The sequence below is a fragment of the Vigna umbellata genome, chromosome 1 (assembly GCF_029865625.1).
Source record: "Vigna umbellata cultivar VRB3 chromosome 1, Vumbellata_1.0, whole genome shotgun sequence".
Classification (NCBI taxonomy): Eukaryota; Viridiplantae; Streptophyta; class Magnoliopsida; order Fabales; family Fabaceae; genus Vigna; species Vigna umbellata.
This window is the reverse complement of record NC_142165.1, coordinates 98,976,955-99,046,774: the sequence shown is the minus strand read 5'-3', so window position 1 is coordinate 99,046,774 and position 69,820 is coordinate 98,976,955. Positions and strand designations below refer to the sequence as shown.

The 69,820-nt window shown below is 32.6% G+C and overlaps 10 protein-coding genes across 12 annotated transcripts in view; 3 read left to right on the top strand and 7 right to left on the bottom strand.

Annotated features, from left to right (window-relative positions):
• Window positions 1-1,511, bottom strand: part of LOC124830702 (homeobox-like protein) — a 2,354-nt gene extending 843 nt beyond the window's left edge. Inside the window, exons 1-3 of the mRNA XM_047304498.2 lie at window positions 961-1,511; window positions 434-505; window positions 1-304 (exon numbers count right to left, since the gene is read on the bottom strand). The exon at window positions 1-304 is cut by the window's left edge and continues 270 nt beyond it. Coding sequence (XP_047160454.2) covers window positions 1-304; window positions 434-464 — 335 coding nt within the window. The 5' untranslated portion in view covers window positions 465-505; window positions 961-1,511. The remainder of the gene's footprint in view (window positions 305-433; window positions 506-960) is intronic.
• A 4,869-nt stretch (window positions 1,512-6,380) lies between these two features.
• Window positions 6,381-7,969, bottom strand: PS2 (Presenilin-2). Its single transcript, XM_047304460.2, has one exon. It carries the CDS (start codon window positions 7,917-7,919, stop codon window positions 6,546-6,548), a length of 1,374 nt encoding a protein of 457 aa, XP_047160416.1. The 5' UTR covers window positions 7,920-7,969; the 3' UTR covers window positions 6,381-6,545.
• A 1,494-nt stretch (window positions 7,970-9,463) lies between these two features.
• On the top strand, window positions 9,464-12,780 carry LOC124830679 (uncharacterized). Its single transcript, XM_047304459.2, has 6 exons — window positions 9,464-9,545; window positions 9,996-10,139; window positions 10,247-10,315; window positions 10,464-10,570; window positions 11,867-12,460; window positions 12,544-12,780. The coding sequence occupies exons 2-5, from the start codon at window positions 9,998-10,000 to the stop codon at window positions 12,446-12,448; spliced, it is 900 nt and encodes a 299-aa protein (XP_047160415.1). The 5' UTR covers window positions 9,464-9,545; window positions 9,996-9,997; the 3' UTR covers window positions 12,449-12,460; window positions 12,544-12,780.
• Window positions 12,781-15,143: 2,363 nt separating this feature from the next.
• Window positions 15,144-20,000, bottom strand: LOC124830698 (uncharacterized). The gene is made up of 3 exons (XM_088105056.1): window positions 18,654-20,000; window positions 17,621-18,042; window positions 15,144-15,950 (listed from the first exon to the last, which is right to left on the bottom strand). Exons 1-3 carry the CDS (start codon window positions 19,456-19,458, stop codon window positions 15,210-15,212), a joined length of 1,968 nt encoding a protein of 655 aa, XP_087961182.1. The 5' UTR covers window positions 19,459-20,000; the 3' UTR covers window positions 15,144-15,209.
• Window positions 20,001-33,968: 13,968 nt separating this feature from the next.
• LOC124847318 (respiratory burst oxidase homolog protein A-like) lies at window positions 33,969-41,082 on the top strand. Of its 2 annotated transcripts, XM_047324779.2 has the most exons (14): window positions 33,992-35,009; window positions 35,474-35,630; window positions 35,719-35,767; window positions 35,974-36,087; window positions 36,181-36,609; window positions 37,300-37,686; window positions 38,400-38,495; window positions 38,671-38,786; window positions 39,154-39,256; window positions 39,326-39,508; window positions 39,635-39,766; window positions 39,896-40,024; window positions 40,382-40,460; window positions 40,654-41,082. In XM_047324779.2, exons 1-14 carry the CDS (start codon window positions 34,607-34,609, stop codon window positions 40,761-40,763), a joined length of 2,487 nt encoding a protein of 828 aa, XP_047180735.1. In that variant the 5' UTR covers window positions 33,992-34,606; the 3' UTR covers window positions 40,764-41,082. The 2 variants fall into 2 exon arrangements, 1 of the variants encoding a protein (XP_047180735.1); XR_007029611.2 differs by lacking the exons at window positions 40,382-40,460; window positions 40,654-41,082 and having other exon boundaries at window positions 33,969-35,009; window positions 39,646-39,766.
• Window positions 41,037-42,428, bottom strand: LOC124847319 (uncharacterized). 2 transcript variants are annotated; one of them, XM_088105055.1, is made up of 2 exons: window positions 41,830-42,428; window positions 41,037-41,560 (listed from the first exon to the last, which is right to left on the bottom strand). In XM_088105055.1, the coding sequence occupies exons 1-2, from the start codon at window positions 42,294-42,296 to the stop codon at window positions 41,404-41,406; spliced, it is 624 nt and encodes a 207-aa protein (XP_087961181.1). In that variant the 5' UTR covers window positions 42,297-42,428; the 3' UTR covers window positions 41,037-41,403. The 2 variants fall into 2 exon arrangements, with proteins under 2 accessions (XP_087961181.1, XP_047180736.2); XM_047324780.2 differs by having other exon boundaries at window positions 41,037-41,577; window positions 41,859-42,422.
• A 3,604-nt stretch (window positions 42,429-46,032) lies between these two features.
• On the top strand, window positions 46,033-49,524 carry LOC124847316 (DNAJ heat shock N-terminal domain-containing protein). Its single transcript, XM_047324776.2, has 3 exons — window positions 46,033-47,944; window positions 49,022-49,080; window positions 49,189-49,524. Exons 1-3 carry the CDS (start codon window positions 46,109-46,111, stop codon window positions 49,247-49,249), a joined length of 1,956 nt encoding a protein of 651 aa, XP_047180732.1. The 5' UTR covers window positions 46,033-46,108; the 3' UTR covers window positions 49,250-49,524.
• Window positions 49,525-53,025: 3,501 nt separating this feature from the next.
• HDA05 (histone deacetylase 5) lies at window positions 53,026-58,361 on the bottom strand. Its single transcript, XM_047324775.2, has 14 exons — window positions 58,122-58,361; window positions 57,836-58,037; window positions 57,287-57,433; window positions 57,069-57,181; window positions 56,594-56,805; window positions 56,314-56,378; window positions 55,862-56,032; window positions 55,599-55,682; window positions 55,032-55,155; window positions 54,656-54,777; window positions 53,827-54,020; window positions 53,559-53,688; window positions 53,388-53,452; window positions 53,026-53,302 (listed from the first exon to the last, which is right to left on the bottom strand). Exons 1-14 carry the CDS (start codon window positions 58,295-58,297, stop codon window positions 53,140-53,142), a joined length of 1,968 nt encoding a protein of 655 aa, XP_047180731.2. The 5' UTR covers window positions 58,298-58,361; the 3' UTR covers window positions 53,026-53,139.
• A 5,437-nt stretch (window positions 58,362-63,798) lies between these two features.
• Window positions 63,799-67,355, bottom strand: LOC124847321 (PLASMODESMATA CALLOSE-BINDING PROTEIN 2-like). The gene is made up of 4 exons (XM_047324782.2): window positions 67,087-67,355; window positions 66,431-66,667; window positions 66,283-66,316; window positions 63,799-64,244 (listed from the first exon to the last, which is right to left on the bottom strand). Exons 1-4 carry the CDS (start codon window positions 67,136-67,138, stop codon window positions 63,959-63,961), a joined length of 609 nt encoding a protein of 202 aa, XP_047180738.1. The 5' UTR covers window positions 67,139-67,355; the 3' UTR covers window positions 63,799-63,958.
• Window positions 67,356-69,144: 1,789 nt separating this feature from the next.
• Window positions 69,145-69,820, bottom strand: part of LOC124847322 (protein CANDIDATE G PROTEIN-COUPLED RECEPTOR 2-like) — a 4,480-nt gene continuing 3,804 nt past the window's right edge. Inside the window, exons 4-6 of the mRNA XM_047324783.2 lie at window positions 69,658-69,760; window positions 69,473-69,554; window positions 69,145-69,394 (exon numbers count right to left, since the gene is read on the bottom strand). Of these exons, the coding sequence (XP_047180739.2) occupies window positions 69,317-69,394; window positions 69,473-69,554; window positions 69,658-69,760 (263 nt within the window). The 3' untranslated portion in view covers window positions 69,145-69,316. The remainder of the gene's footprint in view (window positions 69,395-69,472; window positions 69,555-69,657; window positions 69,761-69,820) is intronic.

The window sequence follows — 69,820 nt, the reverse complement described above, 5'->3', positions numbered from 1 at the left end:
CAACCTAATTCGTTTGAGAAGCTCGTGTTTCCCATGTAGATGCTAAACAATGATTCATTAGAGGCAGTGCTCCATTCCACTTGAGAGTTTGCAGTACTCTTGGAGAAGACATGAGATGGAAAGGTGTAATTGGGAGAGGTGTTTGGTTCGCCTGGACGCTCCATCATCTGCACTGGAGGGTTTTGTACAACCCCACCTGCAACATCTTCGGTAGATTTTGTTGGAGCGTGTGATTCAACTTTTGTGAGAACACTCGTAGAAGGTTGGTTTTGTGATGATTCCAGTGCACCATGGGATGAACTTCCTGGTGATCATTCATTTACAGATGTTACGAAAGACAAACTTGTATTACTTGAGAGCCTAACTTGTATTACTTGAAGAATGATGCGTTTAATCATTATGCACTTATTACCTGTGTTGTTGGTTTCATTACCTATATTTTTGTTATCACCTCCAGTTTCCATCGATCAACGAGGTCCAGGTTTTATAGTGGAAAGTTTAGTTGCTGTAAAACCAAAGTCAAAAAGGAAAATTCTCATCTTAAAATATCATAATCAACCAGCGTTTTTGCATGAAAAACATAAAGAAGCAATATTTTTGGCAGTCACTTGAAGGTGAAAGAACGTATCATTCTCTTAAGCCAAAGGAGACAAACAACAGGAAGAGAATAATGACTAATAATAATTCCCAAAACTCTTCAAGTTGTGCACTTTGGTTATTAATTTCTCATCACCTTTTCTTTAAGGCATTAAAACTGACATTTTGTCTGCAAAACATCCAGATGGAAAGAGAACACAAATATTTTCCTTATCATGGTATATTATAAACGTCCCAGGATTGAAATTGAATCGACATGACGGTGAAAGAAACAAATCTTCATGCAGAAAGTAAAAATTACAACAGAAAACACATGGCAAGAAAACCTCAATTGAAGAAGTGTAGGAAGAATGAGAAGATTACATGAAAAGGCGGCGTGTTCGAAAGACCCAGGAGACTGCCGATCAGGCCCTGCTGAAATCAAGCAAGATATGCCCAAGAACTCAGCAGTCCCAATATTCCCTCAAAGTACTAACAGAGTCAAATTATTGGTACATCAAGAAAATGGTGGGAAGAAAGTTATATCGAAGAAGATGAAAGATTGAGAGATAAAAAAAAAGCTTAAATAAAACGAATGGTGTTGCACAAGTTTAGGAGGTTGCATTCTCGAGTAACAACTAACGAACTTTGGCTGTCATGCATGCCAACTGTGATGCTGCTCATTTGACCATTGGTCATGCATATGAGGTGGCTTATTTCTTGTATGATCTTATGAAGGCCGAAATAAAAGTGAAGTCTAGTTGGCAGTTATTCAAGCAAAAACAACCTCAAACGCCTGTAACTAATTTTTGTTGTCATTACTGTGCAAAGTTTTTACTGTTTCAATTAATTTATGATTTTAATGGAAAAAAATATATTCTAACAAAAAGTATATGATGAAAAAAATTATAAAAGTTATAAAATTTTTTTAGTGTACATTGAATTCGTTACCCCGTAAAAAGTTTCTCACTTTTAGTACTTAATGTTTAATAAATATGTTAATTTAATAATAATTACTTTTTTTGTTTTACTCCTAACGCCGGCATTGTTTGTGAGAGGTGCTATAGGAAAACCAAACATTAGGAAGTGACAAATGTGTAACACAGATAATTTATGATTTAAGTATAAAATAGAATTGCCATGTGTTTTCATTTGTTAAAAGAGAAGCATGTGATTCAGATTTCATAAGGTAGAAGATATTTTTAGTCATTAGATTATTTGTAAGAAAATAAAAATAAGAGACGATGAGCTGGATCTCATAGAAAATGGAACACTGTAAAAGATTTTTTTTATAGTAACATTTATTTTTAACGGAAACTAACAGAAGTTTAATGGAAAAAATTACGCACTCGTATTCGTTATATTTTAATGTAAGAGATGAAAATAATAGAGCACTATAGTTAAAACAAAGAAAAAGTTGTAATTTACTCTTTTATATTTTAAAATTATTGCCAATTTTAAAAAATCAAACCTCATCATTAATTCTGTAGAAAAACGTTTGGGTATTGGTTAAAGAAGTTATAAATATAAATTTTGCATCACTCACACTTGGTAAAGACGTTAGCAGAAAATATTTTAAATAAGAATAAATTTTGTAAAATAAATATTAACGATATATAAAATAATCTTTATTATAAATAAAAAATAATAATTTGAGTATGGATTGATTACTAACATTAATTATTAATTATCAAGCTTTTAGTTATTAAATAAACTAATGTCTAAATTTGTTACGAATAGATAAATCTAGACTTTAATTGATTTGAAAGCTTAAAAGTTTGAAAACTAATATTAGTGATTAATTTAGAGAATAATTCACAATCTAATTATATTTTTTTATTATACTATTTTATATATCTATTATCTTTAATTTAAAAATCGACATCTAAATCTGTCAATATAGTATTATTATTTTTTTTCTAAAATTAATTACTAGTTAAACGATTTGATATTCCTAAACTCCATCTACTTCCCATTTATTCTAAAATAAACTTTTCATAATATAATAAACAATGTATTCCATAAAACCTTGTTTGAGAAAGAGTGGAAGGGGAATAAGAAATTGTTGGAGTGCAGAATGAAACAAGCCTAGACCAAATTATCTGTCCATACATTAATAAGAGTTTTATTTCCACGGGACTGTTTTGTTTAATGTGAAATAAAACGTTATTGCCTTTCATGAATTTTTTTTATTGTTTTATAATTATTATTTTTCTATCAATGTTATCAATGTCAATTTTTTGTTCAAAGTCGTCATAATTTTTTTTTGGAAAAATACGCTTTCTTTAGTCTCTTAATTTTATAAAGAAATTAGAATTTATTTATATAAATTTTTTTTATTTAATTGCGCTATATTTTTTTTACATATTAAATATGTATCAAGTATAATTCATGGTAGTATTTTATTTTTTTTATACAATTTAACACGTTTTAGCTTTTATGTTTGGCTTTTATGTCAGCTAGAAAACTTATTTAACACGAAAAAAAATTAATGTGATTTGAATTTGATTCTTTTTTACCGAATTTTAGGTATGGCAGAAAACAAAGAAAATAACTTTTAGAGGAGAAAAATATGTGTAAGAGCCTGAAAATGTAAGGCTACTGGGCCCTGCAACCTGGCCCAAGAAGCTAAGGGCACTAGGACTTCAGAAGATGCCTCATTTTTCCAGCTCTGAGTTTATTTTCCAGTTCCCCTTTCTCTCTAAACTCATCTCCATTTTCTCCTTCTTGCTCTGCCTTCTCTCTACCCTTGCACTCATTTGAACCGTTGAAATTTCAAATAGGTGGTGTTATTTCGCTCACGGAGTTGAGAGCTTCCCTTTTATCCGATTAGATTTTTATTTGGACGGGTAAGTCAGTTTCTCCACTTTTTCTTGAACTTAGGACATGCAGCTTTACTGGTTGCAGGATGCTCCTTTTGATTCTCTGTCTATTCTAGCTCTAAGAGCTGTTTTCATCACCATTTAGGTGGTTGTAGGGCACTTTTGGGTTTTCTCTGTGAAGGCACGGTTAGGGCACTCTAGTTGACTATACTGCTCAACTTCAAGAGGTAAGGGAAGCTAATTATTTTTGTATGAATTTATTTTATAAAAATATATGCATATGAATGTTGAACTGGTGTGTTCTTGTGAAACTGTTTTATGACTTTTATTGTATTGGGTGTTATATACATAAGGGTTTTGTAATAGGATGTATATGGGTATTAAATAGATGTAGAGGTACTGTTTGAGGTTGCCGTGAGAGGAAGTGAAAATATTAAAATTAGGCATTTCAGATTTAGAGCATAAGAGAACATGGTAGATAATTTAAATAAATTAATTGTTAATTATTGAGAGCCTTTCTTTTTTGGTAGGACAGAGAAACCTTAAAAACCTGAGTTGGCACATCCCTGATCATAGAGCAGCCCTGGCCTGGTCCAGTCAGTTGTGACTAGTCATATGTACTGGCGTCGAAGGTGAGTTTGATGCGTTCAGACATCTGGATCCTCTCCGGTGACCAATTGAGGTAAAGAAAGATCTGTACTAGGATGAAAATAAAATAAAACAAGTTAATTGTAGATGCATAAAGTTATCATGTGTTAATTTCTAGTCAATTATAAATTTAGAAAATCAGTCACTGTGTGTTTGGAATTCAAAGTAAGATCCATATATATATATATATATATATATATATATATATATATATAATAAAGTAAGGATAATTGTTTCTTATATTGAAACGTGAGTGTTAATCAATAATTATATTACTTGTAGGTATGTATAAATTGATGCATTTTATGAGCTGTTATGGGTTAGTTGAAGTTGTTTGGTTCTTGGTATTGATTAACTTAGATTCAATTGTGGAGATGTTATTTTTATAATTTGTGAGTGATGAGTAATGTATATTGTTGAGATTGTGCATATGTTGATTGTGGCAGAAAGTATATGATTACAAAGTAATGAAAGTATGATCCAAGTTGTAAATCAAGTTCCATCTCTGTAGGATCTCTGTAGGATCTCTTGGTGAGATCCTTAGTGTAGAATGATTGCATGGTAGCTCAGTCTTGGGGGTTTTGCTGACGCTCCAATGGTCTTTCATTCTCAAGTAGAGAGGATTGATCCATGTGGTGAGGAGTAGCAGGAGGTCTTAGTCTTGGAGGCTTCCAGTATGCTCCAGGGCGCGGAACGGATTAACCTCGTGAGTGTGGTAGGGTGGAACCCATTGGCAACGGCTTTGCAAAGCAGTAGAGGCCACCACGAGTGCATAATTCGCCATAGCTCGACAATCATTCTGGTCCGGACGTGTCGGTCTATAAAGCAATGAGTCTTGTGATGTCAATGTACCATGTTTGAGTGACTTTTACATGTTGTGTGTGATTGAATAACATGATTTTTGTATCTAGCTCACCCTTGCTTATTTGTATTGCTTGCTTATGTTTTTTCTTGCGATGATCATCCATTTGGATGGGTGCAGATGGCAAGGAGGTTCCTTTGGAGACAGCTTTGGAAGTCGAGGACAATGCTGCTGTCTAGTCTCCTAGGATGTTATTGGTTGATCTTGTAGTATGAAATATTATTTCCCTTTTAGCTTATATTTTAGATATCTTTGGGGTTTAAGCTTATATTCTGAAGTACTTTGAGGATGACTATAATTATATTTACTCTCAACTGCTTTCCTATATTATGCATGTGGACGTCTTTATTATATATGCTTTCTATATAATTGGGATGTCACAATATGTAATGCCAGAGTCCACATTTTTTGTTGAGTTTTTTTTTTTCTAAGCATTAAAAATATACTAATATTGATGAATTAAATTAAATTTCTTTGTGATATATTTTAAAACATTAAATCAATGTACATATTTTAAATCAGCGTATTTTAAGAACTCAATAGAAGAACACAAAAAAATTCAGAAAATTCCAGAGAGAAAATCTACCATATCTGACATAATAGCGCATAAATGATTTACCAATCTCAAATGTAACAGAACCACACAGCACTCCTCTCTGCTATAGCTAACTCTCTGAATAGAAAATATTAGGGCCTGCGGTGATATATGTCTAGAAAGCCCTATTCCACTTAGAAGGTGAATTCCTTCCAAGTTACTTATCCTCATTGTTCTAGTTGTAGCACTCTAAGTAAAGTTCCTTCATGTTAAACTTTCAAAACTAGGTTCAATTAACCAAGCCTGATATTCATGTTGATAGAACCAAATATTAAGAAATATCACATGCCTTTTCATTTCAGACAAGGAGATAGTTACAAGTCAAAGGTTTCCTACCTCTTCTTTATTTGGCTCTGCATTACAATTCAATCACTCTATTTGGCTCAGTGCTTCCATAGATTTTATTTTATTTTTTTGAAAGTGAATTTCTATCATCTACAAAAACTTACAGTTATATATTGCTTAAAGAAAAACTTGGATTTAAGCGTTTCAATAGAGTGATTGAATGCTATGCTTCACAATTAGCTGGACAAGCAATGACATCTTTTGACACTGATAGGAATTCAGTAGCTAAAGCATGTTATAAACAATTGGCACCTCTTCTACTTTCGATATCAGGAATGGAATGCTTGCAGTCACAGATCCTAAATCTGCAGTAAGCTAGGCTTTTTCTAAGCACCAACCAGAAAAGAAAGGAATTATAGAACAAAATCAACAAACGGTTTAATAAAAAAAAAGTATCAAAATTCGACCCTATAAGCACAACTGATATCTCTCACCTGATGTTTGAGTAGCACAATGGTGGGGGAGGGTAGGTGGTTAGATTCCCACATCTGCATTTCCCTTCGCCATAAGATACACAAGACATCCTTAGAGCTAAATAAAAAGGCATCAAAAGTGAATTGCTATAAAGTAAATATACATTTCCTGAAAACCTTACAGCTAAAGATGGGCATGAAGCCAAGATTTTAACTAATAATATTCGTGGTCATGTCATAAGTTCGGTACAAAAGTACCAAACCAAACAATAAGATTCCTAACCTTAGAACAACAGGAGATTTAAAGAACATTGTACTACAAATACTTCAAGTAGGAGCCTTGTCAAGAAATAAAACAACACACCCAGTGCTATTGACACAGGAAGAGCAGGCAAAGCCTTCTGATATAAAGCCAAAAGGATCAAAGTTATGCCAAGACCCGCAATGATAGCAAGATAACATGCATATACCGTCATAAAATCATACATTGCCGCCCTGCCAACCAAAACACTGTAGAAGATAAAATCTCCCAGCCCTAACTTGATTGAACCAGAAGAACCCAATCCAATTCCTTCTAGCATCAAATTCTCACTTGGCACAGCATCTTCCCCCCTACCGTGCTGGACATTCATTCCACGATCAATCAAGGGCGCAGAAAGGTCTGAATCAGTCTCATGAACGCGCACTGGTTCCTCTTCTGCATTCACCAAACTTATGCAACCATAAGAGCCACCAGAACTATTAGCTATTAGATTTGCATTTCTAGAGGCATTCTCCATAACCATGTTTAAGTTATTGCTGGGGCTTCCGTCAGAACCGGAGGGAAATTCAACACTGGATCCATGACCCAATGCTGAGTTGGAATCAGTTTGAAGATATGAATTATCAACCCTCCTTTCTCTCCATAACCGCCTCCTCTGCACAAGATCCCTAGGACTCAAATTACCATGGTTCACTGGTCTAGCCTCATACACCAATGCGGGAATTTCCTCATCCCTTGATATTGCAAGCTCCACCAAAAGCCTCAACGGCCCAATTGGTAACAAAACTGCAGCAACATCATACAGCGCCATAGCAACAAGCAAGGCCCAGGTGGTCCACTCAGGCAACATAGTAAACGAATAAGCAATCAATATTCCAATAATAACCAAATACCCCTGCGTCACAAAAATTGCCATTTTTGACATAAACACGGTCAAAACACCCACAACGGCGAAATTACATAGCAAGAGGAAAAACGTAATGCAATCAACGGGGGTGTTAAACTGTTGGATCAAGAACAGAGAGACTTCGCCGCCGAGGAACCCCAGCACGATGAAAGTGGAGAAAGCCATATAGAGTTTTAAAAACCTGGTGCATCGGAAGTAAAAGAGGAGAACCAGGATGAAGGTTGCGAAGGTGACGAGGACGACGAAAGCCAGAGAGTTCAAAAGGGCACCAAGGAATTTGTCCCAGGTGGAGTCCGAGGTTGTCTCGGTATAGGCCATGGCGACCATGCTCATCGATGCGTCGAAGAGAGAAGAATCGGTGTTCAGAATTGACACCAATATAACGACCAAGAACATGCATATTGAAACGGGTGCGATGATTCTCACGATTTCTTCACCCAGAGAATCGATGATGCTTGAACAGGGTCTCTGGGTTTGTGTTTGTGCCATTGCAAGATTGCAGAGGAGAAAGAAAGACAGATAGTCACACTGACTCAGATCGAAACTGGTGACTGGGAAGTACTGCGGTTGGCTGGCTGGATTCACTTCTCTCGTGGGCCGGGCCTAAACATCACAAAAAACATATTTCTTTCTTTCGTCCCCACAATTTCCATATGCACCTCCTTCAGTTTCAAATTTTCAAATTTATCATTGTGGTATTAAATAGCAGTGTAGGATATTCATTGCATTGGTATTGTATTGTTGTACCTTTTCGCGTTTGGACACACTTTCATGGTTGTGGTGTATTCGGTGGTATTGGTAGACGGGTAGGCTCCATTGGATAGTTGGATTTATGGTGAAGAGAAGATAATATACGAGGGTAAGATTTTCTTTCATTTTGTAGTTTTTTTTTTCTTCCACTTTTCGAATTTTAATTCAAATTTCCGATTTAGTAATTTAAAAACCTTCTGGATTTGGAACGTTAAATGAAAAAAAAATTGTGATATTTAGATTGTTCAATCTAAAATTGAAAATATCATTTTAGAGCGCATTTGCATGTTAAATTTGGCTTTCATAATGCATAATTTGAACTATGATATTGAATTTCAAATTATGCAATTTAGAATATTAATTTGATTTTAGATTGTACATAAATTAAATTTGATTTATGAGTTGTGTAGTTTAAATGTGTAAATTATTCGTTTTTTATAAATCTATCTTACATCGTATAATTACAACACAATGTCAATTATTACATAACTATGCGATCTTTTTTACAGTTATTAAAAAATGATTGTTAAATATAGAAATAAAATCCCAAATTTAGAGTAAAACATAAAACGATGTTGATAAGTTATCTGACATGGATAAGTTTGATAGTGTATAAACTTTGTAGCAAAGATGAATTGATTGAAAGATATTTTGTTTTACTTTTCACATTAAATGAGGTAAGCAAAATTTTAAAGACATAAAAAGACTAGCTTCAATTTCTCTCAATCTTAAAAATAAAGAAACACAAGGATTTTGTAAGTAAAAATAATAACATAAATTCAAATATCACAATAACACCGTAACTCTTTATCTATATTGAGAGAGGTTACCTATTATATTAGCTATAACTTTGCATATTAAAACAATTCATATATTTATAAATAAAAGGAAGTACTTTTCAAAATAAAAATACATTCTATTACAAGTCATTTATGGATTTGGAATTGTATTTTAGATTGTACAAACAAAAATGTATTGCAAATGGTCTTGATCAAGGAAGTAAGGAACAATTGTGACACTATATTGGTCATATATAAGGAGAAGAGAAGAAGATAGGGTGTGTGTGTGTGTATATATATATATATATATATATATATATATATATATATATATATATATATATATATATATATATGTCATTAAGGGCAATATGGTCTTTCACCATCATATGATGTGTATATGGAAATTATGGGAGTGCAAAAAAAATGGTTCACCAAAAACGGGCTTAGGCCCGTTTACTAATGAAGCCAGTAGAAAAACAGAGTCTCACGTCCTTAATAAGCTCTACTTAAACCCATTTCCCGTTCTCATATATCTATTGATATCTCGCTAGGGTTTTAGAAAAAGTCTCAGAAGTGTACACAGGTAATACGATTATGCAATCTTCTTCTTTAACCATGGTTTTCTTCGTTTTTTCTTTCATTTCGCTTGTCATCTTTTATCCTTCAGAATCAATTTATCTGTTTATTTGTTAGTGTTGATCAATATATTGCTTGGAATGGTATAATACGTGTTTTTCTTTTCCGTTTTCGATCGGCGAGCATGCTTTCATCGGTAATCGTTTGATCTCCTGTTGAGATCAGAAAGTTTGATGGTTGGACTTGTTTTAGTTTTGTTGGTTGCCTTTAGGGATCTATCTTCTTGTTTGGTACTAAAACAAAAAAAATCATTTAAGTTTTCATATAGTTTACTTTTATTTCCTCTAGGTTTTTTGACGATGATTTTCTGATGCTTGAGTTTTTGACTAGTTTTTGACTGTGATTTTGAGTTACATGCTGTACTCAGAGTGGTTGACGTTTATTGGTTCCTTTACAGCAATGGCTTTCTTTGGTAGACTTGGGAATTTGTTAAGACAGACTGCTAGCAGACAGGTTAGTTCAGAGTTGCGGTCGTCCCCTTCCTTATTCCAGGCCATACGCTGTCTGTCTTCTGCTCCAAGCTCCAAGCTGTTTATAGGAGGTGCGTACCCTTGCTTGAGTACATGCGTTTTATGTTTGTCCTTCTGAGTTTTGGTTGAAGTGATTATTTGAGTATATGCAACCATTGTTTGTCTCTTTCTGTTGCAGGTGTTTCGTTTTCCACCGATGAGCAAAGCTTGAGGGAAGCTTTTTCAAAATATGGTGAAGTTGTTGATGGTAAATAGCTGCGTTCCGTGCTTTCTTTAGTATTTTTTTCGTAATAATTATTCAGTTGGGTGGAGTTGATGAAATTCTGTTGACAGCGTTCATGTAAATAATTTTTTTACTCAGTAAAAGTTTCTCTTGAATGTCATGCTTCTTGTAGCAAGGATAATTATGGATCGTGAAACTGGAAGATCCAGGGGGTTTGGATTTGTTACGTACACGTCTGTTGAGGAGGCATCGAGTGCTATTCAGGCCTTGGATGGTCAGGTAACACAGCCTACTCGTTCATGCTGTTATGATATTGTGAGTAGCGTGGTTTATAATGGTTGGTTGCAAAATGATCACGGGCTGAAGCTGCACAAGTAACCCGTGCAATTCTTGGGAGTGTGCATATTGTGTGTGAAATGCTGATTTTTGTTTACTCGGACTTTCTTTGTGCTTGGCGAGTTTTTAAATTGTGATCATGGTGACCATTATGTGGCCAGAGGATGGGGTCTTAGGACACAAGGTTGTCACAGCCACATCAGGTGATGCAGTCCCATATTCTATTTCTTGTTTTATTAAATGTTGTTTTAAGCGAAGATAATGGCCCTATTTTAGCATACATTTGGGCGATATCTGTGAGAACTGTCATCACTGAAGCTATCTGGGATCATTTCACTGTGCCCTCACTTGTTTATTCTTTGTTCTTACAAGCAAGCATTGCTGTCAATAATAGCACATCAGTGGCTATTGCTGCTGTGATACTACACATCTTGCTGTAGTGGTGTACAATTGAGTTGGGAAAAAACCTATGTTGACCAGGTGATTGCTGTTTAGGCTGTTCAATTTTGGATTCCCCCCACCCACCCACCACACACACCTTTAATTCAGAACTTCAGCCCCGTTTTCTCAGTCACTTGAAAACATTCTGTTTTGAAGTAGCAGCCACTCCTTTTCTTTTTTACAAATGCCCACCCATGGCTGACATTGTTTCCAGCATTTTTGGCCCACTCTGACAGGTTTCAGTCATTCCCAACACATGCAACTATTTTCTGGTGAACCTGTCACTTTTTGCCATGGACTGTGACCTTTGCTTCCTTGCTGTAATCTGTTTTTTAATGTCTCTGAATCATATATACCTATGTTTTAACCCTTATTCTTTTGTCTATTTTCTAGATTGACTGCTCTGTTCCTAAATCTGAGATTGAGATATGCTTACCGTGTACTCCATTATTATGCTTAATAATTAGAAGATCTTTAGGATGGGAAGCCGCTATCCAGGCTGTTATTAGTTTTCCTTTTGCTTGATAGGCTTAAGCAATTACAAGATTTATTGGTTTTACATTTAAGTTTCAGGCACTAAAACAGGTTTGCCTAGGTGTATTTTATCAGGATGAGCTTTCAATAACTTATCTGTGATTTATGTGAATGTAATACTTTCCTGGTGATGATGCTTATCAGCTTGTGGTTTTATATTTTCTGTACTTTGTTAAGCATTTTGTCGTTTCAATGATGCTTTTTATGATTAATAAGATATCGTTTGTTTCATGATGCCGCATCGTTTCTGTATATCATTTTCAGGACCTTCATGGTCGCCAGATTAGGGTAAATTATGCTAATGAAAGATCACGAGGTGGTGGCTATGGAGGTGGATATGGTGGTGGTTTTGGCGCTGGAGGTGGTGGTGGCTATGGAGGAGGTGCATATGGTGGTGGTGGCTATGGTGGAAATGTTGCTGGTGGTTATGGTGGTGGCGGCTATGGTGGAAATTCTGGAGGTGGTTATGGCGGTGGTAGCTATGGTGGAAATGCTGGTGGTGGCAGCTATGGTGCTGGTGGCTATGGATCAGGTGGCAATTTTGGGGACAGTGGCTCTGGCAATAACTATCCTGCTGACAGCGGTGCTGGTGGCAGCTACAGTGGGAATTTTGGTGATGCTGGTGGAATAGGAAATCATGGAAGCTCTGCTGGTTTTGGCAGTAGTGGATATGATGGAAGTGCTGTGGATGGTAGCGGGGCAAGTACTGGAACCAGCTTTGCTGATGGAAGTGGAGGATTAGGCAGTGGTCAATTTGATAGCAAAGCAAGCAGCAATGGAGATGAGGATTTTGGAGATTACAGGGATGACGCTGACGATACTGATAATTTTGCCAAAAGGGCTTGATGGAATTTTATGGTTGGTAGTTTTCAATTCGAATTCTGTATCCCGCATGTTCCTAAATCTCTTTGGAATATCACAACCTTATGTGCATTTTTCAGGATTATGGCACAGCTGGACATGGCTGGGAAGGATGTAATGTAGGATAATTTTCAGCTTGTTTCTTCCCCTATTTTCGTAAAGATTCAGCTATCTCATTTTTGTTGCTTACATTGAGGTGATTTTATTATTAACCAAAACGATATCCTCATACAACATGTAAATCTATGAATTGTCGCTAGTTGCAACAATAATCAAAGACTTGTGTGAGAATTTTATGATCAGTTTATTCATTTCAAGTGATGACTTTGTTCTGCACAACATATTGGTTTTCACCGTCACATTCCAAATATTGTGCCCCCCTAAGCTCCTTTGGTGGCGCAGGAGAGCTTTTTGTTAGAATGCAATAGATTTAACTTATTCGCAGTTGTTATTTTATGATTTATTTTGTTTTTATTTACATATTAAAGACCTCATGGGTTAGCAATTGCTTAAATTAAGGTGTTGTGTGAACGATTGGCATTGTTTTAACATAATGTCAGGTTTGATGTAATCCAATTTCGTATTTTCCAGTTTAGATTGGATTAGTTATTTTAGTTCTTTAGTTTTATATAGTTATCTATTTTTCGCAAATATGCAATTTCAGTATACCTGACTTTTTAATCTTTGTTTTTATTTGTTTCGATTTTAATTTTGAATTTTAATGATTTTTTTTAAATGTCAAAATAAAATTAATTTTGTAATGAATTATTCTGTTTATTATATAAACCTATCATATATTGAAAAATATTAATTGTAGGTTTAATTTGATTTAAATTATGTGAAAGTGTTTTTTCATTTTATGTATAAACCTAAATTTTCAATTGAATTAAACTGATTTTTTTTCCAGTGACTTCATTTTATATTGCTAGCCTATCTCAGGGAAATTGAGAGTTGAATCTGAACTTATTTATTTTTGGTTTAATAGGTTCGGAGGTCCCTATATTTACGGGTTCGTTTCACTTGGGTCCTTCAATTTTAAAAGTGATCAATTAGGTCCCTAATTTAACAAAATTTAGTCAATAATACCCTTTCCGTTAAATGCAAGGGAATCTGAATGCAAATTAAAAATTGCAGAAATTGCCACGTATTAAGCTCAAACTCTGTCACTGCAAATAAAATGATGCCTCAGCATGCCACCGGTTTAATTTGCATTCAGATTCCCTTGCATTTAACGGAAAGGGTATTATTGACTCAATTTTGTTAAATTAGGGACCTAATTGATCACTTCTAAAATTGGAGGACCTAAGTGAAATGAACCCGCAAATATAGGGACCTCCGAACCTATTAAACCTTTATTTTTCTAGTATTTCTATACTCGTTTTGTTTGGATTTGAATATTGAATGAGAACTCTAAATCTAATCAAGTATAAAAATAATAATATTAATTTTGGTCGATCGATTTTAACGTTTATATTATTTACGACTTGTGATTTAAAAAACGTAATACAAAGACATGCATATTATTTTCGTTCAAAGTAGGATATACTTGACAAAAATGATAAATTACTTGCAAGTTGGCAAATTTTGAACATTCATTATAAAGAAATGATATTTTTTTTAGTTTGGTTTATCTTTAATTGTCTCGAGGTGGAGAGAGTCAAGTTATAGTTGAATTATAATATTTGGGCTATTCATACACGATTTTAAATAACAATAATTGCGTCTTAATTATTACTCATAGTTTTGAGCCAACTTTTGATACAATCCAAAGCTAAAATAATAAGTTTGAGACAATTATTAAAAATGATGATATTATCGGATCAATTGTTTTTAAGACAAAAGTCATATAGACCAAATCATAATCAAATCATGTGACATTGATTTATTACACTCTTAAAAAAAAGTTGTACCATAATTATTAGTTATAATTATGACAAATGTTGAATCCAATAATAGTAAAAAAAAAACAATTTTCTCCTCCCAATAAGCATTGTGAAAAAATGCATCATCTTCCTTGAAATGTTGGTCAAAGGTGAAAAGTGGAAGTAATTTTGTAGCAACTTATTTTATATTTGATTTGATGAACTAAATGTCACATAGTGGACAATTACTGTACCAATCGCATGATCCACTATGAAAAGCTTTCGAAAAGTCGGACAAATAAAATGTATCAAAATTAAGGATTGGAAATGAGGTTTAATCAGTGTTGAAGGAAATAGAATTTTAGCTATTAAAAGATGCACAGGTGCAAAATTAATGTATGATGTTTGAGATATGCTCAAGATTGTTCAAAACATGCTATGCTTGAAAATTATTTAAAGCTATCTTTGAAAACAAAAACACTATTTGATTAAAGTTGATAACGGAAAATAATTTTTTACTATAAAAAAATAGAGCTAAAAATTTGTCATTTCATTTAGGATAACAAATTGATTATCCAATTACTATTAAATTATCCGGACATTCGTCTCAACTACTTAGATAATGAGAATCTTGATGAATGTATTAATACTCAAATCCTAGTTGGACAAATGTAAAAAGATTGACTCCTTATTACACTTACTCAATATCTAGGTTTATAAAGTTTTTCCAAATGTTTTTCCAACAAATGTATGAAAGAATCATTTGTATAATTTAACTGAATATTTTCAATAAAAGAATGTGAATAATATGACACTCATTATGCAGAAAAAGGGAGAGAGATTACTGACCTCTTTTACTTCTAGTCAACTAAAAAATATTGATACTAATGCTCATCTTTATCCATAGAATACAATATCCTTGTAGCATTTTGGAACACAGGAGAACCTTTCTTGGTCCTTTCAACAATTTGCCTTATTAATTGCCTTTCCATCTCATAATCACACTCATAATTTTCATCTCTAGTAACACCATTTGATTCATAATTGCTATAACTTAGCCCTTCCAACATTGTTTCCTCACCAGAAGAGAGTTCCCTTGAAACTCTCTCTTCATTAGCCGTGGGAAAAGCAAGCAGATCATTTGCTGCTTCGCATTCAGGAATATGCATGCTTGATGGAGAATTTTCTTCAAAGTCATCTATCTTTATAATTTCTTCATAATAGCTGCCATTGTAAGCACCTGCAGGGTCATCAGATAAATTCATAACTAAGGGTTCAGTCATAGGCTCACATTCATTGCAAGCAAGCACATTTCCTTCACTAAAGGAGGATGCTTTTCTTGGGAAAAATTTCTGGGAATGATTCTTGTGCTCTGATTCCATAAACCACAGTTTTCTCTGACTATTTTCAAGGGCAATTTCAAGCTCCTGTACACGTCCCTCAAGCCTGGATTGGATAACTTCGTGTAAGCGCAGTGTTAGTTCATGAGGTGAAACAGCATAATTTACAGGAACCACAGTGGCACTATCTTCCTTATTTAGTTCTGAATGGAAAAAATCTTTCCCACCAATCACATTAGTTTGCAATTCACCTTGAGCAAAATCTGCTACAAGGACAGGAACATGCTGCAAGAATTTTAGTGACATTAGCACGCTATAAGACAATGAAGCCAAACAACAGAGGTAAACTTTTGAGGACATATGAATAAAACAGGAGTGGGAAGTGAACTACACTGGCAAATTAAGAGAATTCAAAGAAAACAGTCAAACTTTCCTATAGATGATAAGAAAACAGTCCAAGAAGTTTTAGAAGAAAGTGAAAGAGAAATAAAAAAAAGGGGAAATGACAACTTTCATGACTTTGAAAACAAGATATACAAATTGGTCAAGAGAAAATATGGAACATATAATGGGAGAAAGTCAAAAAAACAATTTCCAGATCATTGCCATATATTTATTTGTTTATACCAATGCAAGTTTAGTGTCAGAAATCCAATTTTAAATACAATAAAACCAATCATGTAAAATAGAAACCCGTACTGCAGCTTAAAACTAATGAAGCAGATTTTCAAGTAACAGTAACAAATGCATTCAGCTACCTTAAGTTCTCCATATAGGTGCCTTAACATAGATAACTGTCCCTTGTATATAAATTTGTTTCACATACTATAATGTATACCTAATAGATCTCTGCATAATTTTGCTCCGTAAAAAAATATGCAAGTTAATTGTCATATGATAAACACTTAGTTTGAAACATGTTTGAAGACTGTTATTCTTACTTAAAGTTCCAGTCAAAACATAATATTGTTCTTCCCCTTTTCCTATTCATATGCTTATAAATACATCAGATGTTTACAACAACTTTGAGCAATGGGGGAAAAGGAAAAAGCCTACACAAAGGGCCTGCTGAATTTCTTGGTGCAGAAATCTCACATCAATTATAGATATAGTAAAAGTAGAGCTTATAATAGACAAGCAAACCCCACGTCATAATTTAGACTTTGGATTTGAATTAGAACTTGTCAAAATTCAACATGTTTTCAGAGTCTATCGTCAAACTACCATTGGGTCACCTTCAACTGTTCTGCTCACACAGCTTACCCAATGCAATATTTAGAACCAAATCAATTCTATAACGTTCATCAACAATGTAGAGGTTTTCAAGGCATATGAAATTTTTATCTCACGAATTTGCTTTTAGAGTTGAGTTAGACACAACAGCACAGATTCAAGATTTGTATAATTTTATTACATTACCATTTTAGTTTTCTTGGTTCTTTTAATTTATTGGTGAGAAATATAAAAATGGTACAACCAGGACCATAAAATCCTTCAGGAAAGTGAGATTATATTTGACAATAAGCATTTATAGTATCCATAGTTTAGAGCACAACATGCATCCGAGATAATTTCACATAGGCAACGCTATTTTAAATTATAAAAGATAACACTATGGGATATGCTGTACTATGGTAACTAAACCAAATATAAAATAAATTATTGATAAAGAGTGCCTTAAAACAAACCATAAAGAGGACACAATATCACAAGGTTTGAAAACAGGGAGAAACCGAGTAATATTAATATAATATCCCTTGGAGTGTAATCAGAAAGCACTACTTTCATTCCATTCTTAATTCTTTGTTGTTTTCAACTCTATCAAGCATGGGGCTAGGATTTCCATAGATGAGAGGCTAAATAATGAAGCAGATTTCAACATAAGAAAATGAAATGTGCCTATAGGATCTTTTTACTAATACTAGGAAATGGAGAAGATAAACAATTTTGCTTACCTCTACAAGCTCAGAATGCGGTCTTTCTGGGTTAGATTCATTCATGTTTAATCCCAATCTCTCAAGTTCAGCTTCAAGCTCAGCTTCAATTTTGCTCATAGCTTCTGAACTTTCTTCTTCCTTCTGACCATATGATTCTTTGCAGTCAGTTATTGGAAAATTATCCATGTGCTTTTCAGGTGAAAATCCATTTAGCTCATTATCACAAAAGGAATGATCATAAGTACCCTCTGAACCAGAATTTTCATTATGTAACTCTTTCACTCTCATTGAATCTTTCATTTCAAGTTCCTCTTGTAGATCTTCAACAAAGTTTTCTGTCTGCTTTAACAACTCTCTTAACTTGTCCATTTCTCTTTTATTTGCCAACATGGAGGTTATTATCCCAAAAGAAATCCCAAGGCTGAAGAGAAATGATGCATCTGATGATTATGTACGTGTCAACAATAATAGTTAAAGCAAAACACACCACACAGCAAGCAACAGAGACCATGAAATAACTAGAAACCTACTTCATCAACAGGTGAATAACTAACACACGTGACTTGCTTGAGTTAGCTGTAATAAACATGTTAAGCCCGGATAATAAAACCATTTTTTAATCAGTTTTGGTAAAGCCATTTTAGGTTATGAAGTAACATGCAAAGGAACAGACAGTGACACTGGCCTTCTCGGGAAAAATTGGTATGTGAATAGAAAAACCAAGATTCTATAACATCCTTCGAATATGTTTGTAGGGAGTTTAGACCTATTCAAAACCATTTTGTTTTCAAAAACTCATTATATATGAATCTCATTTGGCGAAACTATTAAAATGTAAACCCGAATGACCTGAGTGTGTAAATGAAACAAGATTCCTTTACAACATGTTGTAAGTGTGTAACTAACCAGAGAATGCAGAAGAATCTAAAAAAGTTATATTAACAAGTGAAATACTCTCGTGACAAAACAAAACAAAAATCCAAATGTCAAGGTATTTGCAACACAACAGAGCCTGTAAAGGTATTTGCAAGTCAAGATTGAAGAACCATACCATGTTGAGTATGAATATGCTTTCCACTTAACGCATTGCTAGTAGGGCTCAATCTCATACTTCGTTCATTGCCTGCATTGATCTTCATCTTCTTGGCATCATTAGAAGATCCAATCTTGGACAAGGAAGGAACTCCGAATAATACACTTTTATCCTTCACCTTATTGCCATCTCTATACAACCTATGTTCTTGACCTCCGGTGAGAGAATCATCGTCATTTGCTCTTCTGATCACTTGGTTTCCATCACCAACAAGAAATGACCTTGTTGCCATGGATGGCAAATACACAGATTCTTCTAATTTGACTTGCTCTTCGCGTAGCTGAGCCATTAGGCAACTTTCTAAGGAGTTTGAAGGTCTACTAATATGCCCATACAGACGCTTAGTCCTGTGAGAGATTCTATTTCCATGAGGATTATGGCCCAATTTTCCTGCAGACAAATCATAGGGTAGGAAACCACAATTGCCAACAACATTGGAGCCTTGCTCATTTCCATAATCATTAAAGTTAGATAGAGAAAGGACATCACTCTCGCTGCAATTCCTGAAGAGCCTTACTTTTTCACTTTCAAGCCCTTCGTCAGAAGCCAAAAGACAATCCTCTGAATCCACATCTGAGGCCCTTCTATATAAAGAATCTCTCCCTGCTTGTGTGCAGAAGGGTTGGATTGGGGACACATCATTCTCAAAATAGGAATCCTCTAATGACAAAGGAGATGAACCATCGACATTCTTTGAAAGCTTGTTCAAATATCTAGCCAAACACCCAGCTCCAGCAATGGCCGCAACAACCCACGAATCCATTTTACCTCTTCAACACACACACACATGATCACTACTCAAACCGCACAAAACATATAATCCTCATTGTGAATATCATCGAAAACAAACAGGAAAGGAAGAAACTTTCCATAAATTTAGAGAAATTGGGGACACCACTTCCAGGAAAATAAAACAAATATCCCTGATTCACTGCCAAAGACGTTTTTCTCCCAACTCTTGTTATCAATTAAGAAACCTGTTATTCACTGTTCCATAAGTTGGTGGACGGAGAATCCAACAAGAAAAAAATAATGAACATAAAGAATAAGAAAAGGGGAATGAAAATATTCACGGGGTTTTGTGAACTTGGAAAACATCCAATTCCAATGGCAGAGATGAAGAGAAAAAACAACAAAAGAAACCGTTACGAGGAAACAGCAAAGAATGGAAATTTGCGATAACAGTAAGAAATCAGAATTGTTCAGTGCAAAATCTTGGAAGTGATCAAAGCATCTGGCAGTTGGGTTTTGATACTAAAATCTATGAATGCCCATGATTACGACACACGACCAAAGTTTACCAAACTTTAAACCCTCAACTTTGGCAGCTTTGATTTCAAACAAACAATGACATGAGCTACCAATATTTAATAATATTATAATAAGAATTTTTAGTTTGTAAACATCACCTTTCAAAAATTTGAATGGAAATTTGATATAGTATAGTAAAGGGAAAAATATTTTTAGAATATATTATTCTTTGATACTCTTAATGTAACGAACATTTTAACGTTTTTCATTTACAATTAGTCAAAAATAACTGAAAAAAGATATTAATAAAACTTGTTATTCTGTAATTGAATTTTCATTGAAAAATGGAAAGAAGGAAAAAAATAATCTCTTCTAGAGAGAGAGTGTTCACATTTGATGATGGAAAAAATGAAAAAGAATAGATGAATTTAAGGGTAAATTGATTATTGTTTTTTTTTTAAGATTTGGAGGTAAATTTTGAAAATAAAATTTAAAAAGATCAGTGTAAATTTTGATTGATATGATAAAAAAAATAGTTTAAATGATAAAAATTAAAAACTGATAACATTTATTTATCTTTTGTAAAATTAAGTTTAAGAAATTTAAAGTTGGAAGGGGTTATTGATTGTTCCTTAGGAACAATTTCTTAAAACTCAAATTCCCAATTGGCTCAAAAGATATTAGATAAAGGAAAAATTAAATTTGACTCAATATTGTAAAATAACTTTAGTATAAGAGGACTGATTCATATTCAATGGTGGATGAGTGGGTCAAGTGATGTAATTATAGGAGGTGGCTTGTCATTAATTTAATATTGAGTGAAAATAAAAAAAAAAGTCGTAATAATTAAGGAAATCACAGATAATTTTGCGATGGAAAAGTCACCCGATTAAAATCTCAATGGAAGTAAATGCAGTTCAAACAAACAATTAATCAAACAATTAAGCATATTTCATTGTAAAAAAAAGGGTAAATATTTGTATTTGTTTGTATGTTATGAAAATAATCAGGTTTATGAATGTAAACAACATTCACTCATTTCTATTCACATGTTAAAAATAATCATAGTGTACTTTATACCCTCAAAAAAGAAACATTATAGTATACTTATTAGTTTTCTTAATTCAGAAATGCGAATTAAGAAAACATTATTCTCCATATTGCACCATTATTTCTCTCGCAGGAAGAAAACATCTTTATCCATATATTTAAAATTACATCACGACCAATGCAATCTGGAATACACATTCTGAATTTTTTAAATTTGTATTATAAGATTTAACAATATATAATATAATGTAAATTTATATTACGAATTACTTAATTTAAAATATAATTTATATTTCAAATTTATTTCCAAATTTGTATTATAAGATTGTACAATTAAAAGATAAATTTGCATTATAAATTATGCAATTTGTAAATTTATATTCCAAATTACATACTTATTAATGTAATTTTATATTTTAAGTTATACAATTTAAAATATATAAAATTAATATTTTTGAATTTCAACTTATATAATCCAAAATATTTACGAATCAGAATATCGAAACTATAATTAAAATACGAAATAAAATCTTACACTATCCTTTCTATTAATTTCAGCAACGGTATAGTTGAAATTTTACAAAACATGCGGGTGCAGAAAACCAAAAAGGGGTGCAAGAAGAAATTTCCCTTTTAAAGAGAGATTTATCAGAGGCCCGATAAGCTCCCTCGTTGGGCTCCTTTCTGGTTATGGCCTCGCGTTGTGCAAAAACTAATAATTCTATAATATGGGTGTTGCTCCCTCCACCACCACAGCCTTCTCCCTCCACCTCCCCTTTACTATTTTGCCCCTCAGTAAAATTTTATTTTTAGAATTATTGTTTTTTAATTTTACTCATTTATAACATATTTCACTGATAACCTATGTAGTTCCTTGTATGAGTAAAATATTTTTCTGCAAAGCTCAGTGATCGTGAAAAAAATTATCAAGCAATCTTCCTCTTGCTTTCGGTGCAGTACGTGGTGCAGTGTGTTTGTGGTGTAATGTGCTTGTCGTGGTTCCTCTCCAGGTACGTAATCATAATCCTTCCAATAATCCTAAACCCTAAACCCTAAACCCTTCCAATAATCCTTCCAATAATCTTTCCAATAATCCTTTAACCCTAAAACGTAAAATGAAAACGAAGCTTAAACGGATGACATCCTTCAACGGATGTCAACATCCGTTTAAGGCAAAACGGATGTCAGACATCCGTTTCGCCTTAAACGGATGTTGACATCCGTTGAAGATGTCATCCGCTTTGTTTTAATTTTATGTTTTTGTTATTATTTTATTAGATATTTTAATATTTTGATTTATTATTTTTGAATATCTTTTTAATATATTTTAATAATGTATATTTATATTAGTTTATATTTAAATATTAAAATATTAAAATAATAAAATAATAAAAATAAAAAATTTTAACTTTAAGGATATAATTGGAATTAAAGATAATTGAGGAGGTGGAGGGAGAAGGCTGTGGAGGTGGAGGGAGCAACACCCCTATAATATATATATATCGGAGAAATATTGTTTTTTAACTCGAATTCATAATTTTTTTTTTAAAATTAGTTACATTCAATTAAATGAATTATCATAAAAATATATAATAAATTATTTTAATTCGATTACTTTAAATTTCAAATATTTTTTTTTTGTTTTATTTTAACCTTTAGACTTAATTACTATTTTGTTTCTCACTTTATTAGAATGTTTCAAGTTGCTCATAGTTTCTTAAAAACATTTCAATTGCATCATAATTTTTAAAAAAGTGTTTCAATTATGTCACCTACTAACGGCATCAAAGACATACATATGTCAATACGTGTTTTTTTTAATTATTTTTTTATTTAAGTATTTTTAATTTTAATTTTTGAAAAAAAAAATTATTTCCACATATAAGTTCTTAGTTTATATATATATATATATATATATATATATATATATATATATATATATATTTATATTTGATTCAATTCAATTCAGTCTCAATTTTTTCTAAAATCAATCAATATTATTTATCTTCAAATTGAAATAAAATTTATTATTTATATAAGTGTTTTATACTCAATATTTTTACTAAAATTTAGCTTTTTAACATACTACATAACTATACATTATTAACTCATGTTTTGTTAATAAATAATTTAACAATTAAATTTTAATATAAATATTATTATCACATTTATATAAATAATAAATTTATTGTCACCTAAAAAACCAAATTTATTATTGGTATAAATAGTATTAATTAATTTACTTTTAAAAAGAAATGAATTAATATTTAAATACTTACTTTTAAAAAAAAAATATTTATATTTAATTAGTTTTAATCTTATAAAAAAACATGGATTAACATAACATAGATTAATAATATAAAATAAATATTCTAAATAATTATTTTTAATAAATATATTAATTTAACATTTATACAGAAAAATATATTATTTTATTTTCAGAAAAAATAGGACTAAATTGAATTAAGAAGATATGTAATAAAATTAAAATAATGAGAACGGCACTAATAAAATAAAATAATAAAAAAAAATGCATATTGACGTGTGCTGTGGCATGTCATTAACGTCATAAGTAATCTTTTTGTAAAGTGAACATGATTTAAATACAACTTTAAAAATTAGGACGTACTTGGATTTTTTTTTCAAACATTAAAACACGATTGAAATTTTTTTCAAAAACGAATATCAACTCGAAACGTTTCAACCAAATTGGGATAAAAAAAGTAATTAAACTTAATTTTTAATAGTTTTTCATATAGTATTCTATTACTATTATTTTAGTAAAATATATTTATTTTAAAAAATTAGAAGCTAATTTATAATTAATAGTTGAAATCTGGGTAGCTAAAGTTGAGATTAGTTTAGATTCTAATCACAATTTAATTAATTTTTTATTAATAATAAAAAATATTTTAGATACCAATACTTTTAATTTATAAAATGATATATAATTTAATCATGACTAATTGTTTTTTATTTATATTGCTGGTTAATAATTTTCTTGTAATGAAAATAGATACAAAGTCATCAAATACAAAATAAAAATATTGGTTATTTATAAAATGGCTGATTTTTAAATTAAAAACAACTACTTATTATAAAAAGCTACAAATACATATTTAATATTTAAATTTAACTTCAAAATTTAGATTTTAAATAATAATAATTGATACTCAATTTATACATTTAATTAGAAAATTATTATACATATTTAATTTAAAAGTTATATATACAGGTTATATCGCAGACATTAGTTTTAAATTAAATAATTAAAAATAATTATATAACATTTTATGTAAAAGTTTACTCACATGTATTTAAATATTAAAGTTACAACATTATAATATATATATATATATATATATATATATATATATATATATATATATATATATATATATATATATATTTATACCACTACTTTAATTATTATTCTCATTTATTACTTCAAAAACACATCACTGATTCTCTCCTTTGAGAAGACACGGTTTAAAGTAAAACGTATTGTTAAGTCAATATATGACAAGATTTATTGGAGAGATAAATACAAAATCAATAAAATTTGAATCAAATTACACAAACATTAATAGTTATCCAAAATCTTAAAACAATTAATTAATTAATAATTTTTTTTATATATAATGTTCTGTTTTTTACTTTTATTAAATAAAAAACTTAAACTCACCCTTAAAATTCTAACAATTATAAAATATAAATAAAATTTTGATTTTTTGGAATAGTATGAAAAACAAACCCACTCTGAAACATAGATATTCGTGAGTCCTTCTTTGATAAAACTAACAATTATTTCATTGTCCACTAATCATTATTTAAATTTAAATTTTGTCTTCTCTTTTCTTAAAAAATCTCACTTCCAAGCATACCTAAAATTTACAATAATTAATAAAATATTTAAAAGGTAATTTAATATATACATTAATTATTTAGTTATGAAAAACAATTATCATTAACATTTTCCGTTTTAATTGGAAAAGAAAAGAAAAAGTCCAACTTTTAAGTTTTAAGACAGATAGTGATTCACCATTCAATTGCAAATAAAATATAAAGTTTATTCACCTTAATTTGTCAACAAAGTAAAGATTAAATCACGATTCACCTTGATTTGTCAACAAATTAAACATCAAATCACGATTTCTTCTCCCCTTAATGTTTTTTCTTTCAATAATATGTTAGGTATAATATTCATAAATTTTGTTGACTATTAATGTCTATTAAAAGGATTTGACTAATTTTATTAGTACAAGCTAATAACATTTTTCTATTCACGTTATTTGAATTTGATGTTAATTTTTAGAACATTTAAGCTAAATTTGATGTAGATGATCTGGAAGTTGGTGAATTAGCATTATATAATTTAATTATGGTATGATTATTATTTTGAAAACTTAAAAAAGTCATACAAACAGAACTTGTAGCATGGTTAATTATTATGACAACTAAAACTCAAACCTATGAATATGGTTAATTATTATATTTTGTAGCTTTCTTTGCACAGTTTTTCTCTAAAAAAAAATAAAATTAGTTGAGACAAGTTGTCGAAAACGGTGTCAAGACGCATACCAAAGTCAAAGAACGCCGTTGATATTTTATTTTACAGGTATGTTTTTTTTGCATTAAGCCACAAAAATTAGATCATTAACGAGGAATTAGGATAATCATATAGGATCTTAAGATTAACAAAATTCATCATTTGTTTGAAAAGTTGTGTTGAAGCACATGTGGTGTTGAGAGTTAGGAAACATGCTTAAAAAATAAGTTTTTGCCGTTAAGTAGTCATTGGATTAGGAGGAGCTTCCAATTTTTATCTTCCAATAATTACCACTTAAACCCTCCAAATTATGATTGATTTTTTTATTTTATTAAAAGTATAAGTGAATTACGTCAACTTGATTCACCCTAATCGATACTCATCAACAAAGTTGTCACATCAATAATAACATTTATCATCTTATAAAATATGAGTTCGTCTTTATTAATTGAACTAACTTTCATAATCAAAAAGCAATGATTTCGTACTTTAAAATGTCATAAACATATATTCAAACAATAATAAATTGTATCTGGAATACTATTAAAGGACTAATTTCTTTACTCTAATATCTGTATTGGTGAACATAGTCTAAACCATCTGTCAAAATTGACTGAATTTTATTCGATGCTTGTTTAATTGATGATCAAGGTTTTATAAGAGTTTATATTTAACCACCATCACTTAAAAATATTAATAAAAAAGTACTATATCATGTTTGATAAATGATAGAACACAATTTAAAAAAGGTTACTATTTATCTCGAATTAAATTTGACAAAGACAATTTTTATTTATTTCAAAATAAATTATGTAATGATGCTAACTAACAGATGTTATATCGTTAATCACAGACATAATATAATTAATTTTTAGACAATTAAAAGTGCAAATATACTATGCATTTACAATACTCAATATTTTTTAAAAGAAACTTAAATATTACATATTTAGAAATATATATGTATAAACTTACAATTTATTTCCATTATAATTTTCTTTAGTCTAATTTATTTTCCATATAGATATTTGTATGGTCATTTATTCACATATAGCATATTATTATTGTGAGTGAATATCATAATATCGCAAAAATAAAGAATAAACTAGTAAAAATACAATAATACTATACAAATCAATATTACAATTAGTTTAAAAACCAAAAATTCAATCAATAATCAAATATCTATTATACAACGTAACTTTCTTGGCTTATTCTTCATGCCTAAAACAAAACATAGACATTTGACTTTATTTTTGAAAGAGCAATATATTGAACATATTTAAAGACTTTATATCCGTCATAATTTGCTTCCACCTATTAAGAGTTATAGCTATATACATTAAGATGCAAGGTTCATATAAAGTATTACCAGGATTAATTCCTTATATATATGTGAGGACCGATATTTTTTTATATTGAAATTTCATATTTAGCAACCTCATTCGACACTTACAACTAGTTAGAGTTAGGATAATCTTCTTACAAAATCTCTTTGAATACATCATCTAGCATAGAATGTAATACCTCGTGTAATACTCCCTTTTAAAAGACATTATATTCTCATAAACCACATAAAATTCATATTACATTTCAAAAACTTTAATATAAATAAAATGTAAGTATTTTATATCAATTTATGTTTAAGAAAATAATTACATTCAACAAATTAAAAGACCAAAAGCAACAATATTTTTTTAGCTTGAGCGAAGATATGCTCGCTTGAATGAAAATTAAACATAAACTTGGTTGAATTGCAATATTATTTTTGTTTAGGCTAAAATTGTAAAAAAAAATAAACTCTATTTTTACTTTAATGAAAATAGGATTAGGAGTAGATTCTAGGTCTATGTTATATTTTTTTTCTTAAACAAAAATAATCTACTTGAGCAAAACGTGTCTGCTTGAGCAAAACTTTTAGAGATGTCATTTTTTGTAACAGAGTTAAACAAATCCAAAAAAAGTTTAGTGATATTATTTTTTAACAACTCAATTCATTAATTTAAATCATTTTAAATATTACTAGTTGGCAAATTTGATGCATCACAAATTTGATGCATCACGTTTATATCAAAATATTTACCACGACTCATCTATATAAACCAGTTCAATCAAGTATACATAATTCAATTATTACATTCTCCTCTTCATTATCACAAATTTGAATACAAAATAAAGAGTGATTCTTCCTACACCTCACTAATTTAATCCCGCACCTCCCTTTTTTTTTCTATTTCCAAATGTATCCCTCTAAGAGAATATTTTGGTTTTAGAAAAAGTTGGACCATTGAAAAATAAAAATTAAGCACATTTCATATTTGAAACCCTACATCCCTTTCTTCTCCCTTTCTCTTCTTTATCGCAATTCACCCATTGTTTCCACTGTCTTCAGGCGCTACCCATCCTCTTCCTCCCTCATATCTTCTCTCGCTGAGTGCTACTTTCTTTCTCCCTAGTTTGGTGGCTGGTTTCTGGCTGTGTTTAAGGCTTCGTCGCACTTGGAAGTGTGGATGAGGGGTGCCGTAGTCGGAGATGCGGCTGATGAGAGCCGTACTTGGAAGTGCGGATGGTGATAGCCGTAGTTGGAACTGCGGTTTGCGTTCGCCACACTTGGAGCCCTTCTTTATGTTAGCCGCAGTTGGATTTATGTTACGAGTTTTTATTGCTTTCCTTTTTCATTTTCTTTTTTCACCTTTGTTTTTTCGGGTTTCATAGTCTTTCTTTTATCTGTTCTTCCTTCTGTTTCCATGATTTTTATTTCTTCCTTGAATAATCAGGCGAATTTATTATGGAAAACAAGCACAGTTAACAGAAACATGCTTTCTGAAGTTAGCTCTGCAACTTATTATCTTTCACTGTCAAGTGTTAAAACTTATGGTAAGGAGTTAAGAACGAAATGTTCAACAACAGATCATTTGAGTTCAAGAAAACTTTGTTTGCCACGTTTGATATGGTATGTGCAATCTATAGCAGCTTCTATCTTCTAGCTTCATTAAAGGTTCGTAAAGAAAGTCATGGAGAACTGAATACTTATGAAGCAAAAAGTGGTCCAATAAGGACAACTGTCAATAGCAAACTATATACAATAAATTTAAAAACACTTAAACTTGATATAAAGATTTAGAAACGGATCATTTGTTACCAAGACCTAATCCAAATAATGGTAGTATATTTTCCATAATATACAGTCGCTTAATTGTTTCATTGTGTATTTTTTTCCTTGGGGGATTGGATTACAGGAGTTACCTTGTATTAGAAATATAAAAAATTGAAGCAACTTCTTCTGATCTAATCTAAGCATTAATAACTTGTAATCATTAAACCATCATTGCATTTTTTTTTAAATTTTATTACATGAAGGGTAAAACTTTAAATTGGGAAGTGCAGGGTGAAATAGGTGAAGTGTAAGGAGGAATACTCCAAAATAAATTGTAAATCTTTACTAGTTTCTCTTACGATAATAACTTTTCTTGACACTAAGATTCACAATTCAAGAACAATATTGAAATTATAAGGTTGATCCTATGGTAAAAGTTGAAAGGGAGGATGAGAGATATTATGGGTTAAACTCTCACACTTGGGAGATATAAAATTGGTTTAAAGACTTTTGGAACGAGGGATAGAAGAGGTTGTGGGTTCAACTTTTAGTATAAACTAAACTAACATTTGCCAAAAAAAAAGACATTACTATTCACAATTAGAAACCTAAACGAGATACCAAACAAGACAAAAATTCAGTACGTGGTAAAATAAGTTGAAAGAATCACTTCTCTCAATTGTACTCATTAGAATTGATTACTAAAATAACATAAAACTAAAAGATAAAAGATTTTATAAAATATACATAACTTAATCTAATCGGTTTAAAATAATTATTTTAATTGACATGGATAAATATTTAGGACTTGTAATATTATTTATGTTTTTTTATCACACTATTTTATTTTCAATAAATTAAAGTTGAGTATTTATAAAAATTTTAATTTTGGATATATAAAATAAAAAACATGTATTATCATTTGTTATTTTATATAAATTTGTTTATTATATATGTAATAGTTTATAATCTATATAATGTATTATATATTTGATACACTCTTATTTGATGTTAATTACAGTATTATATATATATATATATATTGTAAAAAAAAACGAAAATTTTTGTAATAATGTTTCTCTTACTACTATATTTCATTGTGATTTAGTATTATAATTTTAAAACATTATTAAAAAAAAGGAAAAGATAAAATGAAAAACCTCTTTATACCTCATTATAGATTATAGATAATGATATATAGACATTGACAAATTATAATTGAAGATGTGTCATACACTCTTGACAAATAATTTTTGTACTATAAGAATTTGTTTGTTAGAATGACACATTATATTACTAGATAGTTGTGCACACAGAGAATTTGTTTGTTAGGATGACACATTATGTTATTTGGTGGATAGATATAGTTTGGAACAAAAGTCTATACCAATGATGATAAGCCTAGTGAATAATTTAATTTTTGTTAGAATATTATTTCTTGTGTGAACACGCATCAATAAACTAGTAATACGGACCAAGTAGCTATATAATAGAATTAATACAAACTATGGAGTTACAATTATTTACAACTTTCAAACGAAAAAAAACACAGACAAATAAAATCAACACGAACATAATCATCAAAACTTATATAAATACAACTAAAGCTCTAAAAACGGGTAACCTGGCCCAACCCGACCCGACTTACCACGGGTTGATAACTTAGTGAGTCAACCCAACCCGACTCATTTATTAGCGAGCAAAAAAAATTTGAACCCGACCCGATCTACCACGGGTTGGTGGGTTAAACGGAGTGGCTCATTGGCTCACTTAATTAACTTTTTTTTCACCCTCTTCTTCTGAGATTCTTATAACATGTCACTTTGATAGATTAAATTGAAATAGTAATAATTGGACCAATTGATATAAAAGAAAATGAAACAAAAGAAATATATTGTTATATATATTCTAAGCTATCAAGCATAAAATTTTGTCAATTTAGTTTAATGAGACATACACAACCGTTTGATCAAGAAACTACATATAACCGTTAACAAAAATATATAGCACAAGATAAAACTGTCATGCTTGTAGATAGGTCTAAAACCAAGATAAAACAAATGATATATTCCTGAATTATCCAATCTATAATATTATTCATTTATTAAATTGGAGTCCTGAATGGATAAATCCACAGTATTATGCTCTCTTAAAACATTTTCTTCTTCATCTTCATCTATAATATTATTCAATCTATAATCTTAGGATTTTATTTGCAGAGGAGAACTTTTGAAAAGATAGCAAAGTGAAAGGCTCTATTGCTAAGTAAAGATTGTGCGTTTTTGAATAATTAATTTAATTAATTTGATTTCAAATAAAAAAATAGAATTTGAATAATTAATTTAATTAATTTGATTTAATTAAAAAAAATAGGTGGGTTGGTGAGCCAACCCGACCATTCAACCTGTGTGAGCCCGGTCAAAATTAACTCGCATTAAAATTTTTGTATTTTTTTTCAACTCAACCCAACTTAAACTCGTGATGAGTCGAGTTGACTCACGGGTTTCAACCCATTTTGACGACACTAAATACAACGCATAAAAGTTTGAAAGATAACACATTAAATTAAAATATATTTTTATTATTCTTAATAGGGTTAAATATGTTTTTAGTCCCTAAACTATTGGCCGTTTCTGGTTTTCGTCCCTCTTCCAAAGTAAGGTACAATTTGGTCCTCATTCTTTAGAAAAACGTTCGTTTTAGTCCTCAAAATTTTGTTTTTAGTCCTCAAAACGTTCGTTTTTTCGACTAAAACGAACGTTTTTTAAAGATTGAGGACTAAATTGTACCTTACTTTGGAAGAGGGACGAAAACCAGAAACGGTCAATAGTTTAGGGACTAAAAACATATTTAACCCTTCTTAATATAAAACATTTCCTCCATTTTAAAATTACTGTTAATTTAAACTTCCATTTTATCTTCTAATCTCTAGGTGTTTTAGAGGAAATATTAAAGTCGATTTATTTTTTCAATAATATATTCTTACTTAATTATTATGCGTCTTGCATCACGTCTTCTTCACTTACATCATGCTTCTTTCTCTCAACTACCACTAATTAATTGCAATGAAGGTATTTTTAGTTCATATATATAATGATATTTACATTAACTAACTTATATACGTTAATCTTTAAAAGTTTAACTAAATGGAAAATTGTTAAAATTAGTTAAAGCAGTTTTTCTTTAAATACCAATATAACTTTTTCAAAATCATCCTCTTCTAAAATTGCTCACCTTAATTATATCTTTACAGTGTTCCATTAATTTCAATATACCTATACAATTCAATATTGATAAAAAAAATGGAATAATTTATTAAAAGTGGTTTAGAATTAAATTTTATGAATGTTCTGGTTCAAAGTCGATGTTATTTCGAAAATCCAAATGTTCAAACTTTTATATTACTTCCGTTTTTATAGCTAGGAGAGTTGCAGATTAAATAATTACTTCTATATATGTTCTACATAGCTTTTAGTATATAAAAATATATAAAATCTTAAAAAGATAATTTAAATTGTTTTTTTAAAGATTGTCTTATCCTAAAATTTTAAAATTATAATTTAAATTACCTTTCTTAATACCTGTCTTATTTTTTAAAATATTTTTAAAATTATTGGAGATTTTTTAAATTTATCTATTACTATTAATCAGTCTAAAATCTAAAATTCACTTTAAATCATGGTACGATAATACAACAAGACCTAAAAACATGTTCTTTAAATTAGGAAGCAGTCGACATTAATTTGTTTATTTGGTTTTACAGAAGTGATTTAACACATTAAAACTATTATTTAGACAACATCTTATTTCTTATTTTGTCTTTGTAAGCGAACTACTACTGGACTGGCGAAAATTATTTTTCAATGCTTTTAATGAAATATTTATGATTTTTTTTTACCGTGTCACGATTTCTAATGGAATTGTTTAATTTTTTATTTAGTATTTTTACTTTTATTTTGATTATATTTTAATCGTTTGGGTTGTGAAACCAAACGCACTTGTTTTATGAGTTAAGTTGTGAAGAATAGTGTAAGTTGGGTGTTTTAACCTAATCTGGTTGGCACCTTTTTTGTAATTTAGTGGATTAACACAATACTGTTATATTTCGTTTAATAAAGATTGTAAGAAGATATTCCAAAAGAAATTATAATTATTCTCATGCATGTGATGTATGCTGATATTGATCATTTAGGAATGGTGCACTGTGCTTCCTAACCTCTCGCATTTATGCCACTTTTTCAAAAGAAAATAGGTTTAGTTGTTTCATGATTCCAAATTGCACACAAACATATAGAAAGGATAACAAACTTTTTCTAATAACAACTTGTTAGGTCACTTTTACTGTATCCTCTTATCTTGAAAAAATATGCACAAATAAATGTATAAAAAGAATAACATAAATTCCTCAAACAGATAAAACTATATAAAAAAAACTTTACATTGAACATATTTTTTCTTAACATTTAATTTTTAATTTAGAGTCTACAAGTAAACATAATTCTTGACTTTTAAGTTTTAGTAAGACTTAAACTCAAATTTTAATTTAAGATTAAATATATTTTTGATTTTTAATTTTTTTTGAAAATCAAATTTTGTCAAATTTATTTGACATTTCAAATGTATTTCTAGGTTAATATTAGAGTAAAAATATGTCAAATGGTATAAATAACTCAAATATTATCATAAAATATATTCAAAATATCATAAATTTAACAAAATTTGATTAAAAGAACTAAATTCATATATTTTTAAAGTTTAAAGATTAAATTAGATAGTAAAAGATGAACTAATTCTAATTTTGATTAAAAATTAAGAAACAAAACATATTTAATTCTTTTAGATATGGAAGAATTTATTTTAGTAAAATTTTTTGAACTTATTATCTGTTATAAACAATAATCCAATCAAACCTAAATATCCAATTTTACGTTGTGCTAATATAATTTTATTGTTTTTAATTCATTGATATGTATTTTTTTTTTCTAAATAGTATATGTCACTATATCTTCAAGTATTTATACCTGAATTGTCATTGAGAGGGTTTTTTCATAAATTACAGAAGTAATTTGTAACTTCATATATATTTTGTAATAAAATTCAATCAATTGTATAGAAATAAGTAAATTCTGATTTGTTAAGAAGGCCTGGGTGGCTCTGTGGTAGCATGGGTGTAAATGAAAAGCACATCGAAAAAGAATAATAAAAAAAGTAGCAAAGACACGTCATCCCTTTCAAAATTAATGATTGTTGTATTATTTTCTATTGCTTGCTTACGTTGTAATACTCTGAGCTGTTATTGATGCACATATTAGCTAGAAACGAAACATGTTCTCTTTTTCCCTCCCATCTTCAACCAACACACAAACACATACACACACAAAGGCACCAATATCTCACACCCTTTCCATTGCGTGGATTTGTTTTCAATCTTCACCTGCTCTTACTTAATCTCCATTCTCTCCCAATCTGGCAATTTTCCAACAAAACCTCCATTTATTAACTTCGATTTCTGTAACGTAGTCCACACACTTCTACCAAACCATGCGCATGATCCCTTTATTCTTTTCAATAACTTGTCTTTTTTTTTCATTTCCCTCGTTCAACCACTCAATTCCAAAGAAAATTCCACACTCCCTCGTACATGAAAAGAGAGAGAGAGGGAAAAAAATCGCCGCTTTTCTTGTACATCTCTCTGTAAAACAACATAAACAAATCCATATACATTAGTTCTTGCTACCTGCTTCTAGCCCTTCCTTGGTCAAACTTTATGAATCTAATTACTATTCAATGCTCTTCAAGAAAACCACTCACCATCTTTCCCTGAAAGTTTTCTTCTTTTTTTTATTAATTCCACCATTGTGCATTACATACTCAATTCACATTTTCTTTACAATATGATGGAAACAAAACCTTCGCTTTCCATGACAAATTAATCAAAGCTTCAACTTTCTTCACAACCCATCAATGGATGGGTTTGTAAAGTCCAAAATTCCTCATGAAAGCTCCCTCATTTCTCTCTTCAAATCATCACCTTCTTCTTCTTCCTTATCTTCCTCCACCACCACCACCATCGCCACCGCCACCTCCTCTTCTTGGATCCAAGTCCTTCATTCCTTGTCCCCGGTTCCGACCGGGTCAAAGGTTCTGCATGAAGGTGATCCTAACAATACGACAAACTTGAGTTCAGAACAAACCCGTTCTTTGATAGTAGAAAATGAAGCAACTCAAGGAGTCGGATTCATCGATGGCTTTCTCGGTCAAAGTGGAATGGAGTGGAAGGATGTGGAGAAGCGGTTCGACCAAGTGGCCCGAACCGGAAGGAGCACGGAACCGGTTGTGAGATGGTCCGAATTTGGCTTCTGCATTGGTGAGAAAAGAAAACTTAAGTCAACAGTTCATGTAACAATATATCGCTTGGTTTCACGACCACTAATACAATAATTCACGATGCATTAATGCATTTGGACATTCATAAGTCCTTTTCGGTGTCTCTTCTGTTTATCATCTGGCACTGGCAATTAACACAAGAGAATCATAGGGAGCAAAGCAGTTAGCCACCTTAGCCATGTTCTTCGGATACGCTATAGTGCCGGAATATAAGACAACTTGTTTCGTTTTTATTATTGTTTTTCTTTCTACTTAATTTATTTCAATGATCAATGTTCAACACTTTATTTCTCTTTTTTTAAGTCTCCTTTAGCTTAATACCCTTTTTAGTAGTAATATAAAACCAGATGCCTTATCTATACCTACCGGTTTTTACTTAATGCTGATTTTATTCTTCCAATTATTGAGTTAATTTTCCACTTTCAATTATTTCTTACTTTATAGGGATGCAGTCATCACCAGAGTTTGCCAACGAATTACTCTGTGCACTGAGAGGCGGCGAGAATTGGAAATACAAAATCACCAAAGCTGATTTGTACAATCTTTGGTTTCGGATGAAGGATAATTCTTTTAACTCAAGAATCAGAATCTTCTTTGACATGTAATAATAATAAAAAGAAAAAACTTTGCTAAACTCTGTTATCCCAATTCTGAAATCAAGCATTAATTTTTCCTTGGCTTTAATTTAGGTGCAACAGAAACAAGGATGGAAGAATTACCGAGACAGATATAAAGCAGGTTATCATTTATTTAATGCCTTAATTCATAATTAACTGTACTAGGCGTGAGGCTGCTTAAATTTGCATGTGTTAATTGTCTTATTCTGCATGTTGGGTTGATTTTGGTCCGCTTACAAACTCTATGATGTGCTTCTATAATTATAATTTGCATATTTCGGTATATAAGTGTTTGATGTGAGTATGATTATTTTTGTTCTCATACAGACAATTTTATTAACTGCTTCTACAAATAAGCTATCCGTGACACATGATGAAGCAGAGAACTATGCTTCTCTGATCATGGAATCTCTCGACAAGAAAAACAAAGGCTACCTTGAGGTACCAATCAAGCCTCAACCCCCCACTACCATCTGATCTGACCCTATTCCATATTTTATTAATCTAAATACAAATACTCGTCATCATTTGTAGATATCCCAAATGGGGTCTCTATTCAAGGCAAGTCTGTCAAAGGCACACTCTCCAATGAAACAAGTATCAGCAACAACAGGCAGCACACAGAATGTTCATTCTAGCAGTGGTGACTTTTTTGAAGAGCAAGAACCAATGTCAAGGACAGAAGTGCTGTTCAGAACTTATTGGAGACGTGCTTGGGTTGTTCTACTTTGGTTCCTTGCATGTTTGGGGTTATTTGTGTGGAAATTTGTTCAGTATCGCCACAGATCAGGTTTTGAAGTCATGGGTTATTGCCTTCCCACGGCTAAAGGTGCAGCTGAGACCTTAAAACTCAACATGGCTCTTGTTCTTCTCCCTGTTTGTAGAAACACCATCACATGGCTCCGCAAGCACCGTCCCATAAACTCTGTCATTCCGTTTAACGACAACATCAACTTCCACAAGGTACACAGCTTCTCTAATTCCCCCCTCATTTCATGCAAATTGTTTATACTTCTTTAGGCTTAAGGTAATTCTAAAAATTATTCATATTAAACTCTGATTAATATCGATAAACAACATTGAATATTATATGAATAAGTAGATAAGCTGTCATATTCACCAAATGATTCGACAATATATGGTTGTTAATTAAATGCATGTATACGACCACCAACTCCTTCTGATTTTTGGTAAACAAATTTTAGATTGAAGCACTGGTAAACTGATAGGAAAATATATTATTGTTAGATGCATGTATATGACCACCGACTCCTTTGGATTTTTGGTAAAAAAAATTGTTTCAAGTATTGATTATCAGACCAAAAAGATGGATTTTTACGTTTTTGTATTTATCTAAAGTAAGGTCTTAAACAGTTGAACTTCACTAAAATATCAAAGATTGTTCCTATTCAATACTATTGTTTGATGGGCTATAGGATCATGTGTATTGAATTACCAGCAGATATTCAATCTTTTCATACTCGAGAATAATGTGAGGAAATGTGTATACAGAGACGGGACAATCTTTAATTATTGGTCGGACTGTTGAGATTGAATTCCTACCAAAGTTCTGAGAAATACAAGCAAAACCACCTTGTACCATTGACAATAACAATGATGTGAATAAGCAATGTCTTTGGGTTACGTGTGCAGGTCATTGCAGGAGGAATAGTGGTGGGAGTGATATTGCACGGAGGAACGCACCTTGCGTGTGATTTCCCAAGAATCAGCGAGTCAGACAGATCAATATTCCGGCAAACAATTGCCGCAGGATTTGGGTACCACCGACCAACGTACGCAGAAATTTTGGCCACGACGGAGGTGACAAGTGGAATAGCCATGGTGGTGTTAATGGGCGTTGCGTTTTCACTAGCCACAAAGTGGCCAAGGCGTCGCTCACCTGTGTTACCGGTGTCCCTCCGTCGTGTCACTGGCTACAACACCTTTTGGTATTCCCACCATTTGTTTGTCCTTGTCTACGCCCTCCTCATCATTCACTCCATGTTCCTGTTCCTGACCGACAAGTTGATGGAGAAAACGGTACCCTTTTTTCATGTCTTTTCCCCTCCTTATTCTACCTGTTACTGTTTACTTTCTCGTGATTCTAGCCTTGACTTTGGTGATTTACCTTTGTAACAGTCTTTCTCTGTGAAACTACAATATCTAGTTTTACATGATGAAGATGTTTTATAATCTAAAACCAGTACATGCAATGGTAAAAAAACAACATCATTCGAACTTGGTGTTTTATCGCATGTGTTTCTCTTTCTATTTTTTAACATAGATTACACGCATGTAACTCTTTTCTCTCTTGTTTCACCGGAACACACATATATATAAAAATGTGACATTGATAATGCGGCCAATGTGCATGTTGAATTATTAGCCCTTCTGAATTATTTAAAGTCCTCGCGACGACTAGTTTATATGCTAGTTGTTTTCCATTTTGATAAGACAGTAGCAAAAGTTGCTATAAAGCTCTTCAATTTATTAGCTCTTTCTATTTTCCAAAGTGCATTATTTTTGGAACAATTTTTATCGAAAAAAAGTATATAAAAACTTGACATTGAGAATGTGCTGTGTGAATTATAAGCTCTTCTGAATTATTTGAACTCCTGGTTACTAGTTTATTCGTAGTTGTACACATTGTGATTTAAGGATTGCTATAGTTCTTATAAAGCTGTATAATTTAAAAAATTACAGAACAAACTTTGGTAAAGAAATTCAATTTCCATCTATCTTTCCATGTGCAGACATGGATGTACATTGCTTTCCCAGTTTTATTGTACACTGGAGAGAGGATCTTCAGAGCCTTTAGATCTGGATCTTATGAAGTTGATATTTTGAAGGTATTTGATCAGCTTTTTCTATTTTCAACTAATTTTGTAAAATCTGTGGGCTTAAAGTTCTGTCAACAAATTTTATGACACAGCTGAAAATATGAAAACATTCAATTTCTTTTATTGTTTCTGTCACTGAAAATAATAATGTTATCCTTCTCTCTTTTTTTTTTTTTCCATGTAGGCTAGTCTCTATCCAGGGAAAGTTTTGTACCTCAAAATGCAAAAACCAGAAGGTTTCAAGTTCCACAGTGGCATGTATATATTCCTTCAGTGCCCTCAAATTTCGCCTTTTGAATGGTACTTTTATTTCCTTCAAGTGACCATTTCATTCAAGATGTTGTGCCATTTTTATTTAATACTAAGACTGTGTGAACAATTTTTTCCTTAAACACTTCTAAAAAAATTAAAAAAAAATAAAGAAACTTTTTTATAAGATAAAATTAACTTATAGGCTAGCTAATTTGTAGAAATTCTCTACTTAACCTTCTCTAAAGTTTTATTTTTAATTTATAATTTTTTTTAAAAAATTTGTCTAACCTAAAAGTGTTTACTGATAAATATGTTCAAACATATCCTATTTCAATGCATTCTTTCGGTTTTGTGATGTCAAGTAGGTCAATGAATATTGATGTTCTATTTGAGTTTCTTTTGTCTAAATTTTCAGGCATCCATTTTCCTTGACTTCAGGGCCACAAGATGATTACCTCAGTGTGCACATTAGAACACTCGGAGACTGGAGTTACCAAATATATGATCTATTCCAAGAGGTGAAGATAAAATTTTAAATTGTATGCTTCTTATATTCTTTGGACTCAAAATTGCTCCTTAATCTGCAGGCAGTGTTATCACGATCACAGGGATGTCCAAAACTGTACATAGATGGGCCTTATGGTTGTGCTGCTCAAGACCATGTAAAGTATGACATTCTGGTACTAATTGGTCTTGGAATAGGAGCCACACCTTTCATTAGCATCCTGAAAGATGTAGTTAAAGGTGTCCAGACAACAGAAATTGATCATGTAAGTTTTTTTATCTGTGTTTATTCATGTAAGCATTTTCTTACTGTGATGATAATCTCTTCACCAAAATTCAATTGCTCTGCTTCTGTTTCTTTGAACAAATGCACACTTGGGCATTTGAAATAGAGTGGTCTCAGAAATTGCAGCTTAACGAAGGGTCCATTAAAAGCATATCTTTATTGGGTCACTAGAGAGCCAAATTCTTTTGACTGGTTTAGAGATGTCATGAAGGAAATCTCAAATTCAAACAAAAAGCAGGTATGCCTAACTGCAATTTTGTTTTGGCCATGGCATTGACATTATGCTCACTGTAGAAACTATATCTTTGATGCAATTTAAGATCTTGGAGAATTTTCTTACCAATCTAGTTTTCTAATAACCTTGAAGTCCGTTGTGGAGATGCACAATTTCCTGACCAGTGTACATCCAGAAGGAGATATTCGTTCAGCTTTGCTAAGTGTCATTCAGGCCTTGCATCTTGCCAAGAATGGCACTGACATAGTTTCCAGGACTCCTGTAAGTGCACTTCTCCTTAGTTTTGACCAATATATGTAGCCAAACTTTGTAAATTACAAGCAAGCTTTAAACTTGCTGGAGTGGCTTTAAAATGAAAAACACTCAAGATACTTTAGGTTTGATGCCTTCTGATTGAAGCTAGAATATGTTACTGACTTTTCGCGTATGTTAAGTTTGGCATATGAAGACAACTTTATTCAATTTGTCATTTCAAACAATCTTGTTATTAACCCTCTAACTTAAAATCGTTTGGAAGAATCTTGACATCTACTACCAAAAACTGAATAATTTGTGTCACATTCAGGCATGTCTTGCTATTGCTTCACTAAAAAACCGTTTCTCGGTGAAATTTTTCAGATACACACACATTTTGCTCGACCAAATTGGTTCAACATATTTTCTAGATTGGCTCGCAAGCATGGAGGAGCTAAGATTGGTGAGAAAAATATCCCTCGTCAGAATTACTAATTTTCTTTTTCTGAAACTTCATACTTGGTGTACATTCCCAACTTTGGGTATAGTTTAATCATTGAAATGGAAATTTAATTTGGAGGGTAAAGTTTTACCCAACTCTGTTCCAAAGAGGTTAGATTATTTTCCAAACTAAGAATGCTGGTTTTCTTGCGCAGGTGTTTTCTACTGTGGCCCATCTAAATTAGCAAAAGAATTGACGAAGTTGTGCACCAAATTTTCCACCAAAACCACAACTAGATTTGTTTTCCACAAGGAAAATTATTAAACTTGTTTCTGAAGGAATGACACCTGTCCTACCAATGCCTTGACTAGGTAAGCAGGGTTACCCTCAGAATCTCGGGCAGGTTCCTTTAATTTTGCCAGAGAATCTGTAAATACATTTGCTGCTCTGGTGCCTTCTACATACCAACTTGAAGGAGTGGTTCAGCAATTGAAGAATGAAAGAAAATACCTTAGTCCTCATTCATCGTTGTAAGTTGAGTATCTATCCATTACATTTCGGTTTTTCCTATAGACCTCAAGTAGTAAACCATACGTATAGGAGAAGTATAAATGATGAATAAATTTTACAAAAAGTATTACAACCATAGTTTGTAATTATCCGGTCTTTACTTGTAACATTAATCTATATCCCTTTTTCATTACAATCTCTCATATTTGTAAGCAGCAAACTTTTACCCAGAGCTAAAGTGACGAGTAACTAGTAATCATACAACCAACCATCAAACAAACTATTTCTCAACAAACTAGAACTTGTACATATTCTCTTGATTCATCTCTCATTAGGATGAGAACAAAGAGATCAAATCGACAAAAAACGACATCTTTTGTTTTTCTTCTGTTATACCTATTTCTTACTATGTTATTTTTGCTGTAATTCAATTGCTCCTCCAACCGTGACATAATTATTTATGGGGCGCTTTAAATCTTGTACACCACTTTACCATCAGTTCTTCAACACTAGCATCCATGCGGGTACCAACACCACCCCACACAAGCATGTGTCCAACATCTCCAATGGAGGACCCCGTTACCTCGTACACTGCTTTAAAACCAAGTCTACTGTAGAATCGAACCAACTGTGAAAACAGCATCAAATTCAACCCCCCCAGTCCATAACCATACATATCGAAATAAAGCCTATGTTATACAATAAAGGAAGAGAAAAAAGCCTACGAATCGATAATGTAAAGATTTCTTACAGCGATATTTAAAATAAATTTAGTGACTTTATATTAAAAAAAGTTAAAATCATACCAATTGAATAATAAGAGTGTAAAAGAAGTAGAAAATATCATTAAACTGGTAAATAAATGCGTAAAAGGCTTGACCTTTTGGATAAGGTTGGTGAGAAGAGAACCTTGGAATGGTAAAGATCGGAGTCATTGATGGCCAATAGCTGCGCTGTTTTGCAGCCAGAATCATAACCGTGTCGAATTGCAACGGCTCCAATGAACAGGCCAAGGCCAAAGATTGATTTCTCCATGCCCAGTGTTTCTCTCCGTAGTTTAATCGAGTCCAAGTGAAGGATTTTGCCATCTACCCAGAATCTTACGAACCCCTCGGCCCTTCCGAGCTCTGCGTCGGTTACCAAGCTCCGTGCTGTGATTCTGAAAAAGGGTCCCAGAGTTTTGAGGTGAAGGTCGAGTTTCTGCGCTCGCGACGCTTCTAGAATTTGGGACATGGTTGGCAGAGGTGCTTCGCCGGTAGCATTTGCGGTGGCGCGTGGGAACTTGGATTTTGGAAGGGAATTGAAGTTGAAGAGGGGAAATGCGTTGTGGCATAAATTCATGGTCATGTAAGCACTGAAGCCAATTCTGCTCCAACTTTCGCCAAATCCTACACTTCTTATTCACAAAATTCGGTAAAACCGTTTAAGAGCGTGGATGGAAATTTAGATTTTTTGTATTATTCTTCTACCGAGTATTCAGAATACAGTGATAAATATTGATTTTAATGTTTTAAAATATATTATATTTTTAGTATGACAACATTAGTGTATTTTGAAGACCTAGTACAGAGACAATATAAAAACTTAGTAGCAAATCTGAACTCTACCATTCTCATTCTCAGAGTGATGTATTATATTTATGTTAACACTTCAATAATATTGAACAATATATATAATTATTAGGTACCACTTGAGTGTTAATCTATCACTCCATTGATGTGAATACAAAAACACCACATTCTAGTTTCCAATAAGTAAATATGCCCAAAATCAATGCATGTACTATTTCTAAACTATCCCATAACATTAATTACACTCACAATAATTGATATATTATCTGTAAAACTCTATCACAAAATTACCATTATCTAACAATTATATATTATAATTAAATATTAAGTGACATACTTTAAAAACATAGTAATTCAATGTTTCATCCATTTCCTACAACTATATTATAAAGTTTTGCACTACTATCATTGAAAATAAAAATTCTCCTTGATCAAACCAACCAGTAGAAAACAATATTAAACTAATTGTATGGATTTGAAATCTTACACTGATTTAATGAGTTTATCGTGATCAATTATTTATGAAAAATGATATAAAAACAAATAATTTGACAACTTGAACTTCTAAAAAAATGTAAAAAACAAAAAGAACAATTTAGAATGTAAATAATAAAATATAATAGAATACTAGGTATGGATGACTGTATTAATCCTTAGAATGATTTTTGGTGTTCTCACACACTTGTGTATCTAAATTAGATAGAATTTCTTATATTCACTGAAACTTGTTTTCTTTTGTTGTAAATTTGTGTGATTTTTCTCATTTAATGATTAATAATGACGAGGATGTACCTAATTAAACTATAGATGATTGATGTGCTTCCTCAAAAAGTTGCAAAACAAAAGATCTTTTGGTATATAATGTGAAGATTAGAGAAACTTGAATTGGTTGGATGCAACTAAAACTTTGATTATTTGAAAGTTGTTATATGTATGTTTACCTATTGATTTCAAGATTAAAAAAAACACACACACTAGGATTGAATTTTTGTGTGGTAATAATGTTGAATTTTTCTCTGATTTGTTCTTTGGTTATTCTATTGCTATATGGTTGTCGACATGATTGAATGAAACTTTTCAAAAAATTTGTAATTTTTTTCTTTGGATTTGGTTGTTCAGTTTATGAAGTATCTTTGTAATCCTTTACTTAAAGTGATTAAAGTGGTTGTCATTACGGCAATTATTTGGATGATTTGGAGGATGAAAGATCATAGTAGATTTCAAGATCCAATTGTTATTTCTTTTACCATTTTAAAATTAAAGAGTTATCACGTATGACTGAAAATAAATCTAAAAAGCATGAGTAATATTGTCTTTGACTTTTTGATACTGAAATTTTTCAATATTTAAACTGGAAACGTAGAGTTCTTTCAATCTATTTTGACATTTTTAATTGAGATATGGAAGTTCTTTATATTTAATTTCATTAAAAAATAATACAAAATATAATAACTTTTCTATAAATATTTTTCTTAGTCTATAAAAGTCTGTAATATAAGCATTATCTCAAGTAAAAAAAAAAGTTGTTATCTCCTTACTCATTCATACATCACATCGATACGAGATTACATTACACATAGTGGCATCGATACATAATAAACCATGTATTATTTATAATATAATAATGATTTTAATCCTAAATATCAGGGTAATTTTTAGAGCTGTCAAAACGGGTCATCCGGCCCGACTTGGCCCGGCCCACCACGGGTTGGTCACTTAGTGAGCCAACCCAACCCGCTCATTTATTAGCGAGCCAGAAAAATTCGAACCCGGCCCGACTCATCACGGGTTGGTGGGTAAACGGGTTGACTCACTGGCTCACTTAATTACAATGTTTTTAAATAAATAAAAAATTACAAACTTTCTATAATTCAAATCTAAACAAATTTCACTCCGAGTGTTTAATTAATTTTGAAAATAAGGAACTTAAATAATTTTTTCAAGCAAAAATAAAATAATAAATATTTTTTTATAAAACTAAAATTAAATTTTAATAAAATAAAATTAGGTAGGTGGGTTGGTGGGTCAACCCGGTCCACCAGGGGTTCAACCCGCATGAGCTGGATTTAAATGAGCCGGGTTGAAATCTGACCCGCATAAAAACAATACAATTTTTTCAAACTCAACTCGACTCAAACTGTTGTGACCCATTTTGACAGCTCTAATAATTTTTTAGGTTTTGATTTCCAAATTAAAAAATATATTTTATTGTCAAAAGTGAAAAAAGTAACTTTAGCCTACAATAAAATGTTTTTTTCTTAACAAAGACAACAACTTTTTTACCTGTTATCGAATTATAACTCCTTTTAATAATAACATATAAATTCAATTATTCAATTATAATAAAATATTGTATATTAGCCGTACAAAATTGTACTCTTGTCAACCTATCATCATTAACTTTTTTTTTAATTATATGCCAAAAAAATTAATTTATTATCTAATATATTGTTCTCACTTACCCTCCTTTGTCAAAAAGGTTCTTAAAACAATGATGTAAGTTAAAAGGCATTAACGAAAACAAACTTAATTGCGTTGTCAAAAGACATAACAACTTGAGTATCATAGAAAAATATGATATAAAAACACAAACACAGAAATAAGATGTATGTAAAAATAAAATATTACGAAGATAAAAAATACTCAAATGTACCTTGATACATAAAATCTATGCTTATATAAAGGTATTTTTTTGTTTTTTACATTTATTTTCAATTTTACTTTTAAATTATCTTTTATTATTCTTTAAGTAATTATCTTTTAAAATTTAATATTTTTTTCGATTTCGAATTATTTTAAAGTTAACCATTTACAAAATAAAATAAATTTATTTATAATAAAATTTTAAAATTTATTTATATTTAATTTTAGAATTAAAATAATAATAATTTTTTTATTTTTTATTATCATCAATGAAAGTGAATACACAGCGTGTTTTTACTAGTATTAAATTAGTTAGATAAAAAATGTAATAAATAAAATATTATATTAGTTTTAGATTATTATTTTAAATGGTTTGATAATTTTTATAATATTCAATTTAATAATGGAATAGGATGCATTGGAAATATTAGATATTTTAAAAAAGTAGTATATCATATTCAATATTCTTACAACAGATAGATCACATTTACTAATTTAGATAAAAAGTGTAAATTAAAATAAAGAAAAAGTTATATAAAGATTAGAATACTTCTATTAATAAGAATATTTTTAGGTGTTATTCTTCCATAAAGATAGATATACATGATATCATAATTTAAATACAATTTTATATTTAAGAAAATGTTCACTACAAATTACAATCATAATATAACTTGTATATTTAAAAAAGATTTATTTGTTATACATTTTAATGATACAAAACAAAGCAAAAAAATAAATAATATAGTTACACGTAAAAGAAAATAGTATGATAAGATAAGAGATAAATCATCGTATCTTTAAAAATTTAAACTAAAATGATACAGAAATGAAGTGCGTAACCATGTATATATAATAGATGCACTTTTTCCTGTTCTATAGAAGACTTGGTGTGTTTTATTGGTTTTAGCTGAAGACACAAAACCGGAACCCTAACAAGCATCAATGGCGTCTTCGTCGTCGCTGGCGAAGCGATGCCATTACGAAGTGCTCGATCTCCCCCAAGACTGTGCTCCCGAGGAGATTCGCTCCTCCTACCGCCGCCTTGCCCTTCAGCGCCACCCGGACAAGCTCATAAAATCGGGTATCTCCCAAGAGGAAGCCACCGCGCAGTTCCAGGAACTCCAACACGCATACGAAGTTCTCTCCGACCCCAAGGAACGCGCTTGGTACGATTCCCACCGTTCCCAAATCCTCTTCTCCGACCCTAATTCCCTCTCCAAATCGGTCGTCCCCGACCTCTTCTCCTTCTTCTCCAACACCGTCTATTCCGGCTACTCTGACACCGGAAAGGGCTTTTATAAAGTTTATTCTGATGTTTTCGATAAAATCCACGCCAACGAGATCAATTTCGCGCGGAAAATGGGGCTCGGAGTTGAGGCTGTTCGACAGGCTCCTCTAATGGGGAACTTGGATAGCCCCTACGCGCAGGTCACTGCGTTTTATGGATATTGGTTAGGGTTTTGTACTGTGATGGACTTTTTTTGGGTGGATGAGTATGATGTTATGGCAGGGCCGAACCGGAAGTCGCGGCGGCTTATGGAGGAGGAGAATAATAAGGCTAGGAAGAAGGCGAGAAGGGAGTATAATGATACTGTGAGGAGGTTGGGGGATTTTGTGAAGAAGAGGGATAAGAGGGTGATTGATATGAGGGTGAAGAAGAATATGGAGATGGAGAGGAAGAAGGAAGAAGAGAGGGAGACAAAGAAGAGGTTGGAGAAGGAGAGGAAGGAGAGGGCCATGGCGTATGAGGAGGCTGATTGGGCTAAGGTTGATAATGAGGAGGAGGTAGAGGAATGGGTCGAGGAGGGGGAGGAGGAGAAGAAGAAGAATGATAAGGAGTTTTATTGTGTGTTGTGTGGGAAGAAGTTTAAGAGTGAGAAGCAGTGGAAAAATCATGAGCAGTCCAAGAAGCATAAGGAGAGGGTTGCGGAGTTCAGGGATTCCATTGGTGATGAGCAGGATTTGGAAGAAGGAAAGGAGGGACTGGGAAGTGAGGAAGATGGGGTTGGGGTGGATGGTGATGGTGGTTATGGGGTTGGTGATTTGGAAGCGAGGATTCGGGATGATCTTAATGTTGAAGACGGGGTAATTAGAAACGGGGTTGAACCGGATGATGATGATGATTGCGGTGGTGATGAGTTTTCCGATGCTTCGCATGCGAAGGAGGGGGAAGATTCCAATGGGTTGGTTAATCTTGATGATAGTGGCAATCAAGACGGTGATAACGATGACAATGGTGTTGTTGATGAGTTTTCCGATGCTTCGCTTGCGAAGGAGGGGGAAGATTCCAATGGGTCGGTTAATCTTGATGATGGTGGCAATCAAGACGGTGATAACGATGAAAATGGTGTTCTTGAAGCAATGGTGGCTGGCCACAAGAACAGAAAGCCACGAGCTTCAACCCACAAATCCAAGGCTTCAATAGTTCCATCTCAAATTGAAACTGAGAAGGATGAATCTGGCCCTATGGAGTACAACAACCGGAAGCCCACAAGAAAGAAACGTAGAGCTAAGAAAGAGAAGGGTAGGGAAAATTGGGAAGAATCTCAGGGGACTGCTTCCAGTTGCAATGATGAGAACATAAACGGTAATGGAAATGACAATGCTCACGGAGAGGAGTCTTCTTCCCAACATTTTACGGAAAATGGGGATAACATTATTGGGAATGAGCAGGTTAGTAGAGGTAATAAGATTTCAAACCAACCCGCTGATAAAAAGGGAGCTGGCAAGGACACAAAAATCACAGCCAAAATTTCATCCAAAGGAAGAAAAGCAAAGGTAAGAACTTCGGAATATACCTGCTCTGTTCTCCATGCCTCATAAGTTGTGAAGTTCGGACTCCTCTCTCAAATGGTGTGTTGTGGTGTCCAATTCAAAAGACATTTTTTTTGTCTTTGATATAATTTTGACACCCTTCAACATAACATTGATAATGACAAATATAATGTCTTAAATGAATTATATTCTCTTTTCAGTTTTTTTAAGGTTGGATAAATGGAGTATATTCTTTATCATGTGACAATATGTTTAAATTATTATATTGTTTATAAATGATTTTGAATATCTTAATATTGATTGTTAATTTATATGATTTAAAATTCATGAGAATCTAATATATAGATACTGGTTCCCATATCCTACATTTTAAAGATTACTTGGGTAAGAAGTGTCTGAGTATCTGTAGTATTTGTGCTACATAGGTCATAAGACTTGTTGCTGCAACTGCTGTCACTCTAACTTTTGTTTTAGTAATTTCCTGAACTCCAAACCTGTATTCGTCTTCCGATAGTTTTTACGTTTTAAAGGTAGATTTTCTAGGTAGGTTAAATTGGTCTTCAGTTACCGTAATACAGTAGAATGCTGCGAAATGGAGTGGGGTGGGGGGGCGGGGGTCAAATTCCCTCCTCGCCCAGGTTTGGCTTCCCCCAAAATCGAGGAGAGTTGAATGAGAGTGGGTTTTACATTAATTATCTTAAATTCAATAGTTTTATTTGACTGTTCTAAGCTCTAACTATATAATAAAGAATTTGCTTATCTCTGCTTCACTTCATTCACCTCCACCACTACATAGTGCTCCCTGTCCCTTCTTATGTTTCAACCCAACAGAACTTTTAGAAGGACCACACACACTTAGCCATGTTGTTCTGATCGATTAGCGAGCAATACCTGGTCGTAGTTTGTTGATATGACAAATCTCGGTTGTTCACTTTTCCAATTTTTTTCATGTTTATTCTGTGTTATAGTTTTTATGTAGAGGCACTTTCTATTGTTTTGTAATGTTTTCTGGCCTTGCCTTACTATCAAGTTGCTTTTTGTGCTTCATAAACCTGATTGTGATTTTGTTTCTTGAATAAGGTGACATCGAAAAACATTGGTAATACTTGTGATGCGTGTGGAGAGGAGTTTGAGTCAAGGTAATCTTATGCCTCTCTTCTTTATCAAAATAAAATTTCATATTGTTCTAATAATAAATCTTGCCTCATACTAAACTGTTGCATAACTTCGTTTGATTTGCTACGCAGAAATAAATTACATAAACATCTTGGCGATTCTGGGCATGCGACAATAATAAGAGGTCGATAAAGGAAACTGCAGTTGGAAGTATTCAATTCAAGCGCGTCCCCGAGTATAATTCCATTTGGAGAAGCAAAAGATATTGGTCCATTCTTTAATTCTTAATAGTGTTTAAGAATTTTTGTGTAATCCTTCGGCAGAATGCATTCTGTTATTTATGTCATAGTTGAGAGATCCATGGATCTCTTAGTATGTCAATTTTTTTAGTTTTATGTCTCGAGCAGAGAAGTGTTTAAACGAATTAGTGTGATGATTATAGTAAAAGAAAATCTTGATTTATTGTAGATGATCATTTTAATCTTTTAAGGTATTCACCCAAAGTTTAGAAGTCTCAACGGATCTTGAATTCAGCTAACAATCTCTTGTAAACACTTTATTATGAGGTTGATCTAATTATGCATTTTAGAGATAATGAAGTGTCTACGGTCAATTCTTTTACGCATTTTCGCATCAAGTATTTTGTAAAGTGATAAATAAATCTCCTTAGAATGGTTAGTAACCGCCTTGTACCATCCCGCGCCTATACATCTTATGTCTTTTCTCGTCGTCAAGTATCTTTTTTTCGTCCTAAAATATACTTACTTTGCTCATTCCTATCCAAAGTAGCACTCCATTCGATTACTCAAACATTTACCTGTTCAATAAAGTAAATTGAAGGACAAAGTTTTAACAATGCCGAAGGGAGCAGATGGGAAATCGATAAGGTGTTTAGGACAATATTGCTCGAAAGAGGTTTTTCCTTTTGGGTTTTGGATTTTGAAATTTGACCAATTGCTATCTAATTTTTACACAGTTTGAAGAAAGGTTTGTCTAAGCTCTAAAAGTTTATATAAAACATGGTAAAAGTTGTCAAATTTCAAAATATCGAGACAAACTAAGTATGCACATTTGCTTTTCTTTGGAGTGACCTGCAACAATTCAGGGATATTCCGAATTAGTTTCCCTTTTAAATCTGCATAGGATTGGTGGTTGCCAGAAAACCATTGATTCCATTCAAAAAATAGAAAAGTACAATAAAAATTATCTTTGAAAATGCATGGGAAAAAGTCCATAGGATTTTCGGATAAAAAAAGGTGAGGATGGTAAGCATGGAATTTGACGTCTTTGAAAAGAAAAGCCGATATTAGAACATCCCAGGTAAGGTATTTGATCCATTAATGTGTCGACGAATCCAATACATTACCTGCTTCAGAAAGAAAAGTAACCATGGGCTGATATCATCTTCCATCTCAACATCATGGGGAAAGCAATAAGATTATATGTATTCCCTATAGGCTTTAATGTAGTGATTGCAGCAAATTTTTCGAGACTCTTCCTCCAAGTCAGGAACATGAGCAAGCAAATGTCTATCCTTTCCATCGAAGGCAGACTGAAAGGAGACACAAATGCAGGAAATCAATGGGAGAATGCACAATAAAGCAAGAGATTCCGGAAGCATAGGAGTTTTTGTCTATAAATATCAATACCACTCTGTGTTCACTCGTTAGAATGGCAAGAGTCGTGAAAAGTTAGTGAAGTCATTATAAACGTTGTGGACACTCAGAAGGAAAGTCGTTATGGAGTCGAAAGCTAATAGGGACATGTTAATCGAAATCAATAGAAGGTCAAGTTTTATGAAATCAGCGGAAGATAAAAAGGCACAACACATTATATTTTATATAATATTTTATAAGGATGGTGTAAGTGAACAAGATAAAAAAAAAGGCCTATAACGAATTAGAACTTCAATTGAAGAAAGGATAATTGAAGCAAATTGAAAAAAACAACAAAGCAACAAACACTATGAAGACATAAGCCATATTAATAGCTTAAGTTGTATGGATTCTAAAAACTTTTTAAGGTAGTTGTTAAATCAGTTATAGAAGGATATGAGAGTAACTTGTTCAAATTTCAAATTCAAAATCTTGTAAGTGTCTAAGGAAAGGTATAAAATATAAAAGTTAAATACTATTTTCGTTCCTATTTTTATGGACTTTCTTTAACATGAGAGGGATTCATTTTTTTAATGTACAATATAATCGATGTTTTGGTAAATTATCTTTGATTTGGTCTTTTTTTCATTGCGTTGTTTAAATTGTTAATTGAAGATTATCAGTTTATACCAAGTGTCAGTTCGTGATTTTTAAAATTTTTTAATTTAAAAAAAATTGTTTACATATCAAGTTAATATTGTACCACATGGCTATGTAAGTGTCACGTGTCAAGTCAATGTTAATGTTACGTGTTAAGTTTGTATCAGTGTTAGTATGTCATGTGTGAATGTCTTATATTTAATTTAGTTTCAATTTTTGTTAATTTTGTTCAATGTTTGTTAATTTTATTTAATTCAATCTTAATTTTGGTTTTCTAAATTGAAACCAAATTTATTTTTTCATCGAAATTCAGTTTTTTATTTTTTTCTTATTTTTAAATTAACTCTAACTATATTATTGGAATATAATGATTAGATTTATGAGATTTTTCTATATGTAAAAAATACAATGAGAGTTGAATTAAAAATAATGAATAATTTTTCTTCTAATTTTGAAAATGATAAACGACTTTTCTTCCCATTCTAGAAATAAATTAGAATTTTCCTTCTAATTTTAAAAACAATGGAGAATTTTTCTTACAAAGAATTTTTCTTTTAGTTTAAAAAATAATGAAAAAATTTTCTTCTAATTTTAAAAATAATGAGGAATTTTCCTTTTAATTTTATAAATAATGAAGAATTTTCTTTTAATTTTTAAAATATTAAAAAAAATCATATAATTTAAAAAGTGATTAAGAATTTTCCTTCTAAAATTTAAAATTAAAACTGAATTTAACAAAATTAATAAAAGTTAAATTAAGACGAAATTGAATACTAACACCAACACATATGCAGTCATACTAATTAACACATAAAACTAATACTATCATGTGACACAGTATTTACTTGGCACGTAGACAACATTTTTTAAATTAAAAAATACTTTAATAAAAGTTAAAATAAATAAAAAACCACAAATTAACATATAACACATTTCATCTTTCACTAATTTAGATGATGTCATAAAAAAACAAATTGAACATAATTTACTAAAATAAGGGTTACATTAAACAAAAAAAAATCTAAATCTCACAGTAAATAAAATTGACAAAAATAAAGACTAAAAAATATTTAAATCAAATTATAAATAAATTTATTTGGTACTTTACAAAAATGATAAATTGTGTAACAATACATGAAAAACACCTCTAACAAAAAAATGACTTATACAAGGTTGATGGTTACAATTTGAATCACTACTATCGTTAGTTAAATTTGAAAGTTCTTTGACATCACTTGGTAAGTTATTTTTTCTACACGTTACATTTGTTTGCATTGTTTTTGTTGCTAAAACCCAAAAAGACACATACGGATGTTTGGACAACATCAATTCACAACATAAACAACTTCTACATTAAATTTCTCTTATGTGTAAAGGGTTAAAGAACAATACCCTAATTGAAAAAATAGTGCTTTTAGCCCTATCAAGAAAGAATATACATAAAGTTGATTTACTTCGAGAGAAATCGAAAGTACGAACCGTCAGAACTAAATCCTCGAAAAACAGTTGGGTCAGGATCAATATTCAACATTTAAAGAATTTTTTGGCTTTAAACAATGTTAACTTTGAGTTAGATTATTTAGGACCCCAGCTTTTTCCTGGAACACTAGAGTCGTTAGATTTAATCTAGAATATGGTTAGAATAAAAAGCAGTACACAATAACAAATATACATGCAATGCAGACACCAGCATGGTTGCAAATTAAACGGTAGTTGACGAACGAAAATACGATAAAATGCAGAATCTTGAAGCACTGAATGTGAGGGTTGAGTTATCCAATATCTATAAGGGAATACTTTTTCTGTACAAGTTTACGCCTAAAGTAATCACAACGATTTAGCAGCACCTTCTATATAAGCAATGGCCTCCGCCTCCGAAAGTTGTTCTCCCTCTACCAACCCTTTAATTAAGGAGTTGGCATACGCTTTATTAGGGGCACGTAATGGTAGCTTCCCAGATTTGAAACGTTCCATATCAAGAAGCGAAGACCTGGATAAAGTATCATAAATGTCAATGCTAATACAACAACTTTGTTACCCAAATGCACAAATACAAATTATAATTTGTTACTCACGTCATGGTAATCACAGGAATATCTTGCTCCTTTCCTAAGTAGACAACATTACCATACCAAGCACCCTGCCCAACATTAAAAAAAAAGGTCATGAGCAGACGCTGGAACTAAAGAATAAAATAAATGCATTAATTATTATCAGAAAAATGAGCGGGGAAAAGGGATACATACCTTGACAACCTCCAGGGAGTTGAACTCCTTGTCAGAGATAGCATTCAAGGTAGTTATATCAACTAAAGGAGAGCCCGCATCAAGGCTTAAAATGTTCTCCTGAAATAAAATATCATTGAACTGCTCTAGCCTGTAACAAATGTGAACGCGAATCTAAAGTCAAGGCCTCCATTGGATACATAAGAAAGCCCCCAGGAAATGATTCAACAATGTCGCCTCTAACAGGAAAGCTTTGAAAGAGACAGATTTGAACTATAGATTTACTTACGAAATTTTGTACAAGCACATGTAGGTCTTGCCTTCAAACTTTTTTTCAGGATTAAGAAATGCAACGCCTCCCAGTCCCCATGAATGCGATGAATCACGACCAAAGAATATATCACAAGGGAAAGTCTTCCACGTGATCTCCTTTGGCAGAGTTCTGTTCACTGAACCAGAACACTGCTTCACCATACCATCCACCTGAAAATCAGTCCTAAATTCTTCAAAAAGTAATATAACAGACAACAAAAGAAATCAAGCTACAGAAAAAAGAAAAAACGGAAGTAAAAAATGAAAAGGTTTCAAATTCCTCATAAAATGAATAATCAATACATCTATTGATCAACCTATAGCCAGAAAGGACGACATTTAATATTGTCACATAAGAGAAGTTCACTCTTTATCGTAAAAATACAATGACCTGCAACAAAGTATAATATATAATTTTTTCAATCAAAGAAAAATTCCACGGCTAATCTACCCTTCCTTTGACAAATGTTTGAGAGCATTATGAAAAAAAGTGGCAAAAGCTAATAAAAAAGAATAACTTTTAAATATCATAAATGCTGATGGAAAAATTGAAATGAATAACTTATAAATATGATCATCTGATTCAAAATTGTATTATTGCTTATCAGTTTATATATATATATATATATATATATATATATATATATATATATATATATTCATGCATGCTTGTTTTGGTGTTTGACTGTAGGGATATTTTTTAACTTTCATAAAACAAAGGTGGGTGCCTCATAAATTGGGAGTTTTGTAACCGAGTTTCAATCCCTATATAAAAAAAGAGCAATATCACTTGAATGTTGTGTTACCTGTCCACCTTCTAGGTAGCAATTAAATCTTGCTTTCCACATATTTGATCCATACGAGGCATACCATATATAAACATTTGATAATGCAGATCGCCAAGTACTAGAAACATGAATCTCCTCATCTGCAAAAACGCATAACTTGTCAAGTAATGAATACATGAAGAAAGGTCATGTACCACACCCTTTTGCCAATGAATTGCACCAACTCCAGTGGATCCAAACAAACTTCAGAGGACCAAAATCTAGAAGTCTAATGAAACGCATCAACGGCCAAACTTAAGGAGATAACATTATATTTTGCAAAAAGGAAAATATTAATACTTTCGAGATGTTTCTCCAACTATATATATAAAAAAACATCTAGGATCAAGGTTACCAGCATCCACTTTCAGTTTGGACAGTGGTTTTAAGACATCCTCAATAAGGTCTCCAAGATTTCCTGAAATTGGTGCACCCTTATCATCCTCATCTTCAGAGTCCGAGCTTGAAATCAGAGTATGCTTGCAAAGGGGAAAGAACAGAAAAAATATTTAATGAGTACTTGCCGATAAAAAGGAACGAAAACAAGATAGATAAACAGAAATGAACACAAGAAAGATGTACAAAATGGAAGATTTGAAAATAAAGCCCAACCTTGCTATAATTGTAACTCTGCCCCCATGTTTTCATTTTTATCGGAAACACTGAAAAATTCTTTATTTTGTTTTCTATTTTCAGTGGATTTTTAAGATTTTTTTTTCTAAAATGTACCTAAACATATTTTATGAAAACAAAACAAAAGGTGCTCAAAATAAAGGGACCAAACCCATTAGTAGAACATCAAAGTCCCTTTTTCGACCCAAATCATCTGATTATTTTGTGAACCATTGAGAGAAATTAGTTGAGCATTCAGCTCAATTCTCACATGACAACTCCATGAAAACAGTAATGGAAACTACATTACCGGAGAGGGGCCTATTTGTGAGACTAACTCTTGTGGTAGTTTAGGTGCAAGTGTAGGCCAAAATGGACTTAACATCTCGCGAACCTGCAAAATATGCATGCCATTTTAGTACTAAATTAAGGAATTTCATGCATAAATGCCATGTGTATGGTAGGAAAGAAATAGATAACCTTACACCCTCTCTCTGCCCAGGAGAGAGAAAATTAAGTTAATTTTATATCCGTAAGAGGGAAAGGACATACATCAGTATAACAAGTTCTTACCGCTTGAATCACATTCCATGTAGACTCAAATGGATAGTCCTTTGAGGATTCGGCAACAGACTTGCCAGTTAGCAAAACTTCCAAGCAAGCATGCATTGATTTTGCAATGGAATCAAGATAATACCCCCCTTCTAAAATCAGTACAATCCTACCTTTAGCAAAATTCATCAACTGAAATAAAGGAAAACAGTTCTGTTACTGGTATTTGAACTTTTACATTTTTTTCAAAATTTAAAATTAGTGAGAAGTAAAATATTAAAAACAAAAGGTAGCATAAATAAAAATAGTATAGTGATAATGATGGAAAATAAATTAAGCCTACATATTTAATTCAGTTGTGTTAATAGCTAACTTTTCTTCAAATATAGCAGTTTTGATTTATCAAGTAACATACTAGCATTACAATAAACAGTACGAAGGAAGCGATCGCTAAAATTCAATCTTAAAGTAACCTTCTCCAACAGAACAGAATAACCAACTGCTGTGACACGACATCCTCCTAGAGGGTCACCGACAGCTGTGACAAAGAAGTGAATAATTATTACTTGTTACAGTTAAAAATAATAAATTAACATATCAACTGACCCAAATCCACTTCCTTCTTGCAAAACAGGTAAACTAGACTTCAAGTACAAATGCTAGCTAGCAATGCTCCAAAGCCATGGGAAGAACTAGTGATACCCTCTCCTCCCACACAGATAACAGAAAAACCCAAACGTCACAATAACATACCTGCATCAAATCCAGCAGAAACTATAACTATGTCTGGATTAAATTCTTTGGCAACAGGAAGCAAGATGTGGTCCCACACTGCAATGTAATCTGGATCACCACATTTCCCCTGCTCCCAGGGGACATTTATATTATATCCAGCACCTTCTCCTTCTCCCACCTGAGTATAAAACCCGTGGTGCTCAGCAGGATAAAAAGCCCCAAAGTCATACCTGTATGAATAGAAAAGTTTAGTTGATTGAAGATAAACTATGAAATTTATACAAAGTTCATCTGAAGTCCTTAAAGCAATAGTCCTCGTCAGAGGTCCAAAAACTAGTAAAAGAAGGGTAAATGATCTAGCAGTCAAGCCCATTACATAACCTAACACAACCATGAGCAACAAACTTTTACCTTCCCTGATGTACTAAGAAACAATTACAAGATCAACAACCAGTAAAACTGACCAGAAAATATGTGAAAATAATTAACACACCTGTGAACGGAGAAGAATAAAACTCGAGAGTCATTCCAGAACGTTTTTTGAGTACCATTTCCATGATGGACATCCCAATCAACAATTAAAATTTTCTTCACACCTAAATCAGGCTGTCGCACACAGAAAAATAAAGGTGGCAATAAAGTATAACAGACAACTATAGGCTAGAAATTCTTAGTAAAATTGGAATTGGTAGTAGGTGCAATGTAACTCACTCTTTCGTCTAAGAGATATCTTGCAGCAACTGCCACATTGTTGAAGAGACAAAATCCCATAGCTTCATTATGTTCTGCATGATGACCTGGGGGCCTCACAATGGCAACAGCTGAATCCAATTCCCCACTTGCCACCTTTCCAACAACCTACTTGTCAAAAACATCTTAAATTAGGTTCACAAAGTTATTGTGGGAATAAGATGTAAAGCTTAAATTAATCAGATTAAGCGTAAGGCCTGCAGGGGGTTAGTGTATTGTTCGCAGCACTGCTGTCTCACAAAAAGAGGCATCTTTGCAACAATAACCTATGTCCACCCCGTCACTAGGCAAAAACAGTAATTTTCACCAAAACAAAGAGAGATAATATAGAGACAGCAGTCAAGCTGTAACAGTCTAACTAAAGAAATCTTGGCCAGAGATAAATACAGTCAAGACAAGTCAGTAAATTCCTTGTAGGCCATGCAAACTAAGACGGAACCAGGAAAATCTAACATTTAAAGAAAAACACAAAATCTTTATATATAAAGAAAGAATCGTCGAAAGCATCACCTCTACAGCAGAGCCAGCAGCAAGGAACGCAGCTTCAGATGAACCTTCATTAAAATATACGGAATTCAATTCGGAGGCAAGCTGAGACCTCCGCGATTTGAACCCCTTGGCGCTAATGTTCTTAATCAGATTCACATGATGTCTGGAATGAACTAACCGCACATGTCTGTCTTCAGCTTTCTTGGCCTCTAGAAGCACGCATCTGCAATACGATAAAGAAAATAAGCAAGATTAAATATAACAGACAAAGATTTAGCGAAACCCTAAAGCAACGTGCATGCGTCACCGTTGAGGAACGCCGGCGGCTTCGAGTCGATTCCAAATTGACCTAATGCGATTAGGATTCTCGACGTGCTTCGGCTCGTTCGGCGAGTAGTGTTTGCACATCCTACTATCGTATAGTAAACCAACACGCCGTTGACCGCTCGCACTGCTTTCTTTACTCTTGTTCTTGCCCTCCATGGCTGCACCCAACTTTTCAGTTTGTGACTCTGCTACTCAACTTCTTGAGTACAACCCGTACTATTTATACTGTCCTAATTCTAAGGTTTTATAGCGCGCTTTCATGTACCATCTTTTCTTTCAGCAAATTTCAAATTATTCTATTATTTTTAAACCTTTTCATTTATTAAGTTAATAAAAGAAATTAAGAAGCCTATATCTTAAATTTAATGTTCTGACTTCATAAACAACTTTTATTTATTATTTAACCGTTTCAGATACCAATAGTAGTATTTTTTTCTAACAAACCATTAGCCGCTTTAACTTGAACTGATGATGTTGTTTGCCCGTTATCTCTTTCCCTCGTTCATATTCCCGGTCAGAAGAATTTGAACAGCCAATCTCCACTTTTTTGCACTTTTCTAATTTCCCTTGCGATTTATATTTTTTTTTTAATTCTCAAACGACTTCAACGACCAATCCATGAGACTAGTTTACCACTGTTCTTTTGGATTAATTAATATCGAATAGAAAAATTATTTTTGAATATGTAATCTTGAATGTAATTTTAGATTATATACTGTAAAAAATATATTTTAAGATCTAGAGATGTATTTTAGATTGTGTGATTTGAATATTTATTTCAGATTTTAACAATTATGAAATTCCTAATTTATGTTTAGATTGTTTAATTTAAAAATATTATATATTAACCAATTTGATAGATTATTTATTTGAACTTTTGGACACTCATTGGAGATGCAGGTAAAAATTACAGGGCTGTAAGAAGTAATTGAAAAACAAAAACATCTTACACATTTGGGCTGGGGGCCCATTAATCACAAAACTAGTAAAAATATATGCCAGTTAATCGACTAAAACAAAGTTTTTTATGCATAAAAATTCAATACAAATAGAAAATATTTACATCCTTCGGAGCTCAAGCATTTGAGTTCCTTAGTGTTAAAACAAAAAGGATTTTGTTTAACGCTTGTTTGAATGAGTGTAAAAGAGTTTTGTATGATTATTTAGTTAGGAATCAACGACTTCTAAAGTAATTATGTTTAAAATGTTTTAAAAGTGAGTTCTTTTCTACTGCACCTCACCAACTTCAATATGCAATTCTCAATTCTTTTCTAATTCTAATTGTAGTCATGTTAGTGAGAATATTTTGATTTTATAAAAAGCTGACCCACCCACTACAAAGATCACTACAAAGAGAAACCTTCCTCTGTCGCATCTCAACTTTGAAACCTTACACCCTTTCTGGACTCTTTCGCACTCTTCCTTGTGTTGGGACATTGACAAGTATACCAAATCGTTTTAAGTAATAAAACTGGTAAGACCAGATATCGTTTCCCAAGAGACTCGTGTCACCAAACAATCGTATAATTTCCAACTAACTTAGACTAAAGAATGCTTCATAATTTGGGTTTTAGTGCAATTAAAGTAAACATGAAACATAAATGATAAAAGTGATCTTAGATACTCAAACACTTGGAAATGAAAAGATTAGAAATGATATGGAATGGTATTGTTGGGGGTATGATTTCACCTACTTCACTCTTATGTATAGAAAATCACTTCCTCTTCATTAATATGTCAATGTCAATCTACTAAATTACTCAAACTCAATCCCTTGGTAAAGAGAGCCTAGACTTCCTTATTAGGCTCCAATCCCATGGAAGACCTAACAATTATTTCCGCATTAAGAATTGAGATCTAAGACAACCAAAGGTCCTAGTTCTATCCCTAGATACTATTTCCTTTAGGTGTTTAATCCAAGTCCAGATTTACTCAACATTTTCCAATATCAAGCAAACTCTAAAATCATGTCATGGGTAGCAACTTCACAACAAGCATTAAGAAAAGGAATTAAACACTAACAATCAATGAAAGAGACATATATTCATTCAAAACACAGTAGTTTACATAAGAGTTTCGTGGCTACATCAATCCCCCAACAACAATGAAACTAGCCCTCCATGAATGGAAAGCTCAAGCTTACAACAATGGTGGAAATAGAAGAAGGAAGAAGACCCAAGGGTGAAGAAGGACTGTTCCCACAGCTCCTAACTCGCTTCCAAGAGCTCTAAATGAGAGAAATCATGTTTGGGCAGCAAAACATCTAGATCCCCTTGCGTTTCAGCCCTAAATAGACCCAATTTGCCACATCAGCGTCGCCACCGCTCAATTGCAAGCAAGTTGCACCCTAGCGGCAGCATTCCAGAGATCTGGCGCTCAGTTGCACCCCAGCGGCAGCATTCCAGAGAGCCAGCGCTCAGCTGCACCCCAGCTGCACCTCAGCTACAGCAAGTCTGGACGAATGGGACTCAACTGCACGCCAGCCGCACCCCAGCTTCAGCATTTATCTTTGCTCTCAAAACTTCCTCTTTTACCTTCATTCTTGCTTATATGGTTCTTCAGTTCTTCAGTTTGGCATACAAGCTTGGATGTAAATGACCAAAACATACTAAACAATGGGGATTAGTGATGAAATTGAATCATTAAAGTTTAAGATTCAACCACTTAAGAAACTAATCGAAAACTAGGATTTACAAGGCAAAAAGCTAAGAAAGAGTTGATATTTGCTCTCAATTCGACACTGAAATCATGGTAAAACATGTCATTATCACCCTTGCTCCCCTCCTGCCTTCTTAACTTTGAAATCCTATCAACATATACTCCTCAAATATCACTCTCAGTTTAGAGAGGCTTAGATAAAGTTTATTATGAATGCAAATCTAAATTCTATAAGTAAAAGATTTCCCCACCACAACCATTCATGCTATCATAATAACATTGGTAGCAAGGGACAACAAAAAGGAGAACTATGCACAAAACATCAAGATTTAGTACAAAATGGGGAGATTGAATAATCTCTGCAGAGAACATCCATTAATCATAAAGCATCTCAAATACATAGGGAGGTTAAAAAAACTATGGACAATAAACGAAAATGAGCACCCACAAACCAGTTCAAAGTGTAAAAATACAGTGAACCGCAGTTCGAAGTCCGCAACCATTGAAAAGTGTGGTTAAGGTTTTTAAGATGCACAGTAAAACCGCAGTTCGAAGTGCGCAACCATTGAACCACACTTCGAAGTGTGGTTAAGGTTTTTAAAATGCACAATGAAACCGCTGATTGAAGTGCACCACCAATGAACCACAGTTCGAAGTGCGGTTAAGGTGTTTAAATATTAAACCAACCTCTTTAAGAGCTTTCTATGACCACCTTCTTCTCGTCCAATATCCACAGCACCACCAACACGTAGCACAACCACTGCACTTTATAACCTCTCACCTCTCAACCCAGAAAAAAAATCAAACACTGAAAATGCTAGTCTCATGCAAGTGAAAAAACTGCAAGAGATAAAGGTGGTGCATGCATACTAGGGTTTATACAATCAGAACAGAAGTTGATGGTTAAGAGGATGGTTGACAATTAGAACATCATTAAGTCATTATTAATTATGTTTTGACTTTAATAAATGAAGGGCAGATATGTAAATTTGGAGGTGCGTGGTGAAATAGGTGAGGTGCAGGGAGCATCACTCTTTAAAAGTTTGCATTTGACTTTATTATATGTAAAAATATTTCTTAGCTTAATTTTTCATATATTTTATATTTATATTTATTTTGAGTGAAAAATAAAAAGTATTAATTAATATAATTAAGGTAAAAAAATCGATTAAGATTGTCAAATTTCGTACTATTTAATTTAATTAAATCATTTAGTTTTTATCTAATATAAATAAGATAGTTATATATGCTACTTTTAGCTATGTAATTTACTTCGCTGCCTATAACTTATATTAAATATTGGGTTAAATATGTTTTTCGTCCTTTAAGTATCACACGGTTTTGGTTTTAGTCCCTACTCGAAACTTTGATGGTTTTTAGTCCTCATAGTTTTGAAACTCTTACTGTTAGTCCTTAAAATTGGATGGCGTTAACTTTTGTTTGACGTGGCTAACCGCCAGCCCACGTGTCATGCCACTTGACTACTTTTAATTGACGTGGCAGTAAAGGTCTGGTGGTCGGTCGGCCTGGTGGGTGGTCGGCCATTCGGTCTGGTGGTCGGCATGGTGGTCTTTGCCCATAACCGTTCGGCCTTTTCCCAACATCGTTCGGTCTTTCATGTATTGCACTCCACCCGTCACCATAACCGTTCGGTCTGCGCCCAACACCGTTCAGTCTTTGCCCAATACCCACCAGGACGACCGACCACCAGACATTGTAACCGACCACCCACCAGGCCGACCGACCACCACACCTTTACTGTCACATCAATTAAAAGTAGTCAGGGAGGCTGGCCGTTAGCCACATCTACTAAAAGTTAACGCCGTCCAATTTTAAGGACTTATAGTAAGAGTTTCAAAATTATGAGGACTAAAAACCATCAAAGTTTGGAGTAGGAACTAAAACCAAAATCGTGTAATACAATTTAACCCTTAAATATTAACTGTAATATCATAATTTTAAACTATTGTAAAATATTTATTTTCTAATACATCATAAATAGGAATTTAATATCTACAGAATAAATACAAGATAATATTTTAAGGACTTTGAAGAATTTTATATTAGAAAAATAAAGGAGAGAAGATTATTTTTTATATTACGTATAATTATCAATTTTAAAATTATAAAACATCTTTTTAACAATTTTTAGATAAAGTTTCTATTCATGAAAATTAAACATTTAGTTTATAGTGATTCATTGTCACAAAATCGAAATCAGTGTTTAGAAAACAAAATTATAAAGTATAGGTAAAATATAATTATTTAAATAAAATATGAAAGTTAAAATAATGAATAAAAGAAGTAAAAATAACATAATTAGTGTATTAATATTGAATATTAAATATATTACATTGTGAATGTGTTAATGACAGAGAAAATTCAGTGAGCAATATGGATGGTGCCCTGACTAGGGAAGATTGGGCAAAGTGATTAAAAATTGAATGAAGAAAAAGAAAGGTAGAAGTGAATTTAGCAACCCATGTGCCCATAAACAGACATGTGGGGAATACAAGAAAAACAATCAGAACGCACAACACAACAACCATCAAAAACACACCCTTGCACAAAATGGACAAATAAATAATACATTGGGAAGACAAACACCGCATTATTTAAGCAATCAAGTGAATCAGGTAACAGCCCATACGTTGTGTTTTAAAAATAACACCAATTCAAAAATGGTTTTCCATGTGATAGATTTTTCATGCACAATACTACCCTAATGCTGCCATATGTCGTCGTGCTTTCTCTTTCAGCAGTATACAGCTCAACATTTCAATTACAAGGACCACACTGTTTGACTACAACAAGACCATAGTCAATCAAAAACTAAGTTTGAAATTGAAATGGACAGAGCATGCTTTGTTTGGTTAATTGACATGGCTTATATATCATTCCACTTCTTTAAAAAACCAGAAAACCCCTTTCACAGATTACGTTGTGTACTTCTTGGTACAGAGTAGGAGGAGGCTAAGAAAGAACAAATAGAGGTGAAGTGTTGCCAAATTCAATAATTAATAAATCAAAAAGCCAATAGCTAGTGGAAGGTGGAGAAAGATATTTCAAGAGCCCAAAATGCAACGTCCCCAAGTTCAACACCTAGAAAAATAACATTCACAATAATACAGTGACATTGAGCATTTTGCTCATACATTCTCAGCCCCAGCAGAAGATCATGAAGGAAGAGAAAAGAGAGATGAAGAAGAAGCTAGAGTGCACTAGTCTAAGGCCACCGTGACTCTCATCATTCATGCCGGATCCTGAAGGTCCCATGCCACTGCCAATGCCTCCTAATACTCCGGGTGTTGTGCTGTATGGAGTAGTACCAGTGGTGGTTCCAGTGCCGGTGCCGGTGCCGGTACCGGTTGATGGGGTTCCAGTGGTGGGAGTGGTGCCCATGGTTGGTGTAGTTGTGACAGGAGTTGTACCAGTGCCTGCAGCACTGATAAGACAAACAAAGGAATCAATGCTCACCCCACATGCTGTCTCAAAACAACAGAAACAAAAAAACACAATAGTAAGATCTAGGACCATTACATATTCATGATCTTGGTTAATCTTGTCTTCACATGATAAGTAATCAAGTTTTACAATTTATAAGGGTTAATAAAACTAAACGAAATCAGCCACATACACATACACCTACACATACAAATAGGTAACAGAACATGTATCCCAGCAACCAATTAGTTTGCACTCCAAATCTAGACACTAAAAATTCATACCCTTTCTTCATCTCAATAAACCGGTTTTTTATGGCCATTAAGTTCAACTTCCATGCTCATTCTCAATTCCCAACTACTTTCTTTAAGTTGATAATGACTCCGGCATGAACGAAATAATGGTTTTTTAATGGTAACATTCAAGAATAAAATCTTCCGTGAGATTTGCTTCTTAAAAACAATCGTCCTTTCCCCCTTCAGATGACAGACAATAATGGAAGTACCAAGACTGTTATCCAAATTGACTGTGGTATAAAATTGTCAGTGGTATTGTTTAGAGCAATAAAAAAGCTCGCTTTTCACAAATTTCCAGGTTAAAAAAGAAAGAGACGAGGGTTAAACTATCGAAAGCGATGGGTGGGAAGAACGGTCATACACAGAAAACAAACATGTCGACTTTTCTAAAAGTTTGATGGCCCAGATCTCGAAACAATGTTGTCCATGTGGCGTTTGTTTCACCGTCATCATTCATCATCAAAAATTCAAACTTGATCATGAAATATGGAAACAAAAACACTCTCACTCTGCTCAGTGCTCACTGTTAACCACCCGAACACTGTCTTCCACTAACTTTTTACTATACACATAAACAAGGGCATTTCTGTCTCCTTGCTTCTTTTATTTCCAAAGTGCTAAAGCGAAAAAGCTAAGGATAAGATCGTCCAATTGGGACAAACTTGTCATTTCATAATCATAATGTCCAAGATTTTTTATTTCAAAAAGATTTAAACTTTACTGGAGCATCGGATCCCAATTATTGAAGCATCTTTCATTTAACTTCAAAAGTTAAATGTCTCGCTTCAACGGCTATAATAATCGACAAATGGGTAATGAGATGAAGACCAGATTATCAAATTACGATAATGTCAAAACCAAATGAATAAAAAGCAGTTCGTCCACGTTGGATAGAACTACATGTCAAAGCGACATTAATAGAACGGAGAAATTAAAACAAACGTTCAATTAGGAATATATAATCAGAATTGAAGATTACAAACCCTATTCTGCTTGTACCCAATAATTTATTTCCTTAGTTCCCATCTTTTTTTTTGCCTTCAACTACACTCCTTAGTTTTCATTTTTAACAAAAAAATATACTCAAAAAAGTAGGGTTTGCTTGAATAAAATCTGAGTAATGTTTCTTTTATTTATTTATTTTTCTATCTACTTTCACATTTTCTTTTGTCTTGATTAAAAGACAAAATTTGAATTTCAACTTTTCTCCTCTTTTTTACGATAAAAAAGTGAGCACGGGTGTGTAGTACTTTTACTTTAGTATAAAAAAACAGTAAAAACATTCAAAGCGAATATGAAATTCCTTCCTTCAACATAAATCTGATCTTAATTTAAGAATAAATGTCACTTTATTTTAAAAATTCATCCTAATTGGTGTCTTTGAAACGGTGTTTAGGACCGAAATATCCTCATCAATCTCTCTTCCCATGGCAAGAGTGCATTGTGTGAAACCTTAAAAAACACTAGTACACTACCACGCAGCGAATATGCCTATTGCAACCCAAATGACTCTTTTTTATAGATAAAATACCATACTAATCTAAGCAAGTGCGCTAACCCTTTTATTATGATAAACAAAAAGTGAAAGTTCAATATCAAACGTTAACATCGTCATCCTTCAAAATCAGACAACCACGATAAAACTTAAAGCAGAAAAGGTTAAAAAAAGCGTATTAAATCAAAGGAACAACAAATAGGGAGCTTGAGAATGAAGAAGAACATAATAGTGGAAGAAATACATACCTGACACTTGAAGGGTAGGCACAACCGCCAGTGCCTGTTCACCAAGAAGGAGAAAAGGAGAAACAGGTAAAAGGGTCAGCTACTGTGGTTTCTTTTGAAAGGAAAATATGCTAAGAAAAGAAAAAGAAAATAGAGATTGAGGATTTACTGGGGTCAGTAGCAGTAACAGTGGCTGTTCCTGCAAACTCACAGGACCCTTGAGCCTGACCCTTCTTTTGGAAGTAGCTATTCACGGCGTAGTTGCAGTGCGCCCTTACAGTGTTGGGCTGGAAGCAAGGCCCGTTTTGATGGAGAGGGTTACAGTCAGCACCAGCTCCACAAGCATAGTCCAATGTTTTCTGCAGGATCGCGTCGCCTCCATCCTTACAAACGCACCAAGTTGCACCTGTAACAGTTTGAACACATCAGTGAGCATAGACAACGAGTGTGAAAGAAGAAGAAAAGGTTTAGATTTAGGAGAGAAAATGCTTTTATGCTTGGTGATGAGTGTTTGGAGGAATAAAAGTATAAATGACAGGAGTCATTTTGGAGTGTCAAAACAAAAAATCTACGCTAGCAAGGTAAGATTTTAGTAGATCAAAAGTGTTAAGAAATGTGGAAATGGAACACTCTTGCATGACTGAGCAAGTCCCTAGCTAGGATAAAGTTTGGTCTTTGAAGATTTTTGTGAGAAAATAGAAAGGAGAGACATAGATCCAGTGGTTAAAATATGGAAAGGGTGTTTAAACTGGAAAAAAAAAAAGTGAAACTTTGAAGCTTGAGGTTGAGAAGGAAGAGTGGAAGAAAAAGGAGTGTGAAGCATACTTGAAGTGCCAGTGAAAGCCAAAAGAAGCAGTGCAAGAGCTAGAGCAGCCATGTTAGGGGACGATGAGGTAGAGCAATGGTGTGGTGAGAAGGGGATGATTATACGTAATAGAGAGAGAGAGAGAGAGAGAGAGAGAGAGAGAGAGAGAGAGAGAGAGAGAGAGAGAGGAAGGAGAATGGTGGGTGCGTGACAGAGTGTGTGAGATGAGATGAGAATATGAGGACAAAATATAACACAGGGGAAGAGAGGAGATGGTAAAGTTGTGTAATGTGTAAACGGTGGGATAATGGTTGGCCTCTTTTCGTGTCGGCTTGTGAATGCTTTTTGTACTTTTGCAATTTCAGTCTCACCACCACTACTACTTAATGTAGTTAAAAATAATGTAAATAATAGTTGTGTTTCTAATCACGCTCCTCTTTTCTTTACCCTATATCAAGGAAGGGAAATAGTTTCATAGGGACTCGTAAAAGCCTAACAGGGGTGAGTGAGTGAGGAGGCCTAAGCAGTCACTGAACAAGGCACCTATGGGAGTGTGTCACTGTTTATCTTCTGCCATTAATTTCGTCATTTATATCCTACAATGGCATCCAATGAGCAGGAACGAGGTGAAATAAAGTTTTCCTTTTTACATTTTCTTTACTTCCTGGTCTTTTGCCAAGGTCCAGCTAAAGTAGAATAACCGGGAAGAATTAAACAGTAGTGGTCAAAATTGATGAAAAGTTTGAAGCAATTTGACAAAAAAGTAATGAAATTTTTAAAGAATAAATTTGCACTGCAGAACTTTTTTCAGTTCAGCCTCACAATATAAATATTTCAACTATGGAAATAAAAGATTTTTTTTTGTTGCACGTCTAGTGCTAACGGTTCTTTGGGCTAGGCTAGAATTGTAAAACATCACATGGTAATGTTCGATGCACCATGGTCCCATGTAATTCAATGTTATTTCGCTAGTTGTACTTGAGGGTTGCCAGAAGTGATGACAGGAGTCTGGTCTCCGAACTATCCCTTGCTTCTCCTCTTTATTGAATATCTCAGCTGCACCAACGGTCCAAGAATTTTCTTCCTTTCAAAATAAAGAGACAACCAATAAAATAAATAGTGTGTGAGAAAAAGTAGTTACGCAGCACAGATGTCGTTTGCGAACGTGATTAGTGATTAAACGAGAAATGAAATATTTGCTAACTTTTTTCGCTAGCGTCCAATGCTATGTAGAGAAAGTCTCAGGTCTCGAGGAAGTGTAGCATGGCTCACTGAGCCATCATCCAATGGATAAGACCACGACCCGAACTAGGGTATGGGCCGGGACCAGGTCGATCGACACGTGGGTTAGGTTTAGTGGAAGAGCAAAGAGGTCTACGACTCACAACAAGGTACAGAATTAAATTAACTTTGAACACCAAAACGCTGTGAAACTAGCTTTGAATGAGCCCAAAAAGCTATTAATCCAATTCCTACATGGCACTTCTTTTAACCAATTTATATATTTCTTTTTTGCTAGGATTGCTTTTTAAATTAGCAGCCTTCGCTATATGAAATATGATCCCTTCCCTGGAGTATATTGTTATTGATACACACTATTTTAAGATATTTCAAAAATGTAAAGGTTTTGACTAGAGAGTCTTGCTAAAAAGTAGTTCTTGAATGTATTGAAGATGATAAAGACTACAAAAAATAACAACCTAAAGCAAGTTTGCATTCTTTATGAAATATTTATTCATTGGGAGAAAATAATCAGTCAATAAATAACTCCCCGACAGTTCTTTACTACCCTTGAATCCAAACCAACATTCTCCGAAACCTAAAGCCACGCAATGACAAAATATAAAATGCAGAGGCCAATTTATGTTTATTTGTATATCATGTGGGCCTTTGATATGGAGACATCGACCAGATTTTACAAAAATTATGAACTTTCAATACGTCTTTAAGAATTGCAAAATGAAATTGCTGATGACAACTTGAGGCACTACCTATTCTTCAGAAAGATATTTAAATGCTATGTGGATTTTGGAGCTTATTTTGGTTTTCATGAACGAGCTCGTTACTTAGGATGTTGGTTAATAGAAATATGATGCATTATGAAAGCACTGTTCCTATAAAAGCATTTCACGGGCAGCAGGATCATACAATACAACATATCATCGAGATGTTGACGGAGCAGAGTTTAATATTTACAATAATGCACAAACAAAATATGCCTGTCGGTTCCTTTTATAATTTGTTGAAGAATTATTCCCAGTCGGCATCAAAGAATCCAGCATCTTTCATCTCGGAATAATATGCAGTGTCCAGAAGGAAATCCTCCTCCTGCAGCAAATAATAGGAATGTTCATGCATATATTATAGAAACCAAAAAAGAAACAGTAAATAACACAGAATGTTTACCTGGAAGAAATCTGCAAGGAAAGTGATGTAAAGAAATGGAAGATACAAAGAGTGATAACAAAGCACAGTGAGATCATACAACCTGCAGATGGGAAGCATTATCTGTTATTCAGTGTTTAGGCTATCGAGATTATAATTAAGTACCACTTCTAAGTTTTAATTGAAAAGAAAATATATAGCGTTACCAATTGCCGAGTCCAATGCCAATTCCTGCTAGTCCACAAGATAACAGGCTAATCACACTAAGGACAAACATTACAGCAACATAGTTGTAAAAAGCTGGTCTTGCTGCAAAGATGAACGAAAATAAATCTTTTGGAATATAACTGGTAACAGAATTAGTATGTT

What these genes read in the sequence shown, in the direction of transcription:
- PS2 (XM_047304460.2), bottom strand. Translation starts at nt 7,919, where the DNA reads ATGGCACAAACACAAACCCAGAGACCCTGTTCAAGCATCATCGATTCT.
- LOC124830679 (XM_047304459.2), top strand. Translation starts at nt 9,998, where the DNA reads ATGGCTTTCTTTGGTAGACTTGGGAATTTGTTAAGACAGACTGCTAGC. An exon ending in CTCCAAGCTGTTTATAGGAG is followed by an intron (nt 10,140 to 10,246) that starts GTGCGTACCCTT and finishes TTTCTGTTGCAG; the next exon opens with GTGTTTCGTTTTCCACCGAT. An exon ending in ATATGGTGAAGTTGTTGATG is followed by an intron (nt 10,316 to 10,463) that starts GTAAATAGCTGC and finishes TGCTTCTTGTAG; the next exon opens with CAAGGATAATTATGGATCGT.
- LOC124830698 (XM_088105056.1), bottom strand. Translation starts at nt 19,458, where the DNA reads ATGGATTCGTGGGTTGTTGCGGCCATTGCTGGAGCTGGGTGTTTGGCT. An exon ending in GCATATTCATACTCAACATG is followed by an intron (nt 18,043 to 18,653) that starts GTATGGTTCTTC and finishes CATAATCATCAG; the next exon opens with ATGCATCATTTCTCTTCAGC. An exon ending in CGCATTCTGAGCTTGTAGAG is followed by an intron (nt 15,951 to 17,620) that starts GTAAGCAAAATT and finishes AAATTCTTGCAG; the next exon opens with CATGTTCCTGTCCTTGTAGC.
- LOC124847318 (XM_047324779.2), top strand. Translation starts at nt 34,607, where the DNA reads ATGGATGGGTTTGTAAAGTCCAAAATTCCTCATGAAAGCTCCCTCATT. An exon ending in ATCAGAATCTTCTTTGACAT is followed by an intron (nt 35,631 to 35,718) that starts GTAATAATAATA and finishes GCTTTAATTTAG; the next exon opens with GTGCAACAGAAACAAGGATG. An exon ending in ACATAGTTTCCAGGACTCCT is followed by an intron (nt 40,025 to 40,381) that starts GTAAGTGCACTT and finishes GAAATTTTTCAG; the next exon opens with ATACACACACATTTTGCTCG.
- LOC124847319 (XM_088105055.1), bottom strand. Translation starts at nt 42,296, where the DNA reads ATGACCATGAATTTATGCCACAACGCATTTCCCCTCTTCAACTTCAAT. An exon ending in TCACCAACCTTATCCAAAAG is followed by an intron (nt 41,561 to 41,829) that starts GTCAAGCCTTTT and finishes TCGATTCTACAG; the next exon opens with TAGACTTGGTTTTAAAGCAG.
- LOC124847316 (XM_047324776.2), top strand. Translation starts at nt 46,109, where the DNA reads ATGGCGTCTTCGTCGTCGCTGGCGAAGCGATGCCATTACGAAGTGCTC. An exon ending in CCAAAGGAAGAAAAGCAAAG is followed by an intron (nt 47,945 to 49,021) that starts GTAAGAACTTCG and finishes TTCTTGAATAAG; the next exon opens with GTGACATCGAAAAACATTGG. An exon ending in GGAGAGGAGTTTGAGTCAAG is followed by an intron (nt 49,081 to 49,188) that starts GTAATCTTATGC and finishes TTTGCTACGCAG; the next exon opens with AAATAAATTACATAAACATC.
- HDA05 (XM_047324775.2), bottom strand. Translation starts at nt 58,297, where the DNA reads ATGGAGGGCAAGAACAAGAGTAAAGAAAGCAGTGCGAGCGGTCAACGG. An exon ending in GATATCTCTTAGACGAAAGA is followed by an intron (nt 57,182 to 57,286) that starts GTGAGTTACATT and finishes TGTGTGCGACAG; the next exon opens with CCTGATTTAGGTGTGAAGAA. An exon ending in TTCTGCTGGATTTGATGCAG is followed by an intron (nt 56,379 to 56,593) that starts GTATGTTATTGT and finishes TCTTTGTCACAG; the next exon opens with CTGTCGGTGACCCTCTAGGA.
- LOC124847321 (XM_047324782.2), bottom strand. Translation starts at nt 67,138, where the DNA reads ATGGCTGCTCTAGCTCTTGCACTGCTTCTTTTGGCTTTCACTGGCACT. An exon ending in TGTTACTGCTACTGACCCCA is followed by an intron (nt 66,317 to 66,430) that starts GTAAATCCTCAA and finishes CTTGGTGAACAG; the next exon opens with GCACTGGCGGTTGTGCCTAC. An exon ending in GCCTACCCTTCAAGTGTCAG is followed by an intron (nt 64,245 to 66,282) that starts GTATGTATTTCT and finishes TTGTCTTATCAG; the next exon opens with TGCTGCAGGCACTGGTACAA.